Source organism: Primulina eburnea, chromosome 13, assembly GCF_022965805.1.
Source record: "Primulina eburnea isolate SZY01 chromosome 13, ASM2296580v1, whole genome shotgun sequence".
In the NCBI taxonomy this organism is placed as follows: domain Eukaryota; kingdom Viridiplantae; phylum Streptophyta; class Magnoliopsida; order Lamiales; family Gesneriaceae; genus Primulina; species Primulina eburnea.
Window position 1 is genome coordinate 17,220,934 of NC_133113.1, and position 72,089 is coordinate 17,293,022.

Below are 72,089 nucleotides of genomic sequence, written 5' to 3' on the forward strand. Positions count from 1 at the left end.
AAATTGATATCTGTTGATGTGTATTGCTGGGTATATTGAGATTGTGCAGTTATGCCGTAGAAACAGAATTTGATTTAGTTCTTATTATATCCAGTCTTGATCTGAGTTGTGTATTGATACGATACCTTTGATATTGTCATTGCCAGATTGAGTATTGACAGATTCGAATCCGAGACTTCGATAGAGTTAGATCGACTGAAAGAAAGGTATAAATCAATGTTGATTCGGGATTACACAACTCGAGTTCGATTTAACTTGAGTTTCCCTAAATCACATACTTTATTTTATTGCATTGCTATCTGCAATTATGAAATTGATATGTGTGGTCTACTGATTACTGATTCATAGACAGAGTATGTATTGAGTCATAGGCTGATGTGCCTAGTTATTGGCTGATGCGCCAAGTCTTCGGCTGATTCGCCAGGACACTGGATGTTTGGTTTATATCGATGTCGCTTAGGAGTTGATTCATTCCTATCGCTGATATTCGGTATATGTAACAATGTCTAGGAACCGGGATCCCTATATTAGAGATTAGTCAAGTCTGAGATGACAAGTCTAGAGTTTTATTTACAACTTTATATCGATATATGTCTTCTGATTTGATACATGATATTGATATATGTTTAATGCTTTAATATATGTTTTTATATGATTGGATGTTGACATTGTTTATACTGAGATTATTTCTCACCGGAATTATCCGGCTGTTGTTTTGTTTGTATGTGTGCATGACAATAGGTGGAACATGATCATGGTCGCGAAGAGAATGAGAGATTCAAGATTAGCGTGGAGATCCAGACTTAGAGTAGAGTTATTTTCAGTACTTGATGTAGTGGCTGAGCTCTAGTTGGGAGAAACATATAGTGTACATGATTTGTACTTTATGTTGACATGTATATCAGATTGACTACTTTACGTTTCCGCATTTGTATTTTAATTTTTTTTAGACTCAGATTAATTAAATGATCCTAATAATGATTAAGAAGATGGATTAGGTTCGGGTCCCCACAATGTTGTTCACATATGTTTACAGATAAAGAAATAACAAACCATGAAATAATGAATTATATTAAAATAAAGATTGTTTATTACAACTGAGTCAATAAAATCTCTAGCCAACAATGGACTTGCATCACGTACTCTAACAATATATTTATATACACATAAATTAATTTGTCCAAAAGCAAATTAAATAATAATAATAAAAAACAGAATAAAACCACACTCACCCTCTTCCCCAACTCGATCATTTTCGATTCTACTTTCGAGAGTTGGCGAAAATTCACTCTAAACCTCGGGGTGCTCGAAAATGGAGGAGAATGTCATAGCTAGCAACGTGGCGCAAGCTATAGCCACCGCCCTCGACTGGACCTCCTCTCCCGATGCTCGTGCTGCCGCCCACTCTTATTTAGAAACAGTAAGCACATTGATTCCAAGTAATCGGGAAAATTCGTGCTCACTATCGGAGAGAAGATGCAGTTTTTTTGTTTCGATTTTAATAAAGTTTTATTTTTTTGTTATTGCTGAAATTCACAACTCCTTTCTTTCATGATGATACTGAATGAGCAAGTTGTTTCTTTGCTTCATAAATATATACTGAATGAGCAAGTTGTTTCTTTGCTTCATAAATATATACTCTGATTTTTTAAGAAGTAAATTTCACTCTTACTGGACAAGCACGATGGGAAAACAAGCTTTCAAATGGGTTTCCATGGGATTATATCTGAAAACGAATTTTTGGCGAGGAATGAAAAGCGTGTGCATTTTGGTAGTTTTGATTTGCGGTTTGCTGTAGAGAACAAGGGCAAAATAACAAATCCTGAACATCTAGCTTTGATATTTCCTTTGTTACCATCAATGAACGAGAACATTAACTGTCATTTTTTTCTATTACTGCTAGTAGATAAAAGCTGGCGATGCACGTGTACTGGCAAGTACATCATTTCTTTTGGTCAAGCGGAATTGGTCTTCTGAAATCCGTTTGCATGCTTTTAAAATGCTCCAGGTACATGGAACCATCCTCTTCTATCTGTTTCAGAATAAGTGATTGACATGAAATTTCTTCTAGTTTTGCTTGTAATATGCGAGAAATTTGAACAGAGTGAGCTTATATAAGCATCGTTAATCATTTATAATTTACTGCGAATATTCCCCTCTTGATAGATATTTTGTTTAAGTTATAAAGTTTATGTGAAATAGAAGTATTCATGTATTAGTTTTTGGATGAACTGACCAAACTTTGAAGTATTTGAGGCCAGAAAATCTCAGCAGACAATAGTTGAGTTAATCAGAAGTTAATCTTTTTTGATTCAGAACTTATCATATCCATGGAGTTCTGCTCGATACGGTTAAGCGCATCATGCAAATTCTGAATCGAAAGTGGCATTATTGGATATAATTTAAAATGTATTGATCAATTGAACTTTTTAATTGGAGTGAAAATGGTTTTCTGGCCTAAAAAACAAAGAAAAAGGTGAGAACACTGGCCGGGATACTAAGAATGTCAAATGATGTACCTAGTATACTAAATCGACAAATGCTGTGAGAGGACTTGAGGTTGGGAAAGATAAAGTAGAAATTTCACACTTACAATCACTTGATCACCGTTGTCGAATTACTAAAATCTTTCTGCTCAAAATCAGGACAGAAAATAAACTTTGATAAAAGTTCCTTGTTGGGACTGAATCATTCTGATGAAGAGGTCGACGATCTAGCGGAAGCGGTGGGGTGCAAGAAAGAACAGTGGCCGATTAAATACCTCGGGACCCCATTGGGAGGAGACCCCATGAAGGCTGAATTTTGGGCACCAGTAGTTTCTAAGATGTCAACAAAACTGGCAAGCTGGAAAAAGGCTTTTTTATCTAGGGGTGGGCGACTAACTTTGATTACTTCGGTGTTAAGCGATCAGCCTACATACTTCATGTCACTTTTTATGGTACCTCAGCGAGTAGCGAAGCAAATGGAAACTTTAATGAGGAATTTTCTATGGGATGGTGCGGACGGGGAGACTCATTGCCATGTTGTTCATTGGACTCAAGTGTGCAAACCGAAAGAATTGGGAGGTTTAGGATTGGGAAATGTACGAATGAGGAATAAAGCGCTGCTAGGGAAGTGGTGGTGGAGATGTGCGGTAGAACAGGATTCTATGTGGAAAAGAGTTGTGGGAAGCATATACGGTTTTGAAGTTAATGGAAGGGATATAAGGGAGGCTAGGATTTCGACTTTTAGAAGCCCTTGGAAGTTTATTTCTCGGTCCCACTCGTCTTGTCAACACTTGATTGGTACGGTGCTTAAGGGAGGGAATATTCTGCGATTTTGGGAGGATAAGTGGGTGGGCGGGTTGTCTTTCGAATCTCGGTTTCCTAACCTTTTTCTTCTCTTCTCGTCTACTAATAAACCAGTTGCTCATTTTTACTTGGTCTCTGCTAGTCAGGGTGATTCGGTCTTTCACTGGGACGTGAGGTTCAGAAGAGGGTTGAATGATGTCGAGTTGGGAGAGTTTACTTCCCTTTTAGGGATTTTAGAGTCAGTTTCTTTGAGTGTGGGTTTGTCTGATTCCAGGGTGTGGTTAGACTTAGGGGAGTCGTCGGGTGTTTTTTCTGTCAGTTCTCTTTACTCATCTTTCTTCCCATGTTCAAATAATCTTTTTTCACCTTATTTCACTAACATCTGGAAAGTACCGATGCCACAAAAGGTAAAGGTTTTTTCTTGGATAGTTGCTTTGGGCAGATTGCAAACTTGTGACACTTTACAGAAGAGACAACCAAGTCAGGTCTTATGTCCACAATGGTGCATCTTGTGCAAGAAAAATGAGGAGAATCAAGATCATCTTCTCATACATTGTTCTTTTGCAAGACACATTTGGATAAGGGTTATGCAACACCTGGGATTCGAGTGGGTTTTTCCAGCATCTTCGAGAGATATGTTTGTCACGGAAAACGAATTTCTCACTGGAAGGGGAGTTAGGATTTTCTGGTATATCATTGTGCACTGCATCTTTTGGTCGACATGGATGTACGCAATAACAGAATTTTCAGCGACAAAAAACAGTCGTTGGAGGATTTATGGGAGAAGATTAGATTCAGAGTAGCAAAATGGACGACTACAATGCCATCGTTTCATCATTTACTTTTATCAGATTTAGTTAGGGATTGGCGTTTCATTTACTTTTGAACTTCAGCTGCATCTTTATTATGTGGGTGTTCGGTGGATGGCTCATCCACTCACTTTGTAACCTAAACTACTATTAATTCAATAAATTATAGTTTCCTATCAACAAAAAAATTATTAGAAAAAAATCTGATGAAGGCATATCAACAACATTAAGACTCAGAATTGTTGTTGGTCTATGGCTATGCACAAACGAATTTCAGCTGGGCTAATTTTTAATTTAATCACCTCATATATTTCCATTAGAAAATTGAATAGGAACAACAACCAAGCAATTCTGTGATTAAAATTTACCTGATCAACTGTAATGGAGTAAGAGAAAAGTTCAAAACCTCAATTTGGAACCATATTTTCATGAAACGCAGAAAATTGCCCCAAACGTATGGTCTAGGTTTAGATTCCAATATAGCAAATAGCAATTCAATCCACATTTGACAGCTAAACACTTACAAGCATACATGTTTTTTCCTTGACAATTATCTGCTTTAGCTTTCAAACTCTAGACATCGCATGGAGAGATTAGAGATCACATAGAATCCTTGCTTCTTATTTCTTTCTGTTAAAGTGTTCAGTTCTAGTGGCAGTAAAGGCTTCTAGTCAATGATTATAAGTATAGGAAATAAAATTCAGATTGATGATCCATTAGTCCATTACAATTTTTCTACTTGTATAAACATATTTTCTGCATAATAACCTCTTTAAATGTGTTTTTTTAAAAAACTAATAAGTGTTCATGGTATTGTATTCTCCTAAAGAGCGAAGATTTTAGGAATATAGTTAAACAGGGAAATGTATAAATATAGATCCAAGATTAGTTCTGTTTTTCTACAATCACGCTTATAAGTTTTTATATATAAAATAGCATTGCTTTTGATGTTCTCTTTGTGTTAATGAAATTCTCTCCTTTGTAAAATGAAGATGGTATGCTAGTCATACCATCCAAAGAAGCACTAAGACCTGGAAAGCCAATATCTGTAAGTGCAGAGTTGGTTCAGAAATAACATTCAATACGCTATAGGTATCAAAGTTATATCGGTCCGTATTTCCCTGTGTTTTCTCCAATAAGTATGGGTTGAAAATGTTTGTGAAACAAGTGATTGGACATTTACCTTTTATTTTCTAGGAAAATAATTCATCAGAGTGGTTATCATTTCATAGTTATTCTTCCTTGTTTTTAGAATTCTCTGTCTATGTGTTTTCTTTTCTGCATAAATTACCATCCTTGGAGATCCTTTGTCTCTAAGTTGTACCAGGACTATTTGGCTCCTTGGACCTCAAATCTCACTTTTTGATGGCTTCTCCAGCATGTAGTGCGATTCCGTTGGGATGAACTAAACACAGTGGACCGAAGGAACTTTGCAAATTTGGCTGTTGACTCGATTTCTGAAATTTCAAACCCTTTTGAAGAATGGGTTTTTAAAAGTCAGACAGCTGCACTCGTTGCTGAGGTTTTTTGCTATTTTCAGTTTCGACATTTTAATTACATCCCTGCTGTCCTATTGTTGATAGTACTTTTGTTGATTTTTTTGAAGGTAGTAAGAAGAGAAGGTCTAAGTATATGGTCGGAACTTCTTCCAACAATAATAACTCTCTCCAACAAGGGTCCTATACAAGTAGAACACATCTTTCTTACTTGTTTCCGTGGTTTCAATCGCTTAGGTTCTTAGCTCATGTCTGTGTTCTGATAAACAAATAAGGGCAAGACTTTTTTCCAGATACCATTTGGGTAATATTGAAGCTGAACTTTGTATTCTTGTCAGGCAGAGCTGGTATCAATAATGCTAAGGTGGCTTCCAGAAGATATTACTGTCCATAATGAAGATTTAGAAGGTCTGTGATAGTCATACACATAGGATTTGTTCATAGTTGTCAAAGGCGAGTGCCTAAGGCGAGAGATGCCACCAGGCGAGGACCTTGATCTTGGGGTCCCAGGCATAACGATTCATTAAGGCGAGCCCAGGCGCTTGCCTGGACTAGCCTTGGAAGTAAGCGCGTCTGAGTGAATTTTTTTAATTACTTGTTTAAAACTAAAAGCTCAAACACAAACCCAAACTCTGGCAACCAAATCCCCAATACTGGAATCAAAAGAAGAGAGTTTTGAACAGAAGAACGAGGTGAAGACTTCTACGTCTAAGACAACCAGAAAAACCGATTTCACATCTTTTGGATAAAGAGGAAGAAAAAATTGATAATCAAGAAAATGATGAAGACCAAGAAAAATGCAAGTCCGAAAGTTCTCTGGACTCTGATGATTCGAAGGAAAAAGATAATTTGATTTGGATAATTGAAGAATTTTAATCATGTTACTAATTACTAGGAACTTATTAATTATTTTTTGTTTAGCGTGACAGTGTGATTTAATTATTCATATTTAATATATTTATTTTAAGATAAATATATTTTTTAAAAAATTTAAAAATGTGCACCTTGCTTCGGTAAGGCGCCTCGCCTCACGCCTTAGGCTTTATGGCCCTTGTGCGCCTTGGTGTGCTTTGCGCCCTTGACAACTATAGATTTGTTGGTGTTGATACATTTTGAGAGCACATTTAAGTACTTTTAGCATTTGTTTTCCTTATGGAATTGAAATATTTATTAATGATATTAATGACCTTGCATTATAAGTTTTGCTTTCCATCGTAATCAAGATCAAGATGTTTGTGATAGGTGATAGACGCAGGCTTTTACTACGTGGGCTAACTGAGTCTTTGCCAGAGATTTTACCTTTGCTGTACACTGTGAGTTTGATCATATCGACATCATTTTGATCTATATCACCATCATTTGTTCATGTCCTTTTCTTTTTAAGCTGCTAGAAAGGAACTTCGGAGCAGCACTCATGGAAGCTGGAAGAGAAAACATGGATATTGCAAAATGTCATGCTGCAACAGTAACAGCTACACTCAATGCTATTAACGCATATGCGGAGTGGGCTCCATTATCTGATCTAGCAAAATTCGGAATCATACATGGGTATGGTTGCTTCTAGTCCTGCAAACTCTTGCGAAATATTGGTAGTGTTCATTTTCTAACTCCTCTTTGTAACTAACAGTTGTGGATTCCTACTCACTTCTCCTGATTTTCGCCTTCATGCTTGCGAATTTTTTAAGCTTGTCTCGCCAAGGTAGACAACAAGATTCTTTATTTTGTGGTATTTGCTAGAAGATTTATGCAATGGAAAAACTCAATTCACGTGGCCATCCTTGTGTATTCTTTTGTGTAGAAAAAGACCTATAGATGCCACTTCTGAATTTGATTCCGCAATGAGGAATGTTTTTGAGATCTTAATGAATGTTTCCAAGCAATATTTGGACGAATCTAGCTCTAATTCTAGCTGCAATGACAGTGAACTTGAGTTTGCGGAGTATACATGTGAAAGTTTGGTTTCATTGGGTTCAACAAACTTGCATTGTATTTCCGGTGATGCAACTATTCTCTCATTTTACCTCCAACAGGTCTGTTTTCTATTTTTCCCTTTTTAAATTCATAATTATGCATTAGTTGTCAGAAGCTCACAAGTTGTGATGATGATTGAATTAAAAATATATTTCAGGTGGTTTGGTTGGTTTAATTTGGAGAAATCAGTTTATTTACGCTGTCGTATGTGTCAGTTTTTATAGTTTTTCACTCATCCTTATCTTTCCATCGCCCGTTGTTTGATTATCAATATGCAATATTTTGGGGTATTTAATAGTGAGAATTTGTGTAGTTACTATGTGACTTGCCGCTGGTGATCGGTCAGTGGATGTTGGCATCATTGTTGAGTGATCGACTTCTTTATGATTATTGAAATTTTAAAGTATTGATTCTAAGTTTTGTAAAATATTTTATGCTTCAACTTAAGTGCGAGGGTTGGAAATTATATGGACAATGATTTCTTATTCTTTTCGGGAAATGTTTCCATTTCCAAAAACGCAAACATGCCGACATAATTCCTCAAGAAGAGAAATTTACTTCACTTTCATATCCATCCATACAATCATTAATTTAAATTTAAGTTTTCATCGTCCCCGAAAATATTTTTGTATTATATTCTAAACCAATTTATTATTTTTTTAAAAATTCAATTAACAGAATATATTAAAAAATTAAATATCTCAACATTTTCTGAGGTCACATGACATCTGTAGCATAAGTTTTTTACATCTATAAATATAACCAAACAATCATCATGTTCCCCAATTTGACTTTATGCTTCCAGGAGATATTTTCCAAAATTGCGAGAAACATATACAAACATACCCATATTTCATGCTTTGAAAATATATTATCTTAATTTTGTTAGATTTGGGATTTTAGATTGATATTTTGTTATAATTTTAAGTATGTAAGCTTATATAAACAATAATATTTTCTATTTTATATCAAGAACCCATATATCATTTGCACTTCTCTTAATTATTTATATTTCACATGGCATGAGCTCAGATAATTTTTCGTAAGCTTGAAGAATTAATACAGAACATATCGGGTGATGGAGATTTTGTTAGCTATCTTAGCTAATATCTACTGTATATTATCTCGTGCTTTAGTGTGAAGGCAATGCTAAAGTTTAAAGACTATGGATGTCTGTAGTTGTGGAAACAATTTGTTTTGAGTCAAAGCCCGATTGTCATGCATTTAGAACTGAAGTTAAAATTTACTCCTGAACCAATATAACCTATGCCTCTGTTATTAGCAGATCAAGATGAAAATTAAAAAAATTATCCTTTAGATTTGATTCCTTTAGTATGTTTCTTAACTTTTCAGATGCTGGGCTTTTTCCGACATTTTAAACTGGTGCTTCACTATGAATCTCTCCGCTTTTGGCTGGTATTATCTGCAAAACACATAGTGGTGACTTTTGAAGTTTCATGGACTCTTACGGTTTCTGAATAATTGTCTTTTCTTCTTGCTATGATAGGCCTTGCTTCGTGACTTGATGTTCAAATCCAAGACTGCTGGCGTTCAAGATCTTTCTGCTGATGGCCTGAATGCTTGCCCGACCAATGCTGATGGTGAAAAGCGAAAGATGTTAGCTTTAGTAAATGATGAAGTATGTAGTGCTATATTAGACATATCTTTTCAAAGAATGCTGAGAAAAGAAAAAGTTCATCCTGGGTTGGCTCTAACTGATAGATCCTTGGAGTTGTGGAGTGATGATTTTGACAGCAAAGTGGATTTCAGTCAATATCGTTCAAGACTTGTATGTTTGACATGGTGACCCTTTGTTGTCAATTTTTTTTCACTTATTTACTCCTTTTATAGCTGTACTAACCTTTTATTGAAGTTTCAATCCAGCTTTTTTAAATTTGGCAATCAGTCCGTTCACCATCTTATTGATGGAACTTGATGTTTGGAAACGGTGTGATTTGTAGATGGAGTAGCATAAGCATACTACGCGTGTCTAGTAACTTTTGCGTCAAACTTCACTTAAACAGTCGAAACAAATTTTCCAGCTTCCAAAAATGAAAATTTGTTGCACCCAAAGAAAAATCTTTCAACCGGTTCATTCTCGGAATATATAGGCATTTCAAATTTCGTACTAAGCTTATGGATCAACTTTCTTAAGTCCTTTTGTATAGTACATGTTTTCCTAATTTCTCTCGTTTTCACCAGGCTTAATATTTAGAGAACATCAAAGGCTTGATTGCTTAGAGAATGTGAAAGATCGATTTAATGGGTATCCTTATATTAATAGTTGCATTTGGAAAGGCATTTAAATCTGAGAACTTTTGTGCGGGATGTTGCTTCCTTTACTTTACCTAGATAGCCACTATTGTTTTTTGAGGGAGTACAAGGGTTTACGTGGATTCACATGTTAATGCTCTAGTTCACTCAAAATTTTTATGTCAAGATTGCTTGGTTGGTTTCCTTTTCAGTAGGAACTGGCATTGTGATATCTTCTTGCCTTTCTCTTACTAGTTAATGTATATTGGTATTGTATGGTGGGTCGGATCATTAGTTTCTTTGTACTAGTAGTTTTTTAGATTTTTCTCATATTGGAAAAGCTGAACTGATGAGAGGTTGAACTAAAAATCTAAGGACAATATATCATTGTTAGCTGTCTAAAATTTTCTTTCTAGGCAAGTGGAGATAATATATCCTGTTGATCTGCGCTGGTGTTCACTGCTTATGACTTTTTAGCATCGAAGGCATCAGACTGTCCTATTTTACTCAAAGTTCCGGCCATAATTTTAACAACTAATCTTCTCCTTTAGTTATTCTTTGATGGGGGGACAGTATATTGTAATGATTGCTCTTACCTAGTGAATTATTACATTTAGTAAACAAGGGGAACTTGGCTGCTACATGGAAGATTATTGCATAAATATCACATCAAACTAATATTTATAAGAATGCAATTTGATATGGGATATTATGCTATGGGAGATTAAGAGGAGGTGAGTCTGCTTGTGAGCCCAACGAGCCAAACTGATTCAAGCTCAATAGATCTTAGCTTTTTTTGAGTTCGAGCTCAAAAGGTATTCATGAGCTCACAAGCTCGCTCTTCATCTCAAAATAAATTCAAAATATTCTTTTATATTTTAATAATATAAAAAGAAAACTTTTTTTGTACTGTTATATATATTAATAATATTATTATGTAAATATCAAAATGAATTTTGCATATAGATGTATCTCTAAGCTTGAAATCATGCTCATGAACAATTCTCACAAAGAAAATCCGAACTTGCAAGCCAGTTCATAGGCCATGCTTGAGAGGCTCGAGCTCTTGTTTTTGAGCTTGATTTCTTTACGCTTCTATGAGAGAACTTTTGTAAGGAAAATTTTATCTCAAGTTTGATTGGTTGGAAGATGTCTTGTATAATTCAAATAATGGCTTCTTTGTCCATACAGTTGGAGTTGATCCGTTTGATTGCATCTGAAAAGCCACTAGTTACCGCCATTAAAGCTTCTGATAGAATAACTGAGATTATAAGGAGTCTTTTGCTTGTGCCTGCACCTACTAAAGTAAGTCTTATGGACACTTCTGTACTCTTTCCCTCTGTTTGATCTTCACTTTCTCTAATTTGTTGATAATCACGTTCTGTGATCGCATTCTAATGATTTTCATTTCACAATTGTCATAATTTCATGTCCGTGTATACAGAATTTGGCTGTAATTGAAAGCATGCATTTGGCTTTAGAAAATGTCGTGGGTACAATTTTTGATGGATCAAATGAGTATGGAAAGATCAAAACTGAGGCTCAGCTTTCATTGCACCAAGTATTTGAAGGTTTGGTAATTATAAGCTGGTATATTTGAAGACTAATATTAGTTTTCTAATTTCTTCTGATATTCTTACTGTCAACTGAAGGTCTGCTTCAACAACTTATCTCATTGAAATGGTCTGAACCGGAATTGGTCGAAGTTCTTGGTCACTATTTAGACGCATTTGGTCCTTTCTTGAGGTATTATCCAGATGCTGTTGGCAGTGTAATCAATAAATTGTTCGAGCTTTTAAACTCCCTGCCTTTCATGGTTAAGGTAATCCTTTTACCTTGTTTCAAATATTCTATACATCCTATGGTTCACTCACTCGTGCTGAGCCCCAACCAATATCTGTAGGATCCATCTACAAGCTCAGCTCGTCGTGCAAGATTGCAAATATGTACATCTTTCATTCGAATTGCTAAAGCTGCTAATGAAAGCCTTTTGCCTCACATGAAGGTACTTATTTTGTGAATTCACTTAGTCAGGAGCAAAATTACTATGCTTGTAAGTGGTAAAATATCTTAGAGACAAAATTACAATGGTTTCTTTTGTGGCAAAAAGTTAGTCATCTCATATCACACTTCACAACATTAGAACTGTTTCTTTCATGTCTTATAAATATTTGAGTTTTGGAGTAGAAAGGGGAAGGAAAGCATGTAGGGGCTGAATGCTTATTACAATACTTAACGTGAATATATCACTGTGTGCTCAGCTCAGTGTTAAATACCATTGAAGATATGTTGCTTGACTTTTGTTATTTAAGAACGATCTAAGAAAGAATGAGACATGAAAAAGTAAATGCTAACTCATATTTTTGATGCTAAATTTCGCCTACAAGCAGCAAATTCTAGTTTCACCCTGGTCGTTTAAACTCTCATCCTCGAGTGAATTGTGAATTTATGTTCAATTGTGATTCTGAGTTTTCTTCCTAATTAGGGCTGTTAGGAATTTTAATATCGGTGTGGATACTAGACAGAAACTATGGCAATCATGCGAATTTTCGTCGCTAAAACTTGCAGTGATAAATTAAAACGTTCATTTAGATAGAGTTCTTTTACAGGGAATTGCAAGCACTATGACATATTTGCAAAATGAAGGTGTTCTGCTTCGTGCTGAGCAAAATCTTCTTGGCGAAGCATTTCTTGTTATGGCTGCTTCTGCTGGGTAACCACTTAAGTGAATTTTTTTTATTTATTCCTTGATGAAGCTTATACAATCCAGTTAATTTATGTCTCTGAACTGTTCAGAGATCAACAGCAACACGAAGTTTTGCTCTGGTTGCTTGAGCCATTAAGTAAACAGTGGATTCAGACAGAATGGCAAGATGCATACTTGTCTAACCCAACCGGCTTAGTTCAACTTTGTGCTGAAACACAGTATATGTGGTCAATATTTCATATGGTAACGTTCTTTGAGAAGGCACTTAAAAGGAGTGGGTTTAGAAAAGGCAGCTTGAGTTCAGACAATAGTTCAAAAACAAATTCTCCTGCTGCGCACCCAATGGCCTCCCATCTTTTATGGTTGTTACCTCCACTTCTTAAAGTAAGGAAGATATATCTTATCCTTCTGCTTCATTTTTTTAATCAGAATTTAAAATTATAATTGAATCCTTTTGGTACTGATAATTCACTCGCTATATTAATTTACAGATGATTATTGCTTTTTTTTTTTAATCTCCAGCTACTTCGATCAATACATTCTCTTTGGTCTCCCTCTGTATCTCAAACTCTCCCTGGTGAAATTAAGGCCGCAATGATAATGAGTGACGTCGAAAGAATCAGTCTTCTTGGAGAAGGAAAGCACAAATTGCCACACAAGGCTGGAATAACTTTTACTGATGGATCTCAATTTGATACCGGGAAGGAAGCTTGTTCAGAATCAAATGAAGCTGACATACGAAATTGGTTGAGAGGGATAAGAGATAGTGGGTACGTGATTTTACTTTCATTTGAGCATGGCATACCAAAGTTTTAAAACATTGAAAACTGCCCCTGTCAAGATTGAACTTCTTTCATTCAGATGTCTAATTCTCTGATTGAACACCAGGTCATTTGAAATACATTAAACACGGTTGACTAAAGTACTGGGTTGATTATAGGTGGTGACTACATGCTGTTGAATATAAAGATGCTTAACGGGGTGGGTTGAACCGGAATCGGTTTGGAATCTCTACGGTTAATTCAAAAACCGGAACCGGTCCGACTGGATCTGGAACCACTCCGAATCTATATAAAATATAGGCTCGACGTGGTTCCATGTATTTGTAACAGGAACTGGACCGGTTCCGGGACATTGCCATAGCTCTTATTTTTATAATAAAATAAAATATACTGTGGCAACGGCTCAAATTAGATCCGAAACTGGATTGATCCTACCCGAAACCAGTTTCATGGTTCCCGGCTTGTTTGGTCTAGAACAGGTCAAAAGTGGAACCGTAAGCATGCCTAGTTGAATTTATTGGTTCTATTCAATTTCCATACAGTTCCTTTAAAAGCTAGAGTAGAAGCAGGCTCATCATCTAAAAATAAAATGAAAATCAAAGATCATATAATAATTCTTGATCAACTATCTTGCTAAATGTTTGTCTAGGCTGCCTTCCAATTCCCCTGGTTTGCTGACTTGACAGCAATAACCCAACTGGAGAATATAGTCTTGTTATAGGTGAATTCTTGCATTGAAAGCTAAGATTGGGTTAGGCATTGGATGCTTACCTATCTAGCTACAGAATCTCAGAACCTACATTATTTAATCACAATCCTATTGTGACAGTCGACTCAACCTTCTCGACAAGAGCCATGATCTGGTGTTTAATGTGGATTGAGCTAAGCATGTAAAGCCTTTTCTGGATTCTTTGTCGATTTTTCTTTTCTTTTTCAAAATAAGTGGGAAACGTCTTTCGACAAACTAAGGCTTGAATGTTTCCAATGATCTCATTTTTACTTGTTCCGTATACAGTAATTCTCATCAAATGATGTAAAAACAAGATACTGCTGGAGAAAGAAATGAAGTAATAACTGGGGGAAGTTAGATGCTAGAGCTGTTAAATGTGTGTTTGTTTGGTATACATTAACCTAAAAAAGCTACTAGGGTTAACTCATCCACCGACAAAGAAATTCGTTGTTTCAGTTAATCATAACTTTGAAGAACAAAAACCATATTTTAACCAACCATATCTCCAGGGGTTGCAATTATTCCCTCGAAGATTAGGATGGGGATTTGTTCTTACTTGACTTATCCTCAACAACTAGGACTTCAATCCCCACTTTGATCTCAGCACTTGCTATGCCAAGCCCTTCATCCAAGAGCCACTTTGATCTCAACACTTACTGAATCCTTCAGCCAACAGCATTCCTGAATCTGTGCGATTTGATTGGGTGTACTTATGAAGGAATAAACCCAACACTAACTCTTGATCTTAAGAATGTGGTATGTACGGCCGAAAAAACCCCTGTTTCCCAACCAGGCCATGATCATGATATTCATGTTGCTATTAGGAAAGCAACTAGAGAAATTACCCAAACATCCTCTTTGTCCGATAGCAAAGCTTGTGACCTTTGTCAAATTTTCAATATCAGATAGAAATCTCCTCACAAGTTTAGAGAACAGTCACCTTCCTAATACTTTGTTTGAGGCATTATCTAATTAGAACTGAAGACCTGCTATGAAGCTTGAAATGGAGGCACTGGAAAAAAATCCAATATTGGAAATTGTTGAAAGTTGTGGTTTGCAAACGAGTGTTTGTGATAAGTACAGTTCAGATGGCTATTTATAAAAATACAAGGCTAGGTTCATTGCAAAGGGGATACACACATTACTATGGATTTGATTATCAAGAGAAGTTTGCTCCAGTAGCCAAGATGTATGTAATAAAAATTTTATTATCCCCAGAGGTTAATTTCAAATGGAGTTTGGAGCGGTTTGATGTTAGGAATGTTTTCTTCCAAGGCAACTTGAAAGAAACACATGGACATTCCACAACATTTCCTGGGAAATTTGAGAAGCTGTAAAGTTTATAGGTCAAAGAGAGGATTAAATGGCCTCCGCTATCACCAAGGGCTCGGTTTGGAAAGTTTACACTCGTAATGCTTATGTCTGAATACAAGGAAAGACAAGAAAGCCATAAGCTATTCTTCATGTACTCCTACTCGGGGGAGTAACGGTCCAGTTAGCATATCGCATAGTTATTAAAAGCGTGCACTTGGTTGACAAGCAATGCCACGCTCACTCATTGCGCCTAGGTTTTTACCAGGCACAACACTTGAAACAAGCGAGGTTAAAGCTTGCACCTCTGCCTAGGCGCGAGGCATCCACGAGGCACAGAAGCGTGAGCTTTGAAGAAGTGGGCTGATATTTTGTAAGCAAGTAAAACTTAACTCAAGCCCAACCAATTTTGAATCCCAATTAGCAAAGCTCATGATTATTTAATGATAAAAGAACCATGTTGTCACTCATTTATGCAAAACTTTTTATGAGAAAGTTCAGAAGTCCTTTATGCAAACTTTTACTAGCATTTTCCCCCTATGATGATGATGATGATGATATAGTTGAGGAAGATGGAGAAAAATTTGATGATTTAGATTATATTGTAATCCTCTATGCAAGCTTTAACTCTAATTTCTTCTACACACGACTCACCATGGTTTTGGAAGAAGATGATATAGTTGAGGAAGATGAAGAGAAATTTGATGATCCAGAGATTTGAAGTTTTTTTCTTAATATACTATGAATTGATAACTTGTTAATGAATTTTAAATGATTAAAGTTTTTTTTTCTGTTCATGATTTACGCTACATTATCTATTAATGAATTTTATTTATAATATTTGCTATATCTGTGAAAAATAATATGTAATATTATAGATTTATAGTATAAATCACTTTATATATATTGAAATTTAAACTTTATGACAAATGCACTTTACTTCGATAAAGTGTGTGCTTCGTCTTGCGCCTTGCGCTTCAGGCTCCAGGGTACCCTAGCGCTTTAGTGCGCCTTGCACCCTAAATAACTATGGTATATCGATAAGATAATTATGACAGTAAATGCAGAAAAAGAAGAGCAGTTTTGGATGAGATGCGGTAAAGAATAGTCATGTCACGGCCAAATTTACCCCACTCAATAAGATCAATAAATATGAGTAGTGTGAATATACATTATTCCCATGAGGAGGTGCAAATTTATTGTGCTGATTTTAAAACAATAAATTGAAATATGGGGATTTTCATAAAATTGGCTTCTACCAAGAAAATAAAAATAAAATTCTAAACAATAAAACAAACCTTGGTTTTGGTCAACTACATCCTTGGAATTTATTGACTCGATTATCGAATCTTTTAAATTTAATTTGTATTTAAATATTCATCATTGAAAATTTAATATCTATGCCACCTTAGTTTTAGTTAAAAAGAAAGAAGCGATCTACTTTAACCCTCACCAATTAAATAACCAAAATAAAAGCGAGTAAGATTAAATCAAAGTTAGCATAAAAAACTGCTGAGATTGTTGAGTTTAAACAACACAAATACAAGCGATAATATTTAATTTAATCAAGTGTTTTCTCCACGAATTAATAAATTGAAAAGCAGAAAGTTATTAATCGTAGATACTTGACAAGTTAGAGGGATCAAAGAATTATGGATTAAACATTGAACGTAGCATCAGATTATAATAGTACGTGATCAGGCTATCAATAATTAAACAAACACTTGATATTCAAACATGAATTAAACAACGAACCACTTACTCAAATCTCACGAGCAAATAAAATTTCAAGGTATCGTGCTCCTCAACTAAGAATTACAACTTAGCCACAAAAGGCCATAAATCTGCACGAAACTTTTTATCTAAAAAAGTTGGATGTGAAAACGAAATGAAGGCTATGAAAACTTGGTTGTGCTGAGGGGAGATTTTTTTTAAAGTGCTGAGTTCAAAAGTTAAAATTATGTTTATCTGTTCCCATATGAAATATGAAATTCGAGAAATTTCTTTCCTTAAACTTCCCTCAAATCACGTTCAAAATGAAGACAATTTCTTCCAAGATTTTTTCCGAATTTACTGAGATTTGCTTGGATCTTGCATGGCACGACACGACTTCGTGTAATGATCCATGTAAGAGTCGTGCTTCAAATTCTTTTTTCTCATTATCATCGCATGATACATGATTGATTTAAGGAGCATCACATGGCTCTTGTAACGTTTTTACCCGAGCCCCTACTAAACATACTAATACCATGAAAAAAAAATATCGTTTTATATAAAAAAAAACAATAAACGGCGCGGAAACCAAATAACTTAATCATCTTACAACCTAAACGAAACATAATAATAATCTCAGTCTTAAAAGTTAATACAACCATATCGATAACATAATCCTGCACGAGAATACGAGAAACCAACTAAAACCTCAACTAGATCACCATCGAAACACAAATGCTCTAGCCACTATTCTGGTCGTCCGAACCGTCCAACCTAAGATCTGCCTCGTGGAATGGGATGCTCAATATGAAAACAAGGACATGAGCGACAATCACCCAATACGAGAATGTATGAGTATACAAACTGATATGATGCACGTGAAATGCAATATGCTCGAATATCAAGGATCAAATTAAGAATCTCTTGCTCAGTCTAGAGGAGCCTGAGTGTGTAGTCTCTGATCTGCCCTAGGCATGTTTTGGCTCCCGAACTCATCATCAAGACGTGAACTTACAATGTCCAGGGTCGTCAGAGCACGCGGGTCGCGTCAGACACTGTAGCTCTCGATGCCCAATCATCCACAATATAGAACATGGCTGAGCGGCCCCGACAAACAAGGTATATCTCAAAAGATATCAGGCCCAACGTGATATGTCATGCATAGTATGCCAAAGCAGTAAAACACATATCATACAACAGATAAATATGCAGCATATAAGGGTGTATACTACGTTTGGATATCTCAGTCAGTACATCACGTACCTCACTAAAACAATCTGACAGAAATTACATGTCTGAATCTAGACAATACCAACATAATGAATCATTATCAAGTCTGATCTTGAATTACCAAACATGCTTCGAAGTTTTTCCTAATGATCATTAAATCATTATTTAAGGCTTTATGATTATATCTGCGTCCGTCGTTAGCACGCTAATGATGTCTCGATCTACGTGTCCCGATTCACAGACCCTTCTTCGAGTCGACACTCATTTTGAAGCTTCCCCGACACTAAATTGCCCTAGAAACTGGCTAGAAAACATAAGGTATATGACTAGAACACGAGAGTAGCTGAGAGAAATCGGTGTATGAAACAAATGAATCAGCTTTCATTTATAGGCTGCATCCAGACTAGTTCAGACGATCCGAAATCAATCTTATATGTCACGTGTAATAATCTCATTCTCTAGTTGAATTTTTCAGGATAAAGTAATCTGAAGTAGATTGAGTGGTCCATTTTAAATTCGGTGGATCCTAAAAAGATGATCACGAATTATCAATTTTTTAATAATGCTTAATTAACAACTCTTCGATCATATCTTAATTAGTATTTCATTCAAAATAAGGATTCGGTCATTACATCTCCTTTTTTTCTTTTCAATTTGACTTTCTTTTCAATTTGTTCAAATTCAAAACTTGAATACATGGCTCCTTTGTTCTCTTCTTGTATAAATCGCGTTCTTTCTTTGTTGGTTTCTCCAATATCATGCGAGACACAATTTTGCATGAGGAATAGTACACTGAACCGTGCCTGTTTTCTTCATGACTTCTCCAACCAAGTTGTTCAGATTCTAATTTCCATACGCGGCTTTGTAGCTTGCTCCTTGGCTGGTTCGTATCTTTCTTTTTTGCAGGGAAGAAATTCTATTGGCGTTGTGCTCCATTTTCTTCGTTAGTTCCTGATTTCTCACCTTTCTTCCCCTCAGTTCTAGCATGGACTCACGTGATGCGATTCTTCAAACACGAAAAACAAATGCGCTTAAAAACGGAGTCACGCTATCGATTCGATGAAATAAAGAACGTTGGGTTATCTCTTTTTTTTAAAACAAGTAAATGTTTGTGATATTCACCTCTAAGCTATGAAAACTTAGCGACAAATATTCACAAAGATAAACAACTGATCTCAAACGAACCTTCGAATATCTCGTCTTCGACAAACGCCACAAAGTTATGAATTTTGATAAGTTTGATTTGAGTAACACACAAAGGTGTATACAAAGTCAAGCTTTGAAAATTGAGAAAATTCTCAATAATTCATTCAATCTTTAATTATTGTTCAATATTGTTTTACAATGTGTTTATATGAAAAAAATACAACAAAAATCGTAATATAGGGTTTTCATCTTCAAATCTGCACTGCGGCCCGCTAGGGCGGGGCATTCTGACTGCTGGGGCGCGCTGCCTCGCACAGAGGCGCGCTAGGGCGGCTCTTTTTTACCGCTGGGGCGGGGCTTTTTCCCCAGGCGCGCCACCATGTATGCATCAATTACACTATACATCAAATAACAAGTGTAATTAAACATCATTAAACCCAACTTCATGGTTGCCGTCGCCATGTATGCATGAATTACACTATACATCAACTAACAAGTGACACGAAATGACAATAATAAAACATCATTAAACATCAAAATTCTCCCCTTCTTAGACCTAGTTAACACAGAAATAAAATCCATACAATTGTACGTCCATAGCTCACTTGGAAGAAGAATTAGTTTATGCAATACATAAGAATTTAGCCTTGATGCTATCTTCTTACATGTAATGCATTCTCACTATTTCTTTCAACATATTGTTTCACATGTAACCAACACAGAAACTCATGCACTACATCAATTATCAATCCAAAACTATACACCTCACTATCATGTGACTCATGTAATGAATATACAATGAATTTATGCTCTTTGCACCATTATTCATCATGAACATAAATCTTCTTATATCCCTCAATGCACATTTCACCGATATCACCCAATAAATAATAATAATGCAAATAGAACATGTTACGTGTTTTATCCATGCAATCTTTAACCTATCACAAGAATTTAACTCCAATGCATACACGTCATTGCTACGATTAAGTTTCATCAATTTGCAACTTGTAACAAATCAGAAATCACAATATGTACATGCAATTTCTCACTACCCTCGAATCCATAGAAATTTGATACAAAAGTCAAGCGTAAATCCGGTCTCTTGACTACCACATTTGCAACTTGTTCTTCAAACTCTTGAAAACAAAACAACATATAATTAAAGTAAGGAAGAAAGATATACCTTTCACTCGCTATATGAGAGCAAGTACGCTTACCTCACCTTGAGTTCCCTTGAATTCATGCGGCTCAACCCATTGTATTTTCCATCAACAAGACTCGATTGTCTCCTCGTCGTGACACTTTCAAAGTCCTGCAAAGAAGAAATAACAACACTCAGTGATTGAAACGACTATATCATCATAATGTGAGTAAACCTCTTTGTACAAAGGTATTCTAAGAGGTTTATACAAAATTAAGTTTATCTCGGTCTCAATCTTTTGGGCCATCAATTTATTTTCTCTTTTTTTTTCTTTGGCCTCTTTTTCTTTCATCTCATCTTTTTCATCTTGTTTTCTTTCTATGATCATCTCACTCTTTTGTCCGTTCTTTCATTCGGCCACTTCACAATATTTTGACTAACTTCATGAACTAACAATTGAACCTCAAGAACTTCTTCTGTTGGATTCGATTGAACAAGAGCGTGCATTTTTCCTCAATTCATGTATGAACTAAAGTTTCACTTTTTCTACTCTTCTCCTCCATAGTAGACAAATTAGACACTTCTTTTCCACTTAATAATTCAGTCTCCACTGTATAACGTTCAACATCATTCAACTCATCAACTAGTGGAATACTATCATCAACAACTTTCTCAACCACAACCTCAGATTTAGGTTCCACTACAACCTTAACTCCAAGTTCAAGTTCAACTACAACCTCAACTCCAATTTGAGATTCAATCTCAACGGACGAATTTACTATTGTCACCTTTTTACGTGGACATTGTATCATTCATGTCCTATCTCTAGACACCGACAACATATAATATCACAAGTATGAGAAATTGAATTTATAAATGTACCTTGATATTCATATTTAGTAGTTTCATGTTTCGACTCTATAATTGACCTAGCCATTATTTTCTCTTTCAAGTTCGACGGCCAGGTGTGTGAAAGGCCTAAAAATCCATTCTTGAAAATTTGCGGCTTTTTAAAGAATTTAAATTGCCTCATTCATAAAATCAACTGATAAATCAAGTTCAATGTTAAAAAAAAATATAGCAGCGGAAGAAAATAAAGTTTGCCAAAAATAATAATTTAAAGAATATCCAACAACTGATAAAAATGTTTGAGCATCAAATAAAATGGCAAATGCTGAAACTGAGGTCCTCGGGTGCCACTACTGCCGACCCAAGCTGGCTCACTGGTCCCCGCCCTCAGCCCTGGCCTCATCAGTACCTACAACAATCAAGTCTAGTGAGCCTAAAGACTCAGCATGCAAATATCGTAGGTAACGATTAAATACTGAAGTAAAATTTGCATGGGATAAAATATCAGGTCATGAGGCATACTGAAAATAACTTGTACTGAGCAATTATAATACGTGCATAACTGAACTGAAATCATAGTAAAAATGTTTGCTCCTTGGAGCCCTGCACTGAAATAACTCATAAAAATTTTCTGTTGAGATTATGGTCTACGCCTGTGGCCCCAGCACTGAACTGAGCTGACCGGTAACTGGCTACCGGGGAGTATAAACTGAACTGAGCTGACCGGTCACTGGCAACCGGGTGGTACCAAACTGAACTGATCGGTCACTGGCGACCGAGTAAAATAGTGCTCCCATAACAGTGAATTGACCACAAGTAATATCGCATAAATCTCAAAAATAAGTATTTTCTATTTTCATGCACGTAATATAATTAAATGGCATAATGAAAAATTCTGTAATTTTACCAACTGGATTGGATTGCTCCCAGGCTCGCTGCAACCTAAATATGCCATGAAAATATGCAATAGCTTATACTTGACCAAACTATGCAATTAAGTTTGAAAATGCGACAATTACGTCTAACGACTTCGTATTTAATCATGACTCCGAACCAACACTGAACCGACGTATAGTCATGATTTAAATACGCTTAAAATTATGAACTAATGCTCATAAAATGATGAGGGTCGAAATCTAGGTGAAATGGAGGCCAAAACATGAAACGCTCTTTCGAGAGTCAATTTGGCACATTGCATCGTAAATTCTCGTACGACTTCAAAAATGATCCGAATCACGAACGGTCAAAAACACGACCTTCCTAACTCGATGAGGCACTGTCCAGTCCAAGGCCATAGGCTAAAAGCCAACCAAGAACTCAAACGAGCCTCCGAGCCGACACAGCAACTTGCTGTAATTTCCAGCAGCTGTACAATCGCGAATCTTGTGTTGTTTTCGAGACTACCGGCCATTGGGGGCGTGAACCACCGACCAGAGACTCTTACCAACATCCCAAGGAATGAGTTGAACCATGGCTAAGGGCCCTAGGCCAGCCACAACTCGAATCATTCCAGCACCCACTCGAAGGGTCCAACCGAGACTTGCGTGCATGCGTGTGTAGTGTCTTGCTTTGATCAATGTCTCGTGTCGTTCCAGTGGCCATTTGATTGACCATGTCACGATCTAGACATCTAGGGGCATGGTATGAACCGTGGCTAAGGGCCATAGGCCAACCAAGATCCACACCAAACCAACCAAACCCGAAGCACAAGTGCTGTCCCACAGAAGGGGCGAGAAGGGGAGGGGGCTGTTTTGATGTTTTGCGTAAAAACCAAGAGCCATGGACCAAGCCACCAAAAGGGCAACTTGGTCACGTCTTAGACTAGGGAAGTGATCTAACCATGGGTATAGGCCCTTGGGGCAGCCAAGATCAGATCCTTCCTCCTTGACAACCAAACTGAATTTTCGAACTCAAAAAGGGACACAAATGGTGTTGCTGTCATTTCTTGCTTTCCAGCGAGCATGGGGTGAAACCGATGGACAAATGTGGTCCTAATGCATCCTATTACATGTATATAAGTCGCCTTGGGAGCCTGGAGTCGATCCAATACCTGAAACTCACAAACCAAAAGAAACCGTGAAGCTTGCCAAGGAAAAATCGAAAATTCTGCATGTGTTGTTTCAAAATGTTTTGACATATATCTCGGTTTTTGCTTGATAAAACATGATCATATACTGAAAAATAATTGATAATATGACTTGATTGAGGTTTGAAAGAAATCTAGACATGCCTTTGATTCGTTTGAAAGAAAAACGAAAAGAAAAGACGATCCGGCGCGGAGGAGTGGAACGCTTCTTTCCTTGCTATCTAAGCTCTCGATTTTTCCTCTCTTGTTCTAGCTATGAACCCACGATTTCTAGCTCTGAAATGTCTCTCAATTTTCGAGATTAGGGAGAGGGGGAAATGGTTAGGAGAGTGAGGGAAGTGGGTGCAAAATATATGGAACAAATCAAGACCAAGTCTACCTTTTTTTTGAAATTTGATTTATTGTTTGCTATCAAATCTTCTTGGGGTGTTTGTGGATGGGGTGGCCGATTTCTTTATGCTTAGACTAGGTTAGGATAATGCTAATTAGATAATTAAATGGTGCTAAAACTTGAAGGATTATCTTACTTAATTAATTACAAAGAAAGGGTTAAAGGTGATGTGTTGGCAAGGACTTAATTAATCAACTAGGGGCCGAAATTTACTATTTAAATGGAGGGGAAATATTATCTAGTTGATAAATTTCTAAACCTTTAAAGCCTTACCTATTCTTTAAATAATTTATTGAACTAATCCCTTAATTAACTGAACTCAAATGAATTTATTTCCTACTCACCTCAAGTAATTAAAATAAATCCTCAACCTCCTTTTTAACTTAAATCAACTTACTTGCTAGCTAAAAATAAATCCTGGAAATATTTTCTAAAGTTTAAATTTATCTCTAAACTCCAACTCCAGTCCGGCCTCACTGAATTAACTGAAAAGAAACAAAATTTAAACTGTTGGCTAAAATAATTAACTTCAAAGAAAAGCATTTAAATAATCATGCAATGAAGTCAATTTAATTTAAAATACTAGAATTATGCATGGCTTATACGTAGACTGATTTACGGGTTCTACAAGGTGGGTGTCAAAGAAGCCTCATATAAGCCACACTCATCTATTCTGCCAACTTCCATATCGTAGTGATTAGGAACAAATTGCTTCCTCATCAGCCTTTTCAACTCATCCCACGTTCCTATAGGGTCCTCATGGTATCTCCTCCTATCCTGCACTAACTTAACCCACCATGTAATAGCATAGTCGGTAAACTCGCTACAAGCTCGTCTTACCTTCATTGCTTCCGCAATCCGTATAATCTAAGGCTCTCAAACAACTCTTCATCCTCTCTTTCCACTCAAGATACGCCTTTGGATAAGCTCCTCCACTGAAAAGTGGAACTGTCATCTTTGTGCCACTCAGTCTATGCTCTCCCCGACTTCTACGTCTAGGACTCTCATCACGTCGCCTATCATCATCCCGACTCCAATACAACACTCTATTTACGTCAAATTCTCTCGTTATCCTATCCCCACCAACTTGCCTATTCTTATCACGTAAAGACTTGAATTCCTCCTCGTCTTCGCCTCTACCCACATTCTTAGGCTTAGACCTGTTCCCACTTGTACTAATCTCCAGCCTATCCAGTCTCTCGCATAATGTCGCCAACTCGACCTTCATTATCCTACTGATACCACCTAACAACGACCTTATTTGGACATTTCTTGGTTCGAGTCATCTTTTACCTCCATCTCCATTTTTATTTCAGACATTATACCTGCAAGAAACATTAGTAGAATAAAAAAATATTTCTAGCCCGAATTCTCACAATCTCTCCAAAGAAAAATTCACTCAATTATCTTTTTTTTGACTCACTACAAATACTCACCGGTCACTCCAAAGAATAAATGCCGCACTCAAGTATTTTCACTCGAAGTTGAGAGTTCTCTCGAATGTGCGTTCAAGCTTTGTATTTACATGTATCAAACTTTGAGATTCAACTCGTGGACACTTGCAACTGTCTCGCTTGGATTGCACAAAGTCAAGAAATATCATTATTTTTTTTTGCTTGTGAAAGACTCTTGAATCTGACTCACAAAAGGGTAAGAACAAAATATCAATGGTAAATATTCGATTTTTTTGTATTTTTCTTTTGGGATTTGCACAAGAAGGATTTGTGCCACTCGAAAAACGAAGCACGACTCGCAAAATTTCGAGAATCACAAGATTCACGAAACGACAAGTAACGATAGAATCACGCAGATTTGAAAACAAAACGATAAAACGCAGATCGGATAATTAAAAAACGAGGAACTTACTTGAGTAAAAAGAAACCACAAGCTCTGATACCAAATGATGTGATTCTTCAAACACAAAAAGCAAATGTTCTAAAAAACGAAGCCACGCCCTTGATTTGATGAAATAAAGAACGTTGGGTTGTCCCGATCTTTTTGAAACAAGTAAATGTTTGCGATACTCACCTCTAAACTACGAAAATTTAGCAACAAATATTCATGAAGATGAACTGATCTCAAACGAACCTTCAAAGAACCCATCTTTGAAAATCTGAGTGAATAACAATCGACAAACGCTACAAAGTTATGAACTTTGATAAGTTTGATTTGAAGAACACACAAAGTTGTATACAAAACCAAGCTTTGAAAAGAGAGAAAATTCTCAATAATTCATTCAGTCTTTAATTCTTGTTCAATAATGTTTTACAATGTGGTTATATGGAAAAAATACAACAAAAAGCGTAAAATCTAGGGTTTGCATCTTCAAATCTGCACTGCGGTGCGTTGGGGCGAGGCATTTTGACCGCTGGGATGCGCTGCCCTCGCACGGAGACACGCTGGGGCGGCTCTTTTTCACCGTTGGGGCTCGCTGCGGCGGGGTTTTTTCCGCCTCTGGGGTGTGACTGTCCGACCTAGTGCGCAGGTGCGCGTGTTTCTGGCCTTTGGGGTGCGTCTTGGCTGTCTTCTGAGGTCAATTCGCACTCAAATGCTTCGTTGCTCAATATGTCTTCATGGAATGCTTCATTGAACTCTTCAAGCGTTCAAATGCGCTTAATTCATCATATTTAATCATAATCAAACTTGTACAATCGAGACAACACACCTGTCTGAATCTCCTCCCAAGATTTAACACGTCATGTCCGGTCAAATTCACATCATCACGCCTCTTCATTCTTCATCAACGAAATTATGTACGGTTTTTGCTTCACCATCAATTATCCTTTTTCTTTTCTTGTAACGTTGTGCCAGCACGCCGAACACTCCGAAATCCATCTCTTCTTCTACCATCTTGATCGATTTCATCATTTTTACCTATATACAATCAAAAACCATGATCAGACACAAAGGCAATTTAAACAATGAAAATCACTTAATCACTTAATTCCAATGAATGTAAAAAATCTAATCTCATCAACATGTCAAAGTAGCTCACTCCAATAGATTTTTATTTCACAATTGAAGTGCGTTAGAATCTTATGACAGAGACATGATTTCGGCCTGCAAATCATCATTGTTCATCATAAACTCGGAGAATGAAGACCTGTGGTGAATTGAGAAATATATTAAAGATTGGTGGGCAAACTTATGTATCTAGCTTATACACGACGAATTATTGCATATGTAGTTAGTTTCATAAGTCAATTTATTGCATTGTTGAGAGAGGTGCGTCTACAAGCGCCCGATGTGGAAGGAAATACATTGACTAAATTATACATACAATCTTCTTTGATTGGGAGGAGATTTTCCCTCACTTCCCTTCAAGCTGGTAATGAATGTCCAAGCTTGCTTACTAGTCTCTAGAAAAAAGGTCCCAATCAATCTTTTGGTGGGTATGTCTGCAAGCTGCTCTTTCGTGGAAACAAAAGGAATGCAAATCAGTCCGCTATCTAGCTTTTCTTTTATAAAGTGTCTGTCCAACTCAACGTGTTTTGTGCGGTCATGTTTTACCGAATTATGAGCAATATTAATAGCTGATTTGTTCCCACAATAAAATTTCATTGGGACTTTCGATGAAATTTTATGTCTTCTAAAACAATTTCGGCTTCCGGAACCTTGGCTCTAAATATTCGACCCTATCTCAACTCTAGGCTGGACCAGCCCCAAACTAGACCACCCTAGGACCATGACCAAGACGTGGGCCCCTTCATGGACCGACCTAACTACGCCCTTAGCCCCCATGCACGCGGACGTGCGCAACAACCCGATTGCCCCTATCATCGAACCAACCGAGCCACCCTTCAACCTAAAACTCCTTCGATCAGCTTATGGACCACGACCAGCTGCTCACGGCCCTTTCCCAGACCTGTCACGGACCCAAGAGGGTCGGCTTCTTGGCTGGAATCGAGCCATGCACGACTGCACACCCCAAATCCCTTGATATAGCCATACCCGAACCAACCAAACACAAAGTACCGATCGGCCCTCGATATTCCTCGACATTCTGCCGACTCCAGCCCCTTGACGCCTATTTCCTTGACGTGAACAGCCCCCTAGGACCCTCACTTGGCAGCCCCTTACACAAACACAAAGAAAGCGTGAGTTATGAGTAGGGGTGAGCATGATTTCGGTTAAACCGAATTAACCGACCGAACCGAGCCAATTCGGAAATTCGGTTCGGTTATTTCAGAAATTCGGTTTTCAAATTAAAAAAAATCCGTTATATCAGTTAATTCGGTTCAGTTACGTTTTTCAAAAAATTTGGAAATCGGTTAACCGAATTAACCGATATAATAAATACTATTATTTAATAAGTTTTTATTATTTATCATTTTTTATATATATTTTAATTTTAAATTTTAAAATCGATATAATATATATTAATTGTGTTCAAACAAAACTTATACATTTGTGATGTTTGTGATTTTATGTTTTTATGCATTTTTGTAGACTGTAATGTTCAAGAAAAATTACATATATAATTAAAATTAAATCAATTTTTTTTTTAAAAAAACTAATCGGTTAATTCGGTCAACGACCGAACGAACCGATTTAATTCGGTTCGGTTTTCATCGGTTATGAAAATTAATTCGGTCGGTTCGGTTATGGCTAAATATTTCGGTTCGGTTCGGTTATCGCTAATTCGGTTCGGTCGGTAACCGAACCGACCGAATGCTCACCCCTAGTTATGAGTCAAGGAAATGCATATTTCATGTCAATCATTTACAAAAATGACTCCACATGATAAAATCAAAGAACTATCAGCATATAAATGGTGTAAATGATGAGAAAAAGAGATACATGACGTGCCTTAACGTTTATGTGCTCGAAAACTTGAAGATATGCGCGTAGGGCTTGCACTGGAGAGGCGGGGGGAGATTTTCTTTGAAAGCTAAGGGGGCCGACGGTTTTGCTGCTGAAAATATGAGAGGAGGCTGCTGTTGGGAGGGGAGGGGACGTCTGCTAGGTTTAGGGTTTGCTTAATGAGTGAATCAAAATATAACACACTAATGGGCCCTTAATTAAAATTTAAAGGGTTTTGGGCTCATTAAGCAGTAAAATAAACCAATCAAGCCCAATAACACTCTCGAAAAATATTTCGTTTATGTACGTTTTTGAACATATTGTCCGACTCCTCAAAAAGTCCTTCGACTTGATAAAAATTGCGTACTGGTTTAAAATATGACGCGATGAGTAAAAATACTCTACAAAATCCCATTTTCGAAAATCACCCTTATTGACATCATATATTAAATAATTAAAACATTTATTTGATAAAAATATATTTCCTATTTATCCCCGGTTTCCGTTACTCGTTCAAGTGCGAAAAACTACTAAAAACCCTTATGCATGAAACTTTAATAAACCAAGAATTAAAACCACATATTCATGTCTCAATCATGCATTTAATGCATTAAAATTAAATTAATTAAAATACATAAGAAATTTGATAACTTGTACGCATGTGGTTCACGTAGACCTTCAAATTTTTGGGCCGTTACAGATACAGTTAATTTTGTGACAACAAATCAACCATAAATATTGCTCAAAATCCCTTCAACACGATAAAACCAAGTATGTTGAATAGATAGACATTTTGTGAAGGAAAACTTAGATAGGTGGACTCACATGCACTCCCTATGTTCCTACTAACGGTCAGCCTACTAATGTGCTTACAAAAAAAGGACTCCATGGCATAGCGTCCCGTAGCGCAGAGGTTGCCCGTGGCTATAGCGTGTAGCGAATCGCATACCGAGGGCTATTTAAAAGTAAAGCCCCACAAGCATATAAATATATAATATATAACAGATATTAACATCAATTCAGCCGTTCATTCTTAAATAACAAAGAAGAAGTTGAAAATAGAGGGGAAGTTAAATGCCAAAAAATCAAAAATCAGAAAAAAAAGAGAACAGAAGGCAGTAGGAAATAGAGCAGAATATTATCAAGTCCAGCGGTGCAAAGCGTGAGCTATGTCTGGTCATCGGCGGCCAGAAATCCGGCGGTGCAAAACAAGATGTCCGGCGAGAGGAGCGGTTGAGAGTTGAAGGTTACATAAGCTTGAGAAGTGGAGAGAAGGCGATACGCAGCAGAAAATAATTCGAGGGCTAGTTATTGTGCAAAATGGGCCAAAAGATTTAGCAAAACGGGCCTAAAGATTGGGTAGTATTTTTAAAAAAGTGCACTGGGCTTTTCTTTCTTGAAGCGCGTCATTGCCTCGCTGTCGCCATAACGAAATAGCGTGGATAGCGACGATAGCGCTCGCTATGTGGAAGTGTCGTGCGCGTCGCCCCTGTAGCTACGGGTCTTCGCTTCGCGTCGCTACAAGCTATAGCGTGCGCTAAAATCGCTATTGACAGCTATGCTCCATGGGACAGCATTTCAAGAGATTATTTCAAGTTCGGAACGAAAAATGTATATCATCAATTTGAGGGGGAGTGAGAGAATATATATTATTCTGGTATATCTTTGAATATTTTCTGAACGTATCAGATTGTATGTGTAGCTTAGATTGATAGCTTGTATCTTTGACCACCCGAGATCTGGGGATTGTTTAGTTGAGAATCCTACTCATCTAGTGTTTCTGTTTTTCTGGATTGGATCTGTCCTATAAAATGTATAAATACCCTTGCATATTATTGAGAAACATAGGATTTTGTTGCCCAATTTTTTTAGAGAGAATCTAAGAGCAAGGAAACTGTAGCCTTTGAAAAATCGGGTTTTGCCTAGTTAAATAGCATCTTACTCTACCTGTCTCTTTTATGTTCATGACACTTTAATGTTATAATTACATTTTTGTAGCGAGGAAAAATCGTTTTTTGGCCTTTATGCCAACTTGCTGCAACTTTTTTTGGGAAACACAGAAAGAACATTATCTTTTCAAAGATCTCATTCCCCTAACTTGACCTTCGTTTCTCAAATAAGGCCCAAGGCTTTTAAGCAACAAAGTATGTTCATCCTATAACACTTTAATTTCTTGTGTGCCATGATATGCAAACTATGCCGACCACTTTACTTGTGTCGTTTTAATTTGATTTTCTGTATAAAATTTTTCATGCTCCAGGTACAGTATATTAGGTTTATCGACAACTCTTGGCGATTCGTTTTTTAGATGCATAGAGTCACATTCTGTTATTTCATCACTGATGGAGAACATTCAGTACATGGAGTTCAGGCATATAAAGCAGCTGGTACACTTGGTTTTGGTTCCGCTGGTTAAATGCTGCCCCCAAGATTTGTGGGAGATGTGGCTGGAAAATATTCTGCATCCATTACTTCTCCATGCTTGGCAGGCTCTTAGCTGTTCATGGTCTAGCCTTTTACTAGAGGGGATAGCTAAAGTTCCAGATCTTCATGGGATACTTGCTGGGTCAGACTTAAAAGTGGAAGTCATGGAAGAGAAGCTGCTCAGGGATCTGACTCGTGAGATTTGTTCTCTTTTCTCGGTTCTTGCTGCTCCTGGACTTAATACCACACTTCCTTCATTGGAACAGGCTGCTCAGATTAGTCACATGGATGATTCTTCAATGAATGACTTGAATGCATTTGCTTGCAGTTCTATGGCTGGGTAGGATCATTGTTCAAACAATCAATCTTTTCTTTATGGTTACTAGTTAATATTTAAGGGCCTTATTTCAAGTGTTATGTGTTTGCAGATTTGTACTGAACAACAAAAGTGTTGCAATTCCAGCTTTGAAAATATGCTTGGGAGCATTTGGCTGGACAGATAGTGAAGCTGTGTCAAAAGTTTCTTCTTTCTGTGGAGTAGTTGTTCTCCTTGCAATTTCGACAAATCATGTGGAGCTCAGAGAATTTGTATGCAAAGATTTGTTTGCTGCTATGATCCAAGGCTTATCTCTCGAGTCAAATGCTTTTATAAGTTCTGATTTAGTTGGATACTGTCGAGAAATCTTTATTTACTTGTCTAAGAGAGACCCATCACCCAGGCAGGTTAGCAACACCCCCAACCCCCCTGCATGTAATAAAGGTAGTATTATATGTGTGTGTGATAAAGTGGTTGATGGCAAAGATATTATCTTCTAATAAATGTAGCATTTATGTGTGTGTGATAAAGTTGTTGATGACAAAGATATTATCTTCTAACCCCATCGAATTAAACTACTTAATTTTTTTTGCAGATTTTACTCTCTCTTCCATACATCACCCTCCAAGATCTGTTAACTTTTGAAGAAGCTTTAACAAAGACAGGCAGTCCCAAAGAGCAAAAACAACATTTGAAAAGTCTCTTAATAATGGCAACAGGAAACAACTTGAAGGCTCTTGCTGCTCAAAAGAGTGTAAATGTCATTACGAATGTCTCAAGTAAGTTATATTTATGCAAAGTTGCAATCCTTTTTGATACGCCTACCCAACGTTCAGAGAAAGTGAGGAAAAGGAACTCATAACTAAAAAAAATAAAAACTAGGTTCTCCAGCCAGAATAGGGAAGGGGTGGCAATACTTTGGTGTAAGAAAAACTGATACATCTTGTATATTTTATTAAAATAAAAAGTAACTTTAAGTCTTGACTACATAGTTTGAGTGTTGAACATCTTTTAATTTCGAACTGATGAAACTGTATCGGACCTGTTTTTGTTCATCTGCCATTTTATTTCACGTTTGTTTGAACTGCTTATGTTGCACTTCTTGCTGCTCTAAACAACGAGTCTGTATAATTTCAAAAGCTGGAATTGAGGTGTTACTCTCGCTGTAGCCATTCTTGCACAGTGTATTGTGAGATAAGCCCTGTTTTTAGTCATTATTATTGTTGTACTTCCGACAACTGCTCGTTTTCTTTTTCCTTTTTTTCCCAATCCTGATAATTAATATGCATAAACATTAACTTTTCAGTGAGGTCTCGGAATGTCGGTACTGCCCCTGAACAGAGTCGTGAAGATGGGGATCCTATTGGATTGGCTGCAATCTTGTGAAGAGAATTTGTTGGGCGTACTGAAGTTTTTTATGTGGAAAAAAGTGTATCTACTGCAAAGAGACAAAGTTAGCATCAGTAAGCAAGGGGTAGCCTTTTTGTTTTTTGCTTGGAGGCTGAAACTGGACACGTCTGTAAAATGGGTTGAACATATTCATTGCAGCTGCATTATATAAATGTATTATTGGTTACAGCTAGACTTGTTCCTGTTTAGTCTAACCCACCTACCGCAGTAGTTTGCCAGTCAAGAATTAATTCAAACAACAAAATGAAATCAGTAAGAAAAGCAAAATAGCTTAAACCTTGCAATTATTATTAGATAATTAACTTACAAAGCTAATCAGTTAGCATTGTAGTTAGCATTAGCTGGAATACGGTTAAATAGATAGGTGTCAATGTACATAAACGATTCATTCAGTTTTCATTCTTTTCTGGTAATTCAATGAGAAAGGCTCCATGCCCAACTGCTTGTTCTTCTTCCGCAATATGGTATCAGAGCAAATGCTTTCGCAAAGCAATGGCGTTGATCGGAGCTAAGCCGTGAACACTTCGTTCTTAGGTAAACTTTTGATCATTTCAGCACTCAATTTTCATTCAAACAGCTCATCCATGGCACCTGCAAATACGTCTGGTTCTTCACTTGGTCAGTCCGCCATTGAAGATCCAATGAGTCCGTACTTTTTGCATCACGCAGACAATCTGGGGCTCACGTTAGTCTCTCAAGCACTTACAAGAGAGAATTATATTTCTTGGAGTCAAGCGATGAAGATCGGACTTTTTGTCAAGAACAAGTTGGGTTTCGTTGATGGTTCAATTGCTAAGCCATCAGATAATGAGTTGGTTCTTCTTAATTACTGGACTCACAACAACAATATCGTCATATCGTGGATTCTGAATTCGGTTTCAAAAGAAATTTCAGCCAGCATTCTTTTCGCTGATTCCGCAGCAGATATATGGCAAGACCTCCAAGAACACTTTCAACAAAGCAATGGACCAAGAGTCTTTCAATTAAGACGTGAACTGGTTAGCCTACGTCAAGAACAAGATTTTGTTAGTGTTTACTTTACCAAACTCAAAGCTCTATGGGAAGAGTTGACAAACTTTCGTCCCATGTTATATTGTGGCCAGTGCAATTGCCGTTGAGTAAAGAAATTGAAGCATATTTTCAGATGGATCATACAATGGAATTTCTTGTGGGTTTCAATGATTCATTGGCTCAAATTAGAAGTCAAATTCTATTGATCGGTCCACTCCCGCCTATCAATCGTGTTTTCTCTTTGATTGTACAAGAGGAACGTCAAAGGGTCATTGGCTCTCAATATGCGGGGAACAACTCTGTAGGGAACTTAACATTTGCTGTCAAAGGTGATCAACAGCAGCAGCGATCCAACAACAATAACAGAGGATACATGCCTACACACAGAGAAAGGCCTTTCTGCACCAAGTGTAATATTCACGGTCATACCATTGATACTTGCTACAAAATACACGGATATCCTTCGCGGTACAAGCTCAAAAGGTAGTTTCCAACCAAACCGTCTTCTACCGTTGTCAATCAAACCTCTGGAACACATGTCAATCAAACCTCTGGAACACACATATCCTCAAATGTTGATACTCACTCATCCCAGAATATGCTTCAGAAGTTTGACAAAGCCCAAGTTGAACAGCTGATGGCAATTTTTGCTCAATGTTTATCAACATTTGATTCTCCAGAATGTCAAGTCAATGCTCACGCTACAGGTATTTGTTTATCAATATCTGAGAACAACAACTTATGCTCATCTATCAGTTGGATTTTTTATTCTGGAGCTTCCAAACACATATGCTCGAATTTATCTCTTTTCCAAACACATAGACCCGTGTATAATTCAATAGTCACATTGCCGAATCATGATTGCATCAGGGTTAAATATTGTGGTGACATTAGGATCAATAATGTCTTGACACTTAAAGACATACTCTATGTACCAGAATTCAAGTTCAATCTATTATCGGTGAGTTCTCTTCTTGATGACAACAAGTATGTGATACAATTCTGTCATGATTCCTTTATTATCCAGGATATCCTGACAAAGAGGATGATTGGCAAGTGTAGAAAAATCGAAGGGTTATATGTGCTTGATGTGTGGACTGAAGTTCCAGTTGTTACAATCAATCAGATTTAAATGGATACTTGGCACATGAGGCTTGGTCATGCTAAAAAGCCATTTAGGACATGGATCTTCGAAGCTCAATAAATATCCATCTTGTTACATTTGTCCTTTAGCTAAACAACGACGTTTTTCATTTGTCTCTAATCAAAATATTTCTCCACATTCATTTGATCTTATACATTGTGATGTTTGGGGACCACACCATGTTTCCACATATAATGGTCATCGCTATTTCCTAACACTTGGTGGATGACTGTACCCGATTCACATGGGTATTTCTGCTGCAAAATAAGTCTGAAGCTCCACATGTGGTATCCCAATTTTACAACATGATTGAAACTCAATTTCGTAAGAAAATCAAAGTGTTTCGCACCGATAATGCAAAAGGCTTGCATTCACTGAACTCTGTCAAGATAAGGGCATTTTACATCAGTTTTCTTGTGTACAAACACCCCAACAAAACTCAGTTATCGAAAGGAAACACCAGAATCTTTTGAATGTAGCTCGTTCACTTTTATTTCAATCTCAGGTACCAACCAAATTCTGGGGAGAATGTGTTTTAACTGCCACATTTTTGATCAATCGGGTACCTTCACCTAGGACCCAAAACAAAGCTCCCTATGAACTATTATATCAAAGAGCTTTCGATTATTCTGATCTCCGTAGCTTTGGATGCCTTGCTTTTGCATCTACACTGGCTGCTCATCGAGATAAGCTTTCACCTAGAGCACGCCCATGCATTTTTCTTGGATATCCCTCAGGCATGAAGGGATACAAATTATTGGACATCCAAACTCAAGAAGTCTTCATTTCTAGGGATGTCATTTTCCATGAATCCACATTCCACTGTCATTTGGAAGCAGCAAACACAAACGTTGACCCCTTCCCAAGTGTGGTCCTGCCAAAGTCACTAGAATCACCATGCACCGGTAATGAGTCTTCATGTGATGACAACACTCATTTGACAGTCCCTGCCTCCAACCAGATGCTTTCACAGCCTACTGGTCATCAGCCAGCAATCACGACTCGAACTTCCTCAAGAGTCACGAACCCACCGTCGTATCTACGTGACTATCATTGCAACTTATTGCACTCGTCAGTACCGGTAATCTCCAAATGCTTATATCCTCTAAATGACTATGTATCTTATGACACTTTATCTCAGCCATATCGCAATCTAGTGCTCAATGTTTCCTCACAATTTGAGCCTCAATTCTACCACCAAGCTGTTAAGTTTCCTCAATGGCGAGATGCAATGAAAGATGAACTAGCATCCGATGGTTCCATGGATCGACACAAAGCACGTCTCGTGGCCAAAGGTTACACTCAACAAGAGGGGGTTGAATTCTTTGAAACATTTTCACCAGTGGCCAAGTTAACTACTGTCAAGGTACTTCTCGCACTTGCTGCCAGCAGCCAGTGGCACCTTGCCCAGTTAGATGTGAACAACGCATTTCTTAATGGCGATTTGCTGGAAGAAGTTTACATGGATTTACCCCTTGGTTATGCCAAACAAGTTCCCCGAGGCACTACATCATCCAAACTTGTATGTAAATTACACAAGTCGATTTATGGCCTACGTCAAGCATCTCGACAATGGTACACTAAATTCTCTAAAGCACTACTTCAACATGGCTTTTCTCAATCTCAATCAGATAACACTTTATTCACCAAAGGATCAGGTTCTTCCTTTGTTTCCTTACTTGTATACGTCGATGATATTATCATTGCTGGGCCATCATCACATATCATCCAATCTTTAAAAATATTTATTCAAAGTCACTTCAAACTCAAAGACTTAGGCTCGCTCAAATATTTTCTTGGTCTGGAAATTGCCCACAACAAGCAGGGGATTTGTCTTTCACAGCGTCACTACACGCTGCAATTGCTAGAAGATGTTGGCCTCTTGGCTAGCAAGCCACTCCTTACCCAATGGAACCTCGATCAAGTCTCAATACTACTGATGGTCAGCCACTTGAGGACATATCCCACTAGCGTCGTCTCATTGGTAGGCTTCTTTATCTTACATTGTCCCGGCCTGACATCGTCTTTGCAGTACACAAACTCAGTTAGTTTGTTTCAAAGCTTCGCACACCACATATGCAAGTTGTTCATCATCTCTTGCAATACCTCAAGGCCTCACCTGGTCAAGGCATTTTCTTCCCAGCATCTTCATCTCTACAATTAAGAGCGTTTTCAGATGCTGATTGGGCTTCGTGTGTGGACACAAGAAAATCGGTCACCGGATATTGTGTCTTTCTAGGTGATGCATTAGTCTCCTGGAAAGCTAAAAAGCAAGCCACTATTTCCATATCTTCAACAGAGGCCGAATACCGAGCACTGGCAAGCACCACTAGTGAAGTTTTTTTAGCTCAAGCAGCTATTACGTGATTTCAACGTTACACATAATACACCAGTCACTATATTTTGCGACAATCAGTCGTCCATACACATCGCTCACAATCCTATATTTAATGAACAGACCAAGCATATAGAGGTCGATTGTCATTTTGTCCGCAACAAAATAGCTGATGGTTTGATCAAATTACTACATGTGAGATAAAATCTCCAACTTGCGGACATGTTCACAAAGCCTTTACCTTCCACAACTGTAACGTCCCGAAAATTTGAGTTCCACATGAACCACGTGCGTGCAAGTTATTAAATTCCACATGTATTTTATTAAATGGTTTTAATGCATGCTTAATTCATTGAGTTGGGTTTTAGTTCACGATTTAAGAATTTGCATTATTTTAATATTTAGGTTTAATTGATGCACGTTAAAATGTTTTTCGAGTTCATGTTTCAGGCAATTATTCGAGGCGGGAACGAGGAAAAGACCGGTGACGATTTTTGGCAATTTAAAAGACGGTATTTTATTTTAAGTTAAGGATGAGGCGTTTTTAATAATTTATTTAGTTTTAGCATTTTAAAGCCTTATTTATGTATTTAGTAATTTAAGAGTTTGGAACTTTTAAAATTAACATTTTGTGGGTTTTATTTTAATCAAGGAGAATTTTATAAAATTGGGTGTATTTATTTTAATTAAGGGAGTTTAGAATTTTAACCTTTAAAGATTTGCTTCTTGAGTATTTTATTAAGGGCTTTTGTAAAGTTAGGGGTTTAGTAACTTTTAATTAATTTGTTAATCATTTATTTAACAACTTTCCCCCTAAGTAAAACACACACATACACGTTTTACCCCTTAACTCACACACACACACACATTCCACACACACTAGAAAACGTGTAACACACACAAAACACCCTACACATCTCATTTTTTCAGATTTTAAAAGAAAGAAACCTAGGGTTCTTACTCCTTCAAGCAGCCGCCCCCTTCCCCTTATTTTCCATCAAGTTTTTGGTGGATTTTATTGCAAGACAATCGAGCCACGATCGTCCCGGATCAACCTCGCTTCCATCTCCACTTCGGTGACGCCGTTTCGGTAAAGTTTGATATAAAAAAAGCACGTATAATCTGTTCTTTCTGCATCGATCATGTCATATTATGTGTTGTGTTGTTTTATGCGTAAAAATATATGTGTGACGTTCGTCGTTTGAGCAGAAAACGATTCGGATCAGTTTTGAATTAATTTTAGATCTGAAATCACGTTTTTAATGTTCTGGTTAAAAGTGCGAATTTTCAGTCGAGATTTTGAGAAACCTTTTAGCAAGAAAATTGTAGAACTTTTTGATACCTTCGATTTGACAGTAAATTCAATATATTTGGACAAAAATTGAGTGAGTTATGGCGTTTTTCGTGGGACTGCTCAAACGGCGTTTTTCAGAAATTATGTTTTGATGTGTTCTTGAGATTTTATTGTTGCAGGCTTCGTTGGGGATCGTCGGATGATCTTTGCTGCGTTTAGGTATGCTTAGTACGATGTTGGGAGTATTTTTGAGGTTTCGGTTCATGTTAATAGGCGCTCGATTTAATTAAAAGTCGTGGGTAACTTTTGATGTAAAGGCCCGAAAATTCGTGTTTGAAAGTTTGCGGAAAAATTTGAACATTTTCTCTTTAAATAAATAAAAGGCCTCATTCATAATTAAATTGATAAATAAATTTAAAGGTTCAAAATGGCAGCGGAAATATTTAATGTTTGCAAAATAACCGTAAAAAAATAATCCAACCACAGGAAAAAATATTTGATCATAAAAAAATAAATGCTGAAAAAATGATGTCCTCAGGTTCCACTACTGCCGACCCAAGCTAACTCACTGGTCCCCGCCCTCGGTCTTGACATCATCAGTACCTACAACAATCAAGTCTAGTGAGTCTATAGACTCAGTATGCATATATCGTAAATAACGAGTAAATAATATAGTTAAATTTGCATGGGATAAAAATATCATGTCATGAGGCATAAATTGAAAATAACTTGTCATGAGCAATTATAATACATGCGTAACTGAACTGAAAATCATAGTGAAAATGTTTGCTCCTTGGAGCCCATTACTGAAAAAGCATGTAATATTTTTTTGTTGAGATTATGGTCTACGCAAGTGGCCCCTGAACTGAACTGAACTGACCGGTAACTGGCGACCGGACCGGTAACTGCGACCGGATTTAGTAATGTACGTCTGATCAGACTACTGCCACAGTATACTGGGTGAAACAACTGAACTGACCGGTAATTGACGACCGGACCGATAACTGGCGACCGGATTTAGTAATGCTCCCATAACCGGTAACTGACGACCGGACCGATAACTGGCGACCGGATTTAATCATGATAGTAAAGTGACCACAAGCAATATCGCATAAATCTCAAATGAATATTTTTGCATGTAATATAATTAGATAACATCATTAAATATGAACAATTTCGATCTTCTTGCATTAAAATCATGTACTTGCGATAGTTAAAATACCTATATGGCTTGATTGAAGAGTGAAAGAAGATATAAACATGCCTTGGTTTGTTTTGACAGAAAACAAACGAAATAACGACGCGACGCGGCGGAGACGGAGTGCTCTTCACTTTCTCACTTTTTCTCTCTTAATCCCTTTAAACCAAGCATGCACCATAATTATTATTATAATAGCGTAAAAATCGTAAAAGTGATGCATGAACATTTAAAAAAATATCATGATTTGTGCTCAGGGCGCTGCTAGGACCAAAATCTCACCCCGGGTGCAAAATGACCATTTTGCCCCTGGAAACCCAAAATTATCGTTTCAACCCTGGACCTCTAAAATTGACCCGAAGCTTACCAAACTCCTTAAAATGTCCCAAAACATATTTAAAAACATTCATAGACGTAAACTCGAGCCAAAATCAGAACTTAAACGATTCGTTTTAAAACTTGGACCGGGATCCCGGTTTTAATCCGAATCGAACTCGAAACTTAACCGAAATTTCCCCAATTTTTTTACCACACTTAATAAACACTTAAAAGACCCTAACAACCCCAAAACTAAGCTCTTAAACATAAGAACCCCTCCTGAACAGTTGCTGGAAATTCCAGCAATTTCCTTAACTACATATCCTAGTACCTCACGTCCCCTTTCATGCGCTCTAGCCTCCGTCTGACTGGTCCAGCCCCGACTCAACCCTCCTTAGACCATCTTAGGACTCCCGTGAACCTACTGAACCCACGTAAGTCATCTCATGCAAGCCACAGCCCCCTTGCAAATCGCTAGCCTCCCAAATCGCATAACCGAGCACCATTTCCTTAAGCCCCACTACACTACAATCCCTCGATCTCTCACCCTACAACATTGGCGATTTGTTTCAAGCCTCAAACCACATCTTGAGACTAACATCAGTCGCTTGCCAGTCCCTAAAACCACAGCCCCTTGCACGTGAAACAAAAACGTGAGTTGAACAATCAAGGAAGCACAACATGAACAAACCGAAAAAACCCTTCATGCATGAAACTGGATCGAAGATTTCGTGTAATAAAAGGCACACATCAGTATGCATATGACGTGTAAGATGCAAAACAACAGTACGTGGCATGCCTTAAGATGGGTGGAAGAAAAAGAACGATGTGAAGGCACCGAATGAACTTTTCCTTTGCAAAACAAGAGGCCACCGAAGCCTACAGCTGCTGTTCTCTGAAACCGAGGGACACTAAAATCAGAATGGGGTGTCGGCTGATGGGGAGGGGATTAGGTTTAGGTTAAGGGTTAATATATAATAATTAAATGGTTAAACAAATAATTAATGGGCCTAATATGAAAATTAAGGGTTTGAAAAGGGTTATAAGCCCAACAAGCTTAAAAATATGCCCGTTAAATCCAAACGCACTACCAAAAAATATTTCGCGTTAGAAAGATTTTGAAAATATTAGCCAAACCCTTAAAAAGTCTCCCGATTCGATAAAATTATCGTACCGCTAAAAAATGAAATTCTGCGGGTAAAATACCCAATAAAATCTCATTTCCGAAAAATACACTTAAAAACACTTTAAATAAATTTATAAAATAGATCAGGTAATAAAATAATTTTCCTGAAAAATCTCTGGTCTCCGATCCTCGATCGAATGCAACTTAAAAATCTTAATGCACGAACTTTTAAAATTTCATGAAACAAATCCTATCATGCATGAATTATGCCTAAAATGCATAAAAATAATTAAACATAAATTAATGAAATAAACATGCATTTGATGCTTTAAAACCAATTAAATCAAATACCAAAGAAGTTTAATATCTTGCATGCATGCCAACTCTTTAAAATATAATTACTAACATGCCAAATTACCGCTACTTAAATAAGTCTTTATTAAATTATCTCAATACTCCATCTCCAGTTCGGCCTCACTTATTTAACTGAAAAGATAACAATTAAACTACTGCGTAAAATAAATAAATTTAAAGAAAAGAATTTAAATACTCATGCAATATAAATCATTTTAATTTAAATATTAGAAATTATGCATGGCTTATACGCAGTCTAATTTACGGGTTCTACAATTGATGTCAATTACAATGTTTTGAATGGTATGTGTCGTAGGGTGAACATAGTCGCCTTGGGGATTTGTACGAATCTGGTTTGAGGTTATGGCGTGCTAGGATGAGCCTTGTGGTGTCGATTCATAGTCCGTGCAATCGAGTCTAGAAAGTTAAACGAAGCATGTACAAAATTTTCGTAAGTTCGCGTTCACAGTAGGTACCCGGACCCTCACCCGGACCCCCACACGGGGTCCGTGCCCTTGTTCCACCCGAAGTGCCTTTTTCCAGAGAGTAGACGGACCCTTACACGGCCCTGGCACGGGGTCCGTGCCTTTGTTTCTTTTCGGTGCCTTTTTACAGAGTCTAGACGGACCCTGACATGGGGTCCGTGTCCACCTTTCCTTTCGAGACTTCTCACCCGAGTCTGCACGGACCCCTACACGGATGTAGGCACGGGGTTCGTGTCCTTCACAATTTTGGGAAAAATCTTATACTATGCTTGGAGGTTCGATGTCTTGGGTTAGTACAATGGTTTATAAGGTCGAGTCATGGGAATTGTAGAACGTCCTAAGGGATTAAATGAGTTCGTGAGTAAGCTTGATTATTATGTCTAAGTGTATCAGTTAAGCATTCGAATTCATGTTAGAATGTGCAGCAACGGCCCCGATCGAAGTCCAATGAATCCCTCAACGCCAAGTAAGTATGTGTGACGTGCAAGAAAATATTTTAAGTTTTTGAGGTATGCTAAATGTCTTGTGACCAAATTTATGTTTAGGATGGGAAAGCGTTAAATTATGAACGGGGACCAATCCGCCCGTTAAATTATGAACGGGTTAGATCGAGGTTGGAAAGCGTTAAATTATGAACGGGGACCAACCAGCCCGTTAAATTATGAACGGGGATCTCATGTATGTGGCAGTGGATACGTCCCTGTCAGCCCAGTACTGTGGTTTGTCTGATCAGGCATTTATTATGTTATGGGTCACCTGCTTTGAAACATGACTCTACGCAAAATGATGAAGTTATGTATGTTCTAGTATGCAGTATGTTTATGACAAGTTTTCACGTTATGGCACGTCTATGTTATGTACGTATGTTCAAGTTTTAGTATGAAAATTCAAGTTCAAGTATGTATGTTCTATTTTAAAGTTGCATGCGGTTTTATTATGTAGTACTCGCTATTTCCCAGTTTATACGTGTTGAGTCTTTAGACTCACTAGACTTGATCGATGCAGGTGAGTATGTTGATGAGGAGACAGGAGGTGGCGACCAAGGAGCAGGCTTGGACTGAGCGGGAGGCTAACCCGAGGACCGCAATGTTTATGTTTTTATGCAAATGATAATTTACTCTGATTTCATGCTTTGAGGGAAACATTTTGAGCAAACGTTTTGTGAGCAAATTATATTACAGTTATTTTGAACAACCATGTCTTATGGGGGACTTGGTTGAGTTATTTTACGGCAAACTTTGCATGTTACTTTATGTTTAAGAAAATTTAAAATTTTTCCGCAAAATTTTGAGTATGAAAAGTATGGTACGTTACAGTTGGTATCAGAGCGGTGTTCTTGTAAAGGGTTACGCCTACTGCCAGTCGCAAGAAGCTCACGAAGTCACACCTCAAGTCTGTAAGTTTTAAGATTTTAAGTTATTTCATGTATCAAGCATTCAAGTCATGATTTCAACATGTGTATGTTTTAATGCAATCGCCTGTATGTTTACATGACGTACGTTTCAGAGTACATGTTTATCTGTAGTTATGAATTGAGATTGGATCTTTAAAATTTTTATTCATGTTACGACATGAAATGAATGAAACGAGAAATTATTTAATTTTCTTGCATGCTGGTGTGGTGGAATTGGACATGAGTAAGAATTTTGCTTTTTGTGCGATAGGAAAAGTTGGAAATGATTTGTCTTTATTAATTTTTGGTTAGTAGTATTGAGGTTATACACTTGGGTCATAAGTTAAACTGAAACTTATGAATGCTTTTGGGACTTGTAGATTTTCTAAGAAATTACTGATGGTTCGTGGTTGTTAGCTGAGTTGCTTTTTGAGAACTCCATGTGAAGATTAATGACTCGGGACTACGACGATCTTTGGAAGTATAAAGACGTAGAATTTATTCAGGATGCATGCTCTATCTAGTTAGATTTAAGGATTGAATTGCATGAATTACGAATTTTAAGGACCTAAGTGCAAAACAAAATTCTAAGGAGTATTTTCGAATTTGCAAAATTTTGGGATTTAGTTTTGAGTTCGAGAATTTTAAGGTTAATGGGGTTAAATCGAAAATTTTCTGGGGGACAAAAACACAAATTTCGAAGAGTTGTAGGGCCAAAAATATAAATTTTGAGAACTTTAAGGGCCAAATTGCAAAGTCCAAAATTTTTTAGGATTAAATACGAAGTTTTGAGGGACACTTGGGATTTTAAGTATTTATAGAAGTGTAAGACGGGTTATGGAAATTAAATTTTGGGTTTATTAAACTAAGGCTATTGAACCTTATGATATAGGAAACCTATAAAATGAAATTGAGAACTCCGATGAATTATGAGTAATCGTGGAATTTTCGAGATTTAGGAAAAATTCGATAATTTTCGAGGAAATTAAGTATTAATTTTGTAATTTTTAAGAAATTTGGAGACTAGGTTATCAGTAAGTGAGATCGAACGGTTTAAAGATCGAAATTTTCGATGATATGGGCTCGAAGAGATATTTAGAACCTCGAAACATTTGAGTTATAAGATTATAAGGAATGGTAATCAGGGACATTGTTGGATGGATCAACCTTAGGCTTGAAAATTTAAACGTAGGTGAATTAATGATGTGGCAAATTAAGAATTCAGAGTAATGACGATTTAAGGTAAAGTTGACCAGTTAGCTAAGTTATAAGACTAGACATTGAATAGCAAATTTTGGGAAATTAATTTTGATGTGTCGTATGTTTCAATCCTGATCTTAACAGTTAGGACTGTACCTTTTCTAGAATTTAATTTTTCTAGAAAGTTGGGTATGTTTGATGGTTAGGTTAATCGATATGCGCATGTAAGATTTGAGGTAGACATCTTGTCTTGAGAAATTTTTGTAAGTCATTAAGAAACTTGGAAATAAGTGAATATGCGTGTTGGAATTATGTTATCCAAAACTATTTGAGTTGCGTAAGGTTGAATTTCAAATTTATGGGATATTTGTTCATACAGAATTTTTGGGTGAAATAAAAACAAAAGGGAATTAGTGGTGTTCAACATAAGTTATCAGTGAATGAATATTAAGATTTTTATTGAGTAAGAAATCTAAAAGCTTGATATGGGGATTCTATAATTCTATGGGTTATAAATGGAGTTGATATATTAGAGTTAGTCCATCATTAACAAAGGAAACTTATTAAGTTTTATATGCTAGAATTAATTGAGTATTGAGGATACGTCTAAGTGGAACATTCGTTCCAATGAGGAAGGTCCAAGTGTCTTAGACCTCAACTATATTGTAATCGTGGAGAAAATATTTTAAGCATGTGATTGAAGCTAGAAAGGTTTATTATTTAAGTAGAAGATTAACATTGTGTATGTTGAGTTTTATGGATTTTTGTTATTCGAAATTAAAGTTTGGCAACAATTTTATATTTAGGACGTACTTGTAAATAGCTAAGTTACGCAAGTTTGGTGTCGTAAGGAAAGATCCGAGTCAAGGATTGTAGACCAATATTATTGTGGGGTTAAGATAATGTTTCACTTTTAAGTGTATTGCCGAGGATAGAAGTTGATCAGTAACCTTTGGTGCTAAGAGTTCTTAAGTTGAATTGCATAAATGCTAATATAATAGGTCGTTGACATTACAAGCATAGTATAAAGAAGGTAAGATACGATAAGTTTGAAACTCCATTTCTAATATTGGGAACGGCGAGAAAAGTCAGAATTCGAGGTCGTAGTAAAGTAAACTAAGTTACCATAAGTCGTTTTAAGTTGTGATTCGCAAACGAGGTTTTTGGTTGGCAATTTAATTAGGATTGAAGAGATGTAAGGACAACATAAGACTTAATTTTATTCAGAGTAGCGCAGCGGTAGCGTGGATCGTTGGGATGCTAGAATTAAGAATCTAACTTTTGGATAATCGAGGATAAACGAATTTCGGGGACGAAACTCAAATTAAGGGGGATCCACGTGCGTGCAAGTTATTAAATTCCACATGTATTTTATTAAATGGTTTTAATGCATGCTTAATTCATTGAGTTGAGTTTTAGTTCACAATTTAAGAATTTGCATTATTTTAATATTTAGGTTTAACTGATGCACGTTAAAATGCTTTTCGAGTTCATGTTTCAGGCAATTAATCGAGGCGGGAACGAGGAAAAGACCGGTGACAATTTTTGGCAATTTAAAAGAAGGTATTTTATTTTAAGTTAAGGATGGGGCGTTTTTAATAATTTATTTAATTTTAACATTTTAAAGCCTTATTTATGTATTTAGTAATTTAAGAGTTTGGAACTTTTAAAATTAACATTTTGTGGGTTTTATTTTAATCAAGGAGAATTTTATAAAATTGGGTGTATTTATTTTAATTAAGGGAGTTTAGAATTTTAACCTTTAAAGATTTGCTTCTTGAGTATTTTATTAAGGGCTTTTGTAAAGTTAGGGGTTTAGTAACTTTTAATTAATTTGTTAATCATTTATTTAACAACTTTCCCCCTAAGTAAAACACACACATACACGTTTTACCCCTTAACTCACACACACACACACATTCCACACACACTAGAAAACGTGTAACACACACAAAACACCCTACACATCTCATTTTTTCAGATTTTAAAAGAAAGAAACCTAGGGTTCTTACTCCTTCAAGCAGCCGCCCCCTTCCCCTTATTTTCCATCAAGTTTTTGGTGGATTTTATTGCAAGACAATCGAGCCACGATCGTCCCGGATCAACCTCGCTTCCATCTCCACTTCGGTGACGCCGTTTCGGTAAAGTTTGATATAAAAAAGGCACGTATAATCTGTTCTTTCTGCATCGATCATGTCATATTATGTGTTGTGTTGTTTTATGCGTAAAAATATATGTGTGACGTTCGTCGTTTGAGCAGAAAACGATTTGGATCAGTTTTGAATTAATTTTAGATCTGAAATCACGTTTTTAATGTTCTGGTTAAAAATGCGAATTTTCAGTCGAGATTCTGAGAAAACTTTCACCTAGAAAATTGTAGAACTTTTTGATACCTTCGATTTGACAGTAAATTCAATATATTTGGACAAATATTGAGTGAGTTATAGCGTTTTTCGTGGGACTGCTCAAACGGTGTTTTTCAGAAATTATGTTTTGATGTGTTCTTGAGATTTTATTGTTGCAGGCTTCGTTGGGGATCGTCGGATGATCGTTGCTGCGTTTAGGTATGCTTAGTACGATTTTGAGAGTATTTTTGAGGTTTCGGTTCATGTCAATAGGCGCTCGATTTAATTAAAAGTCGTGGGTAACTTTTGATGTCAATTACAATGTTTTGAATGGTATGTGTCGTATGGTGAATATAGTCCTATTGGGGATTTGTACGAATCTGGTTTGAGGTTATGGCGTGCTAGGATGAGCGTTGGGGTGTCGATTCATAGTCCGTGCAATCATGTCTAGAAAGTTAAGCGAAGCATGTTCAAAATTTTCGTAAGTTCGCGTTCACAGTAGGTACCCGGACCCTCACCCGGACCCCCACACGGGGTCCGTGCCCTTGTTCCACCCGAAGTGCCTTTTTCCAAAGAGTAGACGGACCCTTACACGGACCCTTGCACGGGGTCCGTGCCTTTGTTTCTTTTCGGTGCCTTTTTACAGAGTCTAGACGGACCCTCAGACGAACCCTGACACGGGGTCCGTGTCCACCTTTCCTTTCGAGCTTCTCACCCGAGTCTGCACGGACCCCTACACGGTGGTAGGCACGGGGTCCGTGTCCTTCACAATTTTGGGAAAAATCTTATACAATGCTTGGAGGATCGATGTCTTGGGTTAGTACAATGGTTTACAAGGTCGAGTCATAGGAATTGTAGAACGTCCTAAGGGATTAAATGAGCTCGTGAGTAAGCTTGATTATTATGTCTAAGTGTATCAGTTAAGCATTCGAATTCATGTTAGAACGTGCAGCAACGGCCCCGATCGAAGTCCAATGAATCCCTCAACGCCAAGTAAGTATGTGTGACGTGCAAGAAAATATTTTAAGTTTTTGAGGTATGCTAAATGTCTTGTGACCAAATTTATGTTTAGGATGGGAAAGCGTTAAATTATGAATGGGGACCAATCCGCCCGTTAAATTATGAACGGGTTAGATCGAGGTTGTAAAGCGTTAAATTATGAACGGGGACCAACCAGCCCGTTAAATTATGAACGGGGATCTCATGTATGTGGCAGTGGATACGTCCCTGTCAGCCCAATACTGTGGTTTGTCTGATCAGGCATTTATTATGTTATGGGTCACCTGCTTTGAAACATGCCTCTACGCAAAATGATGAAGTTATGTATGTTCACGTTATGACAAGTTTTCACGTTATGGCACGTCTATGTCTATGTAGTACTCGCTATTTCCCAGTTTATACGTGTTGAGTTCTTAGACTCACTAGACTTGATCGATGCAGGTGAGTATGTTGATGAGGAGATAAGAGGTGGCGACCAAGGGGCAGGCTTGGACTGAGCGGGAGGCTAATCCGAGGACCGCAATGTTTATGTTTTTATGCAAATGATAATTTACTCTGATTTCATGCTTTGAGGGAAACATTTTGAGCAAACGTTTTGTGAGCAAATTATATTACAGTTATTTTGAACAACCATGTCTTAAGGGAGACTTGGTTGAGATATTTTTATGGCAAACTTTGAATGTTACTTTATGTTTAAGAAATTTTTTAATTTTTTCGCAAAATTTTGAGTATGAAAATATGGTACGTTATAACAACACTTTCTAGGTTACTCTCCAAGATGTCTGTAAAGAACATATACAGTCCGTCTTGACGGGGGGTATTAGATAATTAACGGTTAAGTTGGAATACGGTTAAATAGATAGCTGTCAATGTACAGAAATGATTCATTCAGTTTTGATTCTTTTCTGGTAGTTCAATGAGAAAGGCTCCATGCCCAACTGCTTGTTCTTCTTCCGCAATATGGTATCAGAGTCGGAGTTTCACCATTATGTGTTGGACTGCATATAATTAGGCCACCCATTCTGCCTTAATTGGGTTATTTGTAAACTCCACGCTCCAGATGTTCATTCCTGGGCGTGAGAGGGGTGTGTTAATTGTTCCACATCGGTTGGATAAATAACCTTGGAGTAGTATATATGGGCTTGGACAATCCTCCCCCTTTGAGCTAGCTTTTGGGGTTGAGTTAGGTCCAAAACTTACGAAGTTAATCATTATGGCAGCACAGTTTGGCTAGCACAATAGAATTTATTTACGTTTTCTTTGAAGATGATTTTCTCTTTAACCTCTTTGATAGTGACACTTCCATATCGTTTTGGAGGAATTTTTGGCCTCAAACTCATGTGTTTGCTTTATTTATCTGTGGGGATCCGGACGCTAATTCATGTCTTAATCATTATTAATGTCGAATATAACAATTAAGGAAAGTGGGACTAATTTTTTTTCTTTTTAAAATATAAACATCAATTTATACCTTTCGTTTCGTTCTGTTGATATGACTCTGTTGAAGTCTCGAACTCACTGTCTGTCAAATCAATCTGGCAATAACAATATCGAATACACTATATAAATGTATAACTCTATTCAAGACCTGTTCTGATCAATACTCAAATCAAACATAATCCGATCCATATCAACGATATCATGATACAATCTCAATCAATACTGAATCTGATCAAAATCAATTTACTGATATTTCGACGGCACAACAATACAGTCTTGATAACTCCGTCAATCTCAACATCACAAATATAATACCACAACTTATAATCGATATCAATATGAATCATAATCTTCAATAATAACATGTCATAATATCAAATCTGCGCAATCTCAATCATATCAATTCCAAAAATCATAACAATTATATACATAATATGTGCTTCGATCTGACTTCAATTATATACTGATCAGTATATCTAGGACACATAATATCAGTCAAATCATAATTCCCCCAATATCATAATTTCAAAACATATCAGAATTCAATGAAACTTACGTACTGTTGTAGCTATCGTCGCTAGGAACTTAGTACTGTACTCAGATTCAAAATCAGACGGGCGTTAGGATTTCACCAAAGCTTCCTCGGTCCTTTTCTTCAATTCTCAGGGATGAAATTATTCTTTGTGTGTTTATATATATATATATATATATATATATATATATATATATATCAAGTTGCATGAATAAGATACGTGGCTGCTTTTCCCACATTTCCAAGCGGCGCTCGGGCGGTTACAATTTACCGCCCGAGCCCCGAACACTCTGTCTGGTTACTCTGCTTGTTAAACACCGGCGCTCGGGCGGTCAAAAACTACCGGTCGCGTGCCAAAATTTCTGTCCAAGCTCTCAAATTATCATCCCCTGGCGCTCGGGCGGTCAAAAAATACTGCTCGGGTGCTAGAAATTTTGTCCGAAGGGTAGAATTATGGTGCATTGGCGCTCGGGCGGTTGTAATGTATCGTTCGGGCGCCAGATGTTCTGTGCAACATCTTGGCTTATGATGCACTGACGCCCGGCTTCTTCACTCGAGTTCCTACAACTTCAATTCTGTCAATTAATGCATGTCTAATTACCATGATAGAATCTCGGGCATTACATTTCTCCCCCCTAAGATACGATTTCGTCCCTGAAATCATAGGCAATCGACTTAGATATCAAATCAGATACAAGAAGGAGATGTACAGAAGCTAAAAGAAAGCTCATATCAATGAAATAACTTTAGAAATTTTTGTCTCATATCAGATTCTGTCTCCCAGGTAGCCTCTTCGATGCGTGACGACTTTACTGTACTTTCAACAGCGGAATAGTCTCCGTTCTGAATTATCTTTCTTCACGGATTTCTGATTCCAATTTGGAATAATAATTCAAGAAGTATAATATCATAATACAACTCGAAGTAACTATGATAAAATCAATCTCAAAATACTGGATATACAATATCCGTATATATCAATCAACAACTCATAACAAGCCAATATCATCATCGGCTACCAAATCTGTTTAATCCCAATCGATTCAATATTCAGTCTCTTATTTCAAATATTATCGGTCGTCGTCTGACGTTGACATATTCAGTCTATCGATTCTGAGCTGTCTTCATTCTCTTCTGAATCGGCTTTACTTTCTTTGTAATATCTCTGATCATATTAGGTCCAATCTCAGGTACCTCAGAGATATTATCTCAAGTACAGAGGGAATCTGCCTTTCTTGTCGTACAACACTTCAACGATGCTATCTCAGTACTCGTTTAATAACAGTTGTTGTACGATAATTCTCACAATGACAACGAATCTTGTCAACTAGTGCTAAAATCAAGCGCTACAGCTCTATTCATATCTCCCAATGTCTGGATAGTCCACTCTGACTATCTATCAATCTGTGGATGATAATTGGAAGAGCTGCTGTTTACTTTGCTCAGAGTGCGAAATCAATTGAAAATCACGGTTTGATATAATCAACTTTGGAATTCTACGTGATCTGATTATCTCTCTGACAGATATCTCAGTAATCTAGTCATATCTGTACGTTTTCATGTACGAAATAAAACTTGCAGACTTGATCAGTTAGTCATTATTAACTCAAATCGATACTCAATCTCGGGAGTATTGCAGTAGCTTCATCACGATATCCTTGGAAATGTGATCCCATTTCCATTAAGGAATCGATAAGCTATATAAACAATCTCCTGGTTTCATTCTTTCTGTCTTCATCTGTCGGCAATTCAGACATTTTAGTACAAACTCTGCTATATCTAATTTTATCTGTTTCTTACCAAAACTGTCTTTCAAATTATCATACTTTTCTGTGGGGACCCGAACGCTAATTCATGTTTTAATCATTATTAATGTCAAATATAACAATTAAGAAAAGTGGGACTAAAAATTTTCTTTTTAAATTATAAATGCAAAAACATAATGTATTCTATCTGATATACATGTCAATATAAAAATACAAGTCGTGTACTACATGTCTCTATCTCAACTAGGTTCAACATCTATACATCAAGAGCTGAATCCTATTATGCTTCTGGGCCTGGATCTCCACGCTAACTATAATCTCTCATCCTCTTCCTGATCTTGTTCCTGTCCCACCTGTTGTCATGTACACATACAAACAAGACAACAACCGGATAACTCCGGTGAGAATTATATTCCCAGTATAAACCAAGTATGCATGCATTTCATATAAACAAATACACATCATAAAACAGATACTCATAACATGTATCATAATCAGAAACATGAATCAATATCAAACTGTAAATCATACTCTGAACATGTACCATAATCAGGAACATAAATTGGTATCAACCAGTAAATCACATTCTGTAACTCTTAGACTCGGACTAGACTCATTCCTAATCTAGTGATCCTAATCTGAATAAGAACGCAACGTTCTCTCATCTACTTTACCCCAGCTAGATGATGGTACGTTCTTAGTCCCAGACTTTGGCGGTCTATATTGAAGATCTGCAATAGGAGTCGGTCTTCTCCTCAGTCTATCAATATATATCCAAAAGTCCAGTGACTTGGCGGTTCTGCCAGAGACTAGGCGGATCTACCCAACTCTAACTCATACTTTGCTTTAGATCAATAGACTAAACATATCAATATCAAGACTTGCAAATATCAATGCAATAATCATTCAGTATGTGATTTTGGGAAACTCAAGTCAAATCTAACTTGAGTTGTGCAATCCCGAATCAAAATTGATTTATACCTTTCGTTTCGTTCTATCGATCTGGCTCGGTCGAAGTCTCGAACTCACTGCCTGTCAAATCAATCTGGCAATAACAATATCGAATACACTGTATCAATGTATAACTCAACTCAAGATCTGTTCTGATCAATACTCAAATCAAACATAATCTGATTCATATCAACGATATCAGAATACAATCTCAATCAATACTAATTTTATCAAAATCAATCTACTGATGTTTCGACATCATAACAATACAATCTTGATAACCTCGTCACTCTCAACATCACAGATATAATACTACAACTCATATTCGATATCAATACGAATCATAAACTTCAATAATAACAGATAACAATCGCAAATCTGCATAATCTCGATCACATCGCTTCAGAATATCATAATAATTACATACACAGTCTGTTCTTCGATCTGAATTCAATTATACACTGATCAGTATACCCAGAACACAATATATCAGTCAAATCATAATTCCCCCAATATCATATTTTCAAATCATGTCTAAACGTAATAAAACTTACGTCCAGTTGAAGCTTTCTTCGCTAGGAACTCGGATTTTAAATTAGACGAACAGATCTTTCGCAACTCACAATCAAAATCAAAATCAAAATCAAAACTTGAGCTTCTTTCTTCCTTTGCTTCTGAGAAGAGTAACGCTTGTTTCTTATATATATATATATATATATATATATATATATATATATATATATATATATATCTCAAGTTGCATAAAGAAACAAGTGTCTCATCTTCGTTTTGCATGCCGCGCGCATATGCGCGCCCAAGGCCCGTGCATATGCGCCGGAAGTTCTATCCGGATACTTAGCTACTGGACTGCTCGCGCATATGCGCGCATACAAGTCGCGCATATGCGCGAGACCTTCTGGTCACGCACCATTCTTTCCACCCGACTCGCGCATATGCGCACCCACTCTCGCACATATGCGCGAGGTGTTCTGCCCATCTCACGCATACGCGCGCATCTGTGTCGCGCATATGCGCGAGGTGTACTGTCCTCGCACATTTTTTCGTGTCTTTTCTCGTTTTTCCCGGTCCGATCCTTTCCGTCTAAAATCATAACAATTTATCCCCAAATCCTTTCAGATGTCACTGGCAAATCAGCCAATGATGGACTCAACTTCAGTAAGTCAAATGAATACATAAGGAGTCCCTCTGCTCCTTTCTGTAATGATCGAGTCATAGATAGTACGGATATCAAAGGAATTCTCAATCTAGAATCCTTACCGTACAATATTCATTCTTCGGCCATTTCAGGTCCGACTCTCACCATCTTTTGGAAATAATCTACGGTAGCTCTGTACTTGGTCAGCATATCAATATCAGTAATGCAATCATACTCAGACAACACAAGTACAATACAAGCTAACTCATTCTCATCTCACTGTAGTATACGATGTTTCACAAAATTCACTGATACCAAACCGCTCCCCAAAACTGAAGAGATAAAATACTACAGTAGACACTGACTGTAATGCCCGAAAATTTAATTAACGTAATCTGAGATGATTTGCTGATTATGACTTGATGTAATTATAGCCGGGCCGGTTCGAGATCGAATTGGACAAAATTTATGAGGGACACAAGAGTTGGGCCGAATGTCATTCGCCCGAGCGGACAGTTTTGACCGCTCGAGCGAGAGTGTCTAGGAGGAGAGAGCCGAGAATCACTCGCCCGAGCGGATGTTTTTGACCGCCCGAGCGAGGCTGCTGGAATGGGCGAGGCCGAGAATGACTCGCCCGGGCGGAAACTTTTGTCCGCCCGAGCGAGCGACGTGCAGCACAAAGGAATGTGCCACTTGCCATGCATGCGAGATGGATATATATATATGTGTATACCAAGCGTCTCCCTCAGAAGAATGGAAGCAGGAATCTAGATTGAAGGGAAAGCTTCGTTCTTAGATTTAGGAATTGATTTACGAGCGAACCGTCTATCCAAATTGAAATCCGACTTCGGTATTGTGTTCCTATCATCGCAGGCTACGCAAGGACGTAAGTTTTATTACGTTTTGAGATGTTTTGGAAATATGATGTTGGTAGAATTGAATATGATTCAGATATGGTGTTTCTACTACCGTAGACAGTATATAATTGAAGTCAGATTAAAGAACAGACCGTTTCTGTAATTGTTATGATTTTTGAAAAGATATTGACTGAGATTTTATATCAGAATTGTGTTAATATTCAGAGTATGAATTATGTGGGCACAGATTATGAGTTCAGTATTATATTTGTGATGTTCAGATTAACGGGGTTATTCAGACTTGTATTATTATGCCGTCTAAACATCAGTTGGTACAGATTGATCAGATTCAGTATTGTTTGCTGTTATCTCGTGATATTGTTGATGTGATCAGATTTTTGTACTGAATTGGGTATTGATCAGAACAGATTGTGTTTTGAGCTACACATTGATACAGTGTATTTATTCTGGTCATTTCAGATCAGATATGGACAAATTCGACTTCGAGACTTCGTCTTCATCAGACGGGGACGACAAAGGTATAATGCATGTGATATTCGGGAAGTCCCAACTCAAATGAGATCTCCTTTGAGTTTCCCAACAAAATCACATACTAGCTTGTTCTTTATATTTTGACATGTTTATGCTTTGATTTCAGAATTGTATTCAAGCAGGTATGATCAGTGTGATATTCAGCTATGAATATGATTATACGTTGTTTACATATTGATCTTCATTGCATCTAAGATAGGAGAGTCTTTGACAGGCATTGTCAAATATCTAGACGTTTCGGTGTATCTCAGCATAGGAGTAGGCATTACTCTTATTGCTGCCGTTGATACAGCTCAGACCGAAGTCTAGGAATGAGACGTACATTACCCCGATTGGAGGGTAGGTAGTGACGTCTTATTCACCCCGGGATCCCTAGAGTTTTAGTCGAGTCAAGTCTAGACATGATTTGATTAGGACTGCATGATTATATGGATGTGGCTTCCTAGATCATGGAACCCATCGTTATTGCTTCCAGTTGTGCTAGCATGTTTTATATATTTTAGATTGGTTATATGCATGTTTAGCTGATTTGAAGTGCATGCTTGTTGTGATTAGATTTCATAGCTTATGAAATCTAATGTTTTGATTTTAATTATGTGACAGCATGTTTCATGAGTTAGTTTATGTATATACATGTTTACCATGTTTTATACTGGGATTTATGTCTCACCGGAGTTATCCGGCTGTTGTCTTGTTTTGTATGTGTGCATGACAACAGGTGGGGCTGGATCAGGGTCGAGATGACGATGAGAGAAGACGAGCTAGCGTGGTGATTCCGGACTTACAGTAGACTTGGTTTTATTACTTGAATTTAGTAGTTGAACCTTAGACTAGATTATTGTAGTTTAATATTGACATGTATTTTATACAGATATGTATATTATTAGATGCCATTACCTTCCGCAGTTACATTTTAAAAGGAAAAATTTTTAGACCCTGTTTATCAGAATAGATAATTAAATCCCAATGATGATTAAGAAAATGATTAGCGTCCGGGTCCCCACAACAGGTGGTATCAGAGCGAAGATCCTTTAGAGATAGCTCTTTAGAGTGAGATAGTCAGAACTGATAGATCTTTTAGGTTGACTTAGATTAAGATAGAAGAGAATGAGCGGGGTAGATGAATTTTCTTTCCTTGCATGTTTGTGCTAGCATGAGATTGATTTTCATGTTGATTGACATTGTGATGCTAGCATGAGGCTATATGTGTTACTGCTTTAAGATACATGTTTACCTGATTATATGATTTAAATTGGTATTATGTATTCTTGAATATGAATCGGATCGGATTCATGATCAGCAGTAAGATGATCATGATCAGGAAAGATTGGCACAGATTTGTATTATTGGGTTACTAATGTTTGTGGTAATCAGATGTACCTCCTCGAAGGATTGTGGAAACAGGCAGTACTTCGTATGAGCAGCCATATATACCAGAACCGCAGATAGATATGTCAGCGACTCCGATGGAAACCAAGTTGGCAGAATTTCAGTTATTTCAGCCGCCGATTCTGAGTGGTACAGAGACGCCAGAAACGTGTCAGCACTGGGTTGAGGACATAGAGATATTGTTTGATCTACTGGATTGTACAGATGACCAGAGAGTTAAATTGGTATTTCACCAATTACAAGAGGCTGCCAGAAGTTGGTGGATTACAATCAACAGAGTATTGGCACTGCGTGGTACTGTGATCACGTGGGAAGTCTTCAAGACTGAATTCTATCAAAGATTTTTCTCCGCCTCGTACCGAGAAGACAACAAAGCAGAATTTGAGAATTTAAGTCAAGGTCAATTGAAGATTGATGATTATGCTGCTAAATTTTCTACTCTGTTGCGTTTTGCGCCTCATATGGCTAGGGATGATGAAGCTGTAGTGACTCAATTCATTAGAGGATTGAATTCGGAGATAGTTGCCTTCATGAATCTACAGCGACCCTATCATTTTGCTGATGTTTTAAGTAAAGCAAAGAGAGCAGAAGAGAGTCTGATTCGACAATTAGCGAGGTTATGTGTGAAGCAATCCCAGACACCGCAATCCCCTTTGAGATTTGAACGTGGCAGCACGAGTGGAAAACAAGATTTACTGAAAGCTCGGAAGAAACAGTTCAAGAAGTTAGGCAGTGGTTCCTCCAGTTCCAGTGGTTCCAGTCCAAGTTATACTGGAGTTATTGCGCTAGGTGTGGAGGGAGACATCCCACCGAGCAATGCCAGGGAGTGACTGGTAGATGCAATGTCTGCGGACAACATGGGCATTTTGCTAGAGTGTGTCCTCAGAAGGGTTCCCAAAGATTCTGGGGAGCAGGACCATCGAGTGGCAATGCGTGAGAAACAAACCCAGAAACTACAACAGGTACTATTCTTATGATTATATTGCAGATGTATTGATATATACTAATGCATTCTTCATGAGTATCTGTGATTGAGTAGCATGGTGATATGCTATATTTATGGGGTCTGTGTATACTGTAGTATTGAGGCCTTAGTTGTTGATAAATATGTTGATATCAGAGATTTCTGTGACATGTTATATACTACAGCAGAGAAACCGGGATTGGGCTAGATGATGATGTACTTGTGTTATATGATGTTGCTTGCATTATTGACATATATATGCTAAACAAGTACAGAAAATTAAGATCGGATCTAGTTGATAAATGAGGATTCTAGATCCAGAATTCCTTAGATCATTGTACTGTTTATGACTCGATTAGTACAGAAAGGAATAGATAGCATCCTTATGTATTCAGTAGATCCACTGAAATCGAGTCTAGCAGTAACAAATGTGCTAGTAATCTAATAGTTGACTGGTGTTGGCCTAGATAGGATGTCAGATATGTTTTATATCAGAATGAACTGAAAGAATTGACAGATTAAGGTATGGGCTGAAGAATCCAGTTGATTACATATTTCTCTTGAAGACATTTCAGTTCTGTTTTTAGATTGACAGATTATGTGTTCAGGGGTATTCTGAAGTATTATGCTTGTTATCTCTATGATTTAGTGATATATTGGCAGCATTTGATTGATTTGAATGAATATTTGAAGACTGTTTTGAATATTCAAAGAACTGTGATTATTGTATACAGCAATGGGTCAGGTATGAATCCGGTATGCAGTTACTGATACAGGTTTTCATTCAGACTATGCAGTATCAGAAATGTCAGCATTAGCAGAATGTCAGATATGTCAGAACCAGATTATCTTCTTCTGATTTTCTTGTTCTTGTATTGTTTTATGTCTGCTGAGTATTGTTATGATTCTAAATCAGTATTTGAGACATCTTATATTGTTTGGGAGTATATTCTATTTGCAGATGAGATATAGCAGTTGATCTGGGCAGTATGAAGATTAGTCAGCCAGCCAGAATCTATTATGTTATGAGTTTTCTTAAACTCACTAGATCTGTATAGGTTCTTTCTATTCAGAAGTTGATGTGATATTACTGTTATTGTGAGTCAGTGTGTGATGCAGATTAGTGTAAACAGTTCAGAATTATAATCAGAATGTTCAGAACTGTATTTTGTTGATCTGATCAGTATAACAGCTATGTAATTTTTGTTTGTATAAGACCGATTATCGTGTTATATCAGAATGTTTCAAATTGTTACAGCTTTTGGTATTGATAGTCAGAGCCGAATACCAGGTAGGTATTTCTTATTTATGTTTATGTTATTAACTGGTTGTTTATACCGGATAGTTCGAAGCTGAAGCCACAGGTAGTGTCAGACATGCACAGTAAGGGATTCAGTTTTTATTCAGATGATTCAAAAGGTATGATATTCGAACAGATAGTGGTGATATAGACAGATTTGATCAGTGGTAACAGAATTTGTACAGAAATATGGGCAGAAAGTGTACTGATAGGTCTGAATAGCTAACAGAAGAAGCCAGGAAGATGGGAATCAGAAGATTTATTACAGAATTTGTATAATTCTGAATAGAAATGGGAGTATATTTCTATAGCTTTTGTAATGAAATTACTACCATTTTCTGCAGATGGGGATATGGTATGATCGTGATTGACAGAGTACTCAATCCATATCTATCAGTTTGTACCCGATGATGTACAAACAGTACCAGATGACATAGATCGATGTCAAAGAAGTAATCAGATGGATTAGAAAAGTGAATTAGATGATATCAGTTTGTGATTGTGATGAAGTTTGCACTTATGGTAGGTTATATAATAAGCTGGTTCTCTCAGACTTGTTAACAGAGTGACAGGTAGTCAGCGTGTAGTAATACCCAGATATTGGAAGATATTGATAGAACTCTAGTGCTGGACGTTAGCACTAGTTATCAAGATAGTGCAGAAGGAATAGATGTAGGAAACCAATGTCAGATGATGACGATTGGTATTTGGAGCCGAAGATAGGATAACAACTACAGGTGGTATTGATTTGTTATGGATTGCAGAGTAGCATATACGGGTGTAGTATAGCCAGTAATATGGGATTGATTCGGCTGGTGAAATGAGTTTGGATGTTAAACTCTGGTATACATTTCTTCTGATAGAGTTGGATTGATTGTTGGTGAGTTCGAGGACGAACTCAGTTCTAAGAGGGGGAGAAATGTAATGCCCGAAAATTTAATTAACGTAATCTGAGATGATTTGCTGATTATGACTTGATGTAATTATAGCCGGGCCGGTTCGAGATCGAATTGGACAAAATTTATGAGGGACACAAGAGTTGGGCCGAATGTCATTCGCCCGAGCGGACAGTTTTGACCGCTCGAGCGAGAGTGTCTAGGAGGAGAGAGCCGAGAATCACTCGCCCGAGCGGATGTTTTTGACCGCCCGAGCGAGGCTGCTGGAATGGGCGAGGCCGAGAATGACTCGCCCGGGCGGAAACTTTTGTCCGCCCGAGCGAGCGACGTGCAGCACAAAGGAATGTGCCACTTGCCATGCATGCGAGATGGATATATATATATGTGTATACCAAGCGTCTCCCTCAGAAGAATGGAAGCAGGAATCTAGATTGAAGGGAAAGCTTCGTTCTTAGATTTAGGAATTGATTTACGAGCGAACCGTCTATCCAAATTGAAATCCGACTTCGGTATTGTGTTCCTATCATCGCAGGCTACGCAAGGACGTAAGTTTTATTACGTTTTGAGATGTTTTGGAAATATGATGTTGGTAGAATTGAATATGATTCAGATATGGTGTTTCTACTACCGTAGACAGTATATAATTGAAGTCAGATTAAAGAACAGACCGTTTCTGTAATTGTTATGATTTTTGAAAAGATATTGACTGAGATTTTATATCAGAATTGTGTTAATATTCAGAGTATGAATTATGTGGGCACAGATTATGAGTTCAGTATTATATTTGTGATGTTCAGATTAACGGGGTTATTCAGACTTGTATTATTATGCCGTCTAAACATCAGTTGGTACAGATTGATCAGATTCAGTATTGTTTGCTGTTATCTCGTGATATTGTTGATGTGATCAGATTTTTGTACTGAATTGGGTATTGATCAGAACAGATTGTGTTTTGAGCTACACATTGATACAGTGTATTTATTCTGGTCATTTCAGATCAGATATGGACAAATTCGACTTCGAGACTTCGTCTTCATCAGACGGGGACGACAAAGGTATAATGCATGTGATATTCGGGAAGTCCCAACTCAAATGAGATCTCCTTTGAGTTTCCCAACAAAATCACATACTAGCTTGTTCTTTATATTTTGACATGTTTATGCTTTGATTTCAGAATTGTATTCAAGCAGGTATGATCAGTGTGATATTCAGCTATGAATATGATTATACGTTGTTTACATATTGATCTTCATTGCATCTAAGATAGGAGAGTCTTTGACAGGCATTGTCAAATATCTAGACGTTTCGGTGTATCTCAGCATAGGAGTAGGCATTACTCTTATTGCTGCCGTTGATACAGCTCAGACCGAAGTCTAGGAATGAGACGTACATTACCCCGATTGGAGGGTAGGTAGTGACGTCTTATTCACCCCGGGATCCCTAGAGTTTTAGTCGAGTCAAGTCTAGACATGATTTGATTAGGACTGCATGATTATATGGATGTGGCTTCCTAGATCATGGAACCCATCGTTATTGCTTCCAGTTGTGCTAGCATGTTTTATATATTTTAGATTGGTTATATGCATGTTTAGCTGATTTGAAGTGCATGCTTGTTGTGATTAGATTTCATAGCTTATGAAATCTAATGTTTTGATTTTAATTATGTGACAGCATGTTTCATGAGTTAGTTTATGTATATACATGTTTACCATGTTTTATACTGGGATTTATGTCTCACCGGAGTTATCCGGCTGTTGTCTTGTTTTGTATGTGTGCATGACAACAGGTGGGGCTGGATCAGGGTCGAGATGACGATGAGAGAAGACGAGCTAGCGTGGTGATTCCGGACTTACAGTAGACTTGGTTTTATTACTTGAATTTAGTAGTTGAACCTTAGACTAGATTATTGTAGTTTAATATTGACATGTATTTTATACAGATATGTATATTATTAGATGCCATTACCTTCCGCAGTTACATTTTAAAAGGAAAAATTTTTAGACCCTGTTTATCAGAATAGATAATTAAATCCCAATGATGATTAAGAAAATGATTAGCGTCCGGGTCCCCACACTGACTCAACAGATAAAGCATACATCAATGATGTTCATTCAGAAATCATACATAAGATGTACGAGAATCTCTCAATACATACACAGAATAATCAGAAAAGAACAGTTACATGCCACTATATCATCAAGTGCATCCTGGGTTTGTTCCTCAGTCACTGCCACTACTCTACCTTCCTCCCGGCCCTGGTTGTGTCTGAATAGAGGGTGGTTGGAAAGAGCGAACAACATATGATGGTCTATCAGTCTGAGTCACTGATCCAGATGATTCTGCTCCCTGGAATCTTCGGTAACCTCTCTGTGGACATACTCTGGCAAAATGTCCTGATCGTTTGCAGATACGGCAACTACCAGTTACTCCTTGGCATTGCTCAGTGGGATGTCTCCCTCCGCAAGTGCTACAATAGACCCCGGTGTAACTCTGACTAGAACCACTGGAACTAGACGAACCGCTTCCTAACTTCTTGAACTGTTTCTTTCGGGCTTTCAAATAGTCTTTCTTTCCACCACTGCTACTACTAGTCTCAAGTCCGAGAGGTGGTTGTTGTTGTCTCGATGCTAGAGGCACAAACAAAGCTCCTTTCTGTCTCATTAGACTGGCTTCGGCTTTCTTGGCTCTACTCAGAGCATCAACAAAATTATAGGGTCGGCCTGTGTTTACCAATGTCAATATCTTAGGATTCAATCTCTTAACAAACTGACCAGTCACAACTTCATCATTCTCAGCCACGTGAGGAGCAAAACATAGCAAGGTAGAAAATTGAGCAACCTATTCTTCAATGTTTAGCTGACCCTGTTTCAAAATTTCAAATTATGCCCTCTTATCTTCTCGGTACGAAACTGGGAAGAACCTTCGATAAAATTCCAATTTGAAGATTTCCCACGTAATCACCGTACCACGCTGTTATAAGGCTTCTTTGGTTGCAATCCACCAGCTCTTTGCGACCTCCTTTAAGTGATTCCCAATCAGTTTAACTCTACGTTCATCTAGGTACTCAAGTAAATCAAACAATATCTCTAAATCATCTATCCAGCTCTCACAATCAACCAGCGTTTCAGTACCCCTCAGAATCGGCGATGTCAATTATTGAAACCTCTTCAACTGTATTCCCATCGGAGTTTCTGACACATCCATCTGATCAATCAAGATACTATCTCTGTTCTGGGATTCTTCGAGGAGATAAATCTGATTATCAAAAGGGTTAGTAAGCAGATACAACAAACCTGTTTCAGTCCTCTTCTGATCAAGAATCGGTTCTGATTCACTTTAAATAATACATATTACCAAATCAAATCAGATAAATCAAGTAACATGTATTACAAAGCAGTAAATCATGCTAGCAATCAAAACAAGGAAAGAAAACTCAATCTACTCCGCACACTAGCTTCTATCTCAATCTAAATGATCTATCGCTTTGATACCACCTGCTGTGGGGACACATACGCTAATTCATGTCTTAATCATTATTAATGTCGAATATAACAATTAAGAAAAGTGGGACTAAATTTTTTTTCTTTTTAAAATATAAATGCAGAAACGTAATAGTAATCTATCTGATATACATGTCAATATCAAAGTACAAGTCATGTACTACATGTCTCTATCTCAACTATGTTCAACGACTATACATCCAGTGCTGAATCCTATTATGCTTCTGGGCCCAGATCTTCACGCTAACTATAATCTCTCATCCTCTTCCTGATCCTGATCATGTCCCACCTGTTGTCATGCACACATACAAACAAGACAACATGCGATAACTCCAATGAGAATTACATTTTCAGTATAAATCATGTATACATGCATTTCATATAAACAGATATAAAATCATGAAACAGATATTCATAAAATATATCAAAATCAGAAATATGAATCAATACAAACTCTGAATCACACTCTGTGACTCATAGACTCTGACTCGACTCGTCCTAATTTAGGGATCCCGATCTGAATAAGAACATACACCAACCTACACTCCCGATCGGGTTTGTGGTACGTTCTTATTCACGGACTTTGGCCCTTTCCGTATCGAATCTCAGCGATAGGAGCTGCTCTACTCCCCAACATATCGATACGACCAAACGTCCGGCGTCTTGGCGAATTAGCCACAGACTAGGCACATCCGTCCTGGCATATGTGCCAATCATCTAGGCATATCAGTCTGGCATATCCTGCCAAACCTCTATGACAATGTGCAATGGGCAAGTGAAAATTCAATCATTATCTGGCACCTCTGTCACGAGATCAACCGTCTATGACTAGGCGCATCCACCTATGACTCAATACATAAATAAATATACCAAAGATATCAATCTCATTCAATTGCAAATATCAATGCAATAAGGTAAAGTATGTGATTTTGGGAAACTCAAGTCGAATCTAACTCGAATTGTGCAATCTCGTATCAACATCAATTTATACCTTTCGTTTCGTTCTGTTTATCTGACTCTGTCGAAGTCTCGAACTCACTGTCTGTCAAATCAATCTGGAAATAACAATATCGAATACACTGTATCAATATATAACTCAATTCAAGACATGTTCTGATCAATACTCAAATCAAACATAATCTGATCCATATCAACGATATCATGATACAATTTCGATCATCAGAGAATCTGATCAAAATCAATCTACTGATGTTTCGACGGCATAACAATACAGTCTTGATAACCCCGTCAATCTCAACATCACATATATAATACCACAACTCATCAATACGAATCATAATCTCCAATAATAACAGGTAATAATACCAAATCTGCGCAATCTCAATCATATCACTTCCAAAAATTTCTGTTCTTCGATCTGACTTCAATTATATACTGATCAGTATATCCAGGACACATAATATCAGTCAAATCATAATTCCCCCAATATCATAATTTCAAAACATATCAGAATTCAATGAAACTTACGTACTGTTGTAGCTATCCTCGCTATGAACTTAGTATTGTACTCAGATTCAAAATCAGACGGGCGGATCTTACACAAACTTCAAATTCCTAGAAAAAAGGCGTTAGGATTTCACCAAAGCTTCCTCGGTCCTTTATATATATATATATCTAGTTGCATGAATAAGATACGTGGCTGCTTTTCCCATGTTTCCAAGCGGCGCTCGAGCGGTTACAATTACCGCTCGGGCGCCGAACACTCTGTCTGGTTACTCTGCTTGTTAAACATTGGCGCTCGGGCGCCAGACTTTCTGTCCAAGCCCTCAAATTATAATCCCCTGGCGCTCGGCCAGTCAAAAACTACCGCTCAGGCGCCAAAAATTCTGTCCGAAGGGTAGACTTATGGTGCATTGGCGCTCGGGCGGTTGTAATGTATCGCTCGGGCGCCAGATGTTCTGTCCAACATCTTGACTTATGATGCACCGACGCCCGGGTTCTTCACTCGAGCTCCTACAACTTCAATTCTGTCAATTAATGCATGTCTAATTACAATGATAGAATCTCGGGCATTACATTATCTATGATTACTAACATAAAGTGTATGTGATGCTCGTAGATACCAACTAATGTTTAAACCATTATTTACATTAGTATAAGTTAAAGCCATAATTTTATGGATGGAACAAACATAATGATAACTAATGATCAAACTAAAATTCTCACATTTTTAAGTGATAAAATACCAAATTGAACAACCAATAAAAGTATTTGATTTAAATAATAATAATATTGATTTTTCTAAAATATTTAACCACTCTTGTTATATTCTATACTAAGATAATTATTTTTATATTATAATGAATTTGAGAAAGGAATATAAATTATTGTACATGCCTCGTAAATAATTTTTTATAATAATAAGTCAATTATATAAAATCTCATCATAAATACTTCAGTATAACTATTAAAATAAATCTTTCATAAAATAATAAATGAAATAATAGCTTAAATTAAAAGCTTTTAAGACTAATGATTTATAGCTTTAACCATTTATAATAATATATTAAATTCTTAAATAGATAATATAATATTTGTTAGGATCGGAGATGTGTTTAGATGGGTAAATAAACACTTTAAAATTTTCTCTAAACATTGCCAAATAATACAACTAGTCTTGATAGGGTTAGTTATACATGACCTGGTTTTTTCAACTATTAAGAAAACATCAGACTACAGATAGTGTGAAAAACGGTCCAATGATTCTTATGAGGATTGAATACTCAAATATCATAAATCAAGAAAATAAGTAATTGCAATAAAAAAAATAACACAATGATTTATGGATGTTCGAGCCTCAAGCTCTTACGTCATTCCTTCTACTTAAGAATGATTTTACTAGAAGATTTTTGTTTTCCAACACTTTGTAACAACTTTCTTTAACTTTATGACTTATCCACTACAAAAGTCGAAACTCTTAGTTCAATTCTTACCACCGATTGAGATACACAGTCAAACACCCTATACAACATTGATGTAACAACATAATGGATCATCATATTCAAACTTTCATTTAACTCTTTAAATGTTCTAGACATAAACAGTTGAGTAGTTTAGATAAGAGCCATTGATGATCCTTGATGATCCGATAAATGTTCTTTGAAGTGAGGACTGTTGAGCAGTAGTTGATAGAGTTAAATGTGCTCAGAAATCTCTTAGAAAATGAAAGCTTAAATGTTTGTAGTTTGCGTGTAAAATCTCGTTATTGAAGCCCTTTAATTGTTCTTAGCACTATCTATTTATAGTACTTTCTGCATTTTCTCATTCAACGTTCAACTGTAGCTCAATAAATGAGTATTAATGCAATAGTACTGTTGTCGACGTCTTTTCTTGATTTATCTTACGTTTAATTAATGAGCAATTTGACATTTATCAAATATGAGAAGAATAGGTCACTGACATCAAAAAGTAACTAGCTCTGCGCTATGTTTTTTTAGGGGAACAATTTGATCTTCTGATACATTGTTTATCATGCATGATCAGTCTACCAAATTTTTTGATAAAGTAAGTGAGATCTTTGTAAGATGTGTGACTTGTATCTGAAGATATCTTACTCAACCATTAATAAATGTAATTCTATAAGTTGAACGGCTGAGTAATCCTTATGCCACAGACTTGTATGCTTGAGCGGTTGGGTATATCAAACATGTTGCCAATGATAAAGTGGTTTGGATAGATTTGAGTCTTGAGACCAGTTGAATGACTTTTTTTTGAATCTTTAGTAGGGCGGCCAAGTACCTGTAGTACATTCATAATGCAACTTGATCTAATATAATGAATAATCGTTTGTTATCACCAAAACTAAGGGATCTAACAATTTTCTCTTTTTTGGTGATGAAAAAAACTAAGCTCCAGAAACATAAGCTACAAGAAAAATGAATTTCATTTAGATAATTAATTTCATTGTACAATGTAAAAGGAAAGAAATAGATCCTAATACACCTACGTGCATACAAAATATTAACACCTATAGTGCCTCCTAAAAACCTCTACTGCCTTCTAAACCAGGAACTTCCACCACCTCTCTTATGTTGATCTATCTTTCTCTTCTCCTCTTCAGATGCTCTTCTCCTAGCTTCATGTTGTCTCCGTCTGTCCTCTTCTTGACTTTTCTCTTCTTCAAGCTTCTTTCTGACATAACCTTTCTGAAAATGATCTAGCATTTCTTGTAGTTGGGTCTCAAGGGTAGCCTGAAGACCGTCAATATGAGCCCCAAGTCTTTGTCCAATTTGAATTAATTAACTGTCCAGACAAGGTGACTATGACATCATGGTGTGCTTCTTGGAACTCTTGAATTCATTCATACAAATTTTGATGTCCGATTTAAGTTCAGACACATTTGCATTACATCTTGGCGAAGATTTGAGATTACCGACATTGGAGGCCATCAGACGAGCATCAAAGTCGACCATGAGGAGTTGGACCTTTTCAAGATTGAAATTGACATCTACAAAATGTGCATCAGCCACAATATGATCAATTGTCCGCTAAGGGTCAGTCCCAATGTAAATAAGTTCTGATCGATCGTCTTCATTATATGTACCCATTTCAACATTCCTCCATATTATCGGCTCCGGATGTGCCTTTGAAATTAGGAAGAATGGGAGATAAATCTTTTGGTATGTCAGACTCGACTGATAGAGGAGAATGAGCCGAAGATTCTGCTTGTTCAGCTATCTTTTGAGAGAGTTGGGACTTCAGAAGTTCTTCTTCTAATATAGTAATAGGAGATGCACTTTTGGGACCGGTTTCTTGATCAGTGTCCATGCGAGTGGACCGATCACCATTGTGGGGACCCGGACGCTAATTCATTTCTTAATCATTTTTGGGAATAATTTGATCAATTATAATAAACAGGGTCTAATTTTTTTTAAATACAAATGCGGAACGTAATGGAATCACTATGATATACATATCAAAAGTAAAGTACATGTCTTGTATTCAATACATTAAAATCAACTAGGGTTCAACTACTATATATCAAGTGCTGAAGCCTATCTACTTCTGATACGAATCTCCACGCTAATTTGTCCTCTTTCATCCTCTTCTTGACCTTGATCCTGTCCCACCTGTTGTCATGCACACATACAAACACGACTACAGTCGAATAACTCCGGTGAGAATATAATCCCAGTATAAACAATGAAAAAATGCAATCATATAAAAACATATATAAAAGCGTAAACAGTCATCAATAACATGTATCAAATCTGAAAACATGAATCGATACAATTCTGTAAATCAACTAATGACTCGTCATCTCAAACTCTGTGGGGACCCGGACGCTAATCATACTCTTAATCATTTATTAAGACAATATAATCAATTAAAATAAACAGGGTCTAATTTTTTTTTTAAAATGCGGAACGTAATGAAAATCATTTATTATGCATATCAGTATAAAATAAAGTACAATTCCTGTACCGCATACATTTATTCAACTAAGGTTTAACAGCTAAATATAAAGTGTCCAAACCTTATCTCTAATCCAGGTTCGTAGTCTCCACTCTAGTTTCGATCTATCTTCATCTCCTCGACTCTGAACCAGTCCCACCTGTTGTCATGTACACATACAAACAAGACAATAGCCGAATAATACCGGTGAGAAAGATATCCCAGTATAAATCAATGAACATGCAATCATATGATAAACATAAAAGCATGAACAAGTAACAGTAATATGTATCAAATTCTGAAACATAATCAATATAAAACTGTCGACAACGCTCGTGACTCCACGACTCAGACTAGACTCAATCCTAGTCTAGGGATCCCGGTTTCCAGATGTTGGTATTCCTATATCGACCAACAGTAATAGAAAAGACTCCAGTTCTATCCACGTCGATATAACCAAACATCCAGTGTCCTGACCTAACCGTCATGGACTGTGGCCCTATCGCCAATATCCTATCTTGTGACATCGTGCAATGTGCCCGTTCTATACTATCTTGTGACATCGTGCAATGTGCCCGTGGCGATCCAGCCACTATCAGGCACTTCTGTCACTAGATCACTCATCGAGACTCGTCTAACACATGCTCTCTATAAATCCATAGAACAAGCATATCAAATCAAGTCAATGCAAATAATAACAAATAGTATGTGATTTAGGGAAACTCAAGTCCAAACCGACTCAAGTAGATCTCCCAATTCCACATTGACTTATGCCTTTATCTTCTCGATCTGACGAGAACGAAGTGACGAATTCCACTCTATCCATATCCAATCTGATAATGACAATATTGAACAGACATAATATCAATATATAACTCAATTCGGAACATTTTATGATCAATACTCAAATCAAAATACACTCTGATCAATTTCAATCGACATACGGTACCACAATACAATCTAAATCAATACCGAGTTCGATCAGTATAAATCAACTGATATTTCGACGGCATAACGATACAGTCTCGATAACCCCGTCAGTTCCAACATCATAGATATAATACTAGAACTCATAATCCGTATCAGTACAACTCATAATCTCAATAACAACACAAATCTGATATCGAATTTTAGTCAAACCGAATCCGAAAATCATAACAATTACATAAACAGCCTGTTCTTTACTCTGACTTCAATTATACGATGTCTACTGTATCAGAAACACCATATATGATTTTTATTCAATTCTAACAATATCATAATTTCATTTCGTATCTAAACGTAACAAAACTTACGTCCAGTTGTAGCTGTCTTCTCTAGGAACTCAATACTGAAGTCGGATTAGAATTCAGACGGACGGATTTCTCGTAATTCACGAATCTTCCACGTCGAAGAAAACTTGAAACTTTCTCTAAAAGTTTTATGATGATGGCACGTCTGATTTTATGTTACTACGTTCAAGTTTAAGTATGTACTTTCTACTTTAAAGATGCATGTGGTTTTATTACGTATTACTTGCTAATCCCAGTTTATACGTGTTGAGTCTTTAGACTCACTAAACTTGATCGATGCAGGTGAGGACGAGTATGAGGAGACGAGGGGTGGAAACCAATGAGCCGTCTTGGACTGAGCAGGAGGCTAAACCCGAGGACCGCCCTTGTTGTAAGAATTTTTGAATGTTGATTCGAATACTCTGATTTTTAAGAGATTGTTTACGTTGTGTAAACGTTTACCTTTTTGCAAACTTTGTTGGTAATTGTTTTATTTCAAACATTTTTGACGAGTAGTTTATTTTAACGGAATTTGAAAGATTATTATTTATTTAAGAAAATTTTTATTTTTCCGCAAATTTTTAAGTATGTTTAAAAGTACAGTACTTGACATTCAGTCTATACTTCGATCTTTCAAACGCAAACTGTAAGACTCGATCTTGAAGAGATCAGTTGTGTTAGATTATTTCTGTTCTATTGACTACTGTAAGAAAACTTGTAACTAAGAGTTTCAGTTTGACATTGTTAAGTCCAAAAATGAAGTGGGTTTGTACAACTGCTTGTATCGATCAAAGTCTTTTAATGTATATCGTATCCTTGAGATAGAAGGGGTGACGTAGGAGTGTTTAAAATCTCCGAACATCCATAAAATCTTGTGTCTTATTTTTTCATTTTTTATTCTATCTATCAGTCAGTTTGTTTCTGCATATTATTTGTTAACTTATTGATATTGACTTACAATATTCTCGAGTATCAGTTTATCACTAAACTGACTCATCAGTCGAAAAGGTTTTGAAAATTGTAAGTGTTTATTCAACCCCCCCCTAAACATAGCTGATTTTCTGACCAAACCAGTGAACACTGATAAGTTTGAGTGGTGTAGATCCTCAAGCGGCTTAACAAAAACATAAGGAGCACGGAATGGCAAGATTGAAAGGATGTAGGGAGATGTGTTTAATTCTCAATCAAATCTCCAAGTGGGAGAAATGTCGGCAATTGTGCATTAAATGCATGTCGTGAAATTTGTCATAGAAAGTGGGCAGCCTTCTTTGAAGAGAATTTAAACATGGCAGCTGATTTTCTGAAATGGCAGATGATGGTACACACTGGAATGATTCATCTATAAATAGAGGCATCATTCGGCATTTCAATGCATCCCATTCTCAAGCCTCATCTTGAGTTTTCTTATTCCTCCTATTAGTTCAATAATATTTGTGAGGTGTTTGTTCTCCTGTATTAAGAGAGAGTGTGTTCTTTTCGGAAACACAGTGAGTGAGTTGTACACCATAAAATATTATAGTGGAATTCTTTCATCTTGCCCGTGATTTTTACCCTAATAATTTTTAGGGGTTTTCCACGTAAATCTCGGTGTCCAATTTATTCTTTGTTTGTATATTTATTATCTCAAATTTTTGCACGTGGGATCAACAGCTACGGGCTGTACACGTTGAGTAAAGGGAGAAATTAAGGCTGGGGTCGAGGTTTAGTCAAGTCTTGGTGAGGGCCGGTCGATCCCAGGGCGTTTATGTGATCGTCATGGCTATATCGGGAGTTGCTTGATTTCGGTTAACTCACGTGTGGATGATTGCATAGGTAGTAGGCGTGAGTTTGGTTGGTTTTCTGAAAATGTGTTCAACATATGATTTGTAGCGCTATGTTTTATCTTCGATACAATAGAATATTCGTAATTTTCTGATAAGAAACGAGAGAGATATGATTTTTATTGTTAAACCGCAGATGTTGCAAAATTCCTATTTCACAAAACTCGTCACCCTCTATTATTTCGAATTCGGCAACTTATTGGTTGGTTTTCTAAAT

At 37.1% G+C, this 72,089-nt stretch overlaps 1 protein-coding gene across 4 annotated transcripts; it reads left to right on the plus strand.

Annotated features, from left to right (window-relative positions):
* The first annotated feature begins 1,216 nt into the window (after nucleotides 1-1,216).
* Nucleotides 1,217-33,137, plus strand: LOC140808779 (protein HASTY 1). Of its 4 annotated transcripts, none has more exons than XM_073166026.1 (22): nucleotides 1,217-1,420; nucleotides 1,907-2,008; nucleotides 5,478-5,621; nucleotides 5,706-5,786; nucleotides 5,934-6,003; nucleotides 6,838-6,908; nucleotides 6,980-7,143; nucleotides 7,223-7,294; nucleotides 7,394-7,625; nucleotides 8,920-8,982; nucleotides 9,074-9,355; nucleotides 11,011-11,124; nucleotides 11,264-11,390; nucleotides 11,472-11,641; nucleotides 11,723-11,824; nucleotides 12,429-12,532; nucleotides 12,616-12,910; nucleotides 13,049-13,296; nucleotides 30,972-31,475; nucleotides 31,564-31,858; nucleotides 32,047-32,230; nucleotides 32,758-33,137. In XM_073166026.1, exons 1-22 carry the CDS (start codon nucleotides 1,313-1,315, stop codon nucleotides 32,835-32,837), a joined length of 3,612 nt encoding a protein of 1,203 aa, XP_073022127.1. In that variant the 5' UTR covers nucleotides 1,217-1,312; the 3' UTR covers nucleotides 32,838-33,137. The 4 variants fall into 4 exon arrangements, with proteins under 4 accessions (XP_073022127.1, XP_073022129.1, XP_073022130.1 ...); XM_073166028.1 differs by having other exon boundaries at nucleotides 1,269-1,420; nucleotides 1,904-2,008; nucleotides 32,758-33,136; XM_073166029.1 differs by lacking the exons at nucleotides 1,217-1,420; nucleotides 1,907-2,008 and having other exon boundaries at nucleotides 5,472-5,621; nucleotides 5,938-6,003; nucleotides 32,758-33,136.
* Nucleotides 33,138-72,089: the final 38,952 nt, after the last annotated feature.

Bases quoted from the DNA above. Each gene is read 5' to 3' on its own strand.
- LOC140808779 (XM_073166026.1), top strand. From the start codon at position 1,313: ATGGAGGAGAATGTCATAGCTAGCAACGTGGCGCAAGCTATAGCCACC. The intron at 2,009-5,477 runs GTACATGGAACC...TGGCTTCTCCAG, and splicing joins ATGCTTTTAAAATGCTCCAG to CATGTAGTGCGATTCCGTTG. The intron at 31,476-31,563 runs GTAGGATCATTG...ATGTGTTTGCAG, and splicing joins GCTTGCAGTTCTATGGCTGG to ATTTGTACTGAACAACAAAA.